Source organism: Nicotiana tabacum, chromosome 8 (assembly GCF_000715075.1).
Source record: "Nicotiana tabacum cultivar K326 chromosome 8, ASM71507v2, whole genome shotgun sequence".
Classification (NCBI taxonomy): domain Eukaryota; kingdom Viridiplantae; phylum Streptophyta; class Magnoliopsida; order Solanales; family Solanaceae; genus Nicotiana; species Nicotiana tabacum.
In genome coordinates this window covers 57,499,752-57,571,840 of record NC_134087.1, presented here as the reverse complement: position 1 = coordinate 57,571,840, position 72,089 = coordinate 57,499,752, and the positions used below count along the sequence as shown (strand labels likewise).

At 38.4% G+C, this 72,089-nt stretch overlaps 1 pseudogene; it reads right to left on the bottom strand.

Moving 5' to 3' along the window:
* Window positions 1–15,186: 15,186 nt before the first annotated feature.
* Window positions 15,187–67,534, bottom strand: LOC142163110 (terpene synthase 9-like; annotated as a pseudogene).
* Between the last annotated feature and the right edge of the window lie 4,555 nt (window positions 67,535–72,089).

Genomic DNA, 72,089 nt, shown 5'->3' with positions numbered 1-72,089 from the left:
GTATTTTAATCATATAATATCCGTATCATAAGTCTTGAAGTCAAACGAGTTATGAAACAAAAGTCGACAAAAGTTGTCGCAACTTAGGTTCATAATTTTACTTAAACATTAGGTCAAATGTTTCTAATATTTTCTCCTAATTTACAAGGAATTACGGGGTGATATACCAACCAAATTAAAGATAAATGAGTTTAGCTTCTAACGCATTAAACCGTTCATCGATACGATCTCGGAGTAGAGAGATATTCGCATTTTCGCGAGACTGCGCCAAGCACCTCTCTATGGGGCCCACTAAGGCGGTTTAAGATATTTGGACCTATATAGGATGCCTCCAACCTGTTTTAAGTCATTTCTTCTCACTATTTTCAGACCTTATAACCCTAGGAACATCCTCTCAAGGTTCTCTCAAGATTCAAGACCCAAAAAAAGGGCAAACAACACAAATCAATTGTCAGGAATTCCGTGGCGCTAGTAAGTCTCTTGTTCTTCTTGTTGTTGCTCATTTTTGTGTCATTCCAGATCATGTGGGATGTTTTTCTTAAAGGATTTATGTTCTGTAAATACTCCCTCATGTTCTTAATATCAATCCTAGGTGATTTCAAGCCTTCTAAAGTAATTCTAGTGCCGAAAAATACTAATTGATCGCTAGTTTCGCTTTTTTGTTGTTGTGGCAACATTGGAGGGATATTTCATGGAAATATAAGGTCAAATTGGAGTTGTTATTTCTGTATAAAGGTAATGAACCTCTTACTCTATATGTATTTAAGATTATCCAAGTTGCGGCTAAGCCATTGAAGCTAGAACTTGTGAAATATATATCGAAAGGCTTGGTAGTAATGTTATTATTTTGTGGACTATTTTGCGTTGTTGTTGGGCTGCGTATTTTACTACTATTTTATGGAGTTCTGGAGGAGGAAGGGTGTGGAGAAACACCATATATATGTAGGGTTGTGGGATGATAGTTATTCGTAACATTTCTGGGTCGTTTGACACGACTACGGTGGTCGCCGTATGTATGGAGTGATTAGGCTGTGCGTGGACTATTTTGGGAGGATCAATATGTTTATTATTGATGTTGCTTGGGCTGTTTTGTGATTGTTTTGAATGTTTTGAAGTCATATATATAGGGGAGGTGTTGTCTGTTTCACTCCGAAAGGTTTAGAATGTGATTCCATGAGTCGAGCATGCATTATATATATATATCTATTTTACTCTACCGAGCCACGCTATAGTTGGCCAGGTACGGCACCTATTGTGCAACCACTGATCAGTTGGGTTTTACCGAGCTCCAAGTGGCCGGGTACAATTCTACCGAGCCTTATGATGGCCGAGTACGTTTTTACCGAGCCTATTATGGCTGGGTACGATATGATGATGATGATGCCCACAGAGGCAAATGTTTTAAAGGTTTATGTATTTATACATATGTATCATGCATTTCATGTCAGTAGCCCTCAGAGGTACTAAGATGTTACAGGTTGTATATTCTCTATCCTTGCTTACATTACTGATCGTATTTATGGTTCCCTGCCTTACATACTCAGTACTTTATTCGTACTGACGTCCTTTTATTTGTGGACACTGCATGTCGTGCTGCAGGTCCTGATAGACAGGCAGGTGCAGCTCCCCCACCACAGTAGGCTGTCCAGTTCAACGGTGATTGGTGAGATCCCTTCTCCGGACTTGCCTTGGTCTTGGTATGTATTTTTGTTATAGACATTATGGGTATGTCGGGGCCCTGTTCCGGCTATGTTGCAGCACTTATGTTTATTTAGAGGCTCATAGACAAGTGTCGACTCATATATAGTTTGGTATGCCTTGTCGGCTGGTTTTTGTTATATAGTCTTTCATGGTAGTGTGGTAGCTCATACCTTATATGTAGTTTCTTGATTGTCTGGTCATCCCCTGCTATGTATGTTCATGCCGTCATATTTTATTGTTGGTTGTCCATGATCCAGGTCTTCCATTTATATTGCTCTTGTCATCCCTAAAAGATAATAATGAAGGTTAGATAAAATGTATGTTGGTGCTCGACAAGTATGGTCGGGTGCTAGTCATGGCCCTCCAGTTTGGGTCATGACAAACTTGGTATTAGAGGAAGTTTGTCCTAGGGGTTGTCTATGAGCCGTGTCTAGTAGAGTCTTGATTATGGATGTGTAGCGCGCCACATTTATAATCAGGAGGCTACATGACATCTAGGGTTGTTACCTTCTTCCTGAATCTAGATCGTGCGTATAGTTGAGTCGTAAGTGTTCGTCTCTAATATTCACCTTGTTTTTTTTCAGTGATGCCTTCGACTCGGAAGCAAACGATTAGTAGACGGCTTGATACAACAGCGGAAGAGGGTACCAGTCAGGTGCCCCAAGCCAGAGCAGGACAAAGTGAGGCTCAGAGTGAGATGCCCTCTCATACCTCATCTACTCCATCTCCTCCAGAGGATATTAGAAGGCACCCAGCGCCTCCAGTTCCTCCGTCTGGCACTACAGACCAGGATATGCGGAGTACTTTGCAGTTGTTTACTAGCTTGGTAGCTGCTCAGGCTCAGAGGCAGAATACAGGTGCTGCTAATAAACCAGTTAGTACAAGAGTTCGTGATTTTATTAATTTAGACCCTCCAGTGTTTACTGGATCAGACCCCAAGGAGGACCCACACACTTTTATTGACCAGGTTCATCGTACACTGCGGGTTATGCATGTTAGTGATATAGAGGCAGTAGAGTTGGCTTCTTATTGGCTACGGGATTTAGCGGTTCTCTGGTATGATAGTTGGGAGAGATCCAGGGGTCCGAACGCTCCTCCAACTGTGTGGAAGGAATTTTCTGAGGCCTTTCTTCGTCACTACTTGCCAGTTGAGATACGACGAGCTAGAGCTGATAAGTTCTTGAACCTTAGACAAGGTAATATGAGTGTGCGAGAGTATAGTATGCAGTTTGATTCTTTGGCAAGGTATGCTCTCCATATGGTGGCCGAGATGAGTGATAGGGTGAATATGTTCGTGAATGGGTTGGGACCACATCTGATAAATGAGTGTACGACAGCCTCCTTGGTGGAGGGCATGGATATTTACCGTATTCAAGCTTATGCCCAGACCCTAGAGGATAGTAAGCGCCAGCCGAGGGCAGTTAGGGAGCAGGATAGGGGCCAGCATAAGAGGGCGAGATTTGCAGGGTATTCTGATGACTTCAGAGGCAGCGTCAGGCCACAGTTTTCGAGGAGTTCGGCGTCACCTGTAGCTAGTGCTCCTCCATAGTTTCAGAGGCCTCGATATGATCGATCCTATTCTGGTCCAGGTCAGAGTTCGCGGGCATCTGGCTCGCAACATCATAGGGATACTAGTCAGATGAGACGCCCAACACCATATTGTGATCAGTGCGGCAAGGCCCACTTTGGACTGTGCCGTTGAGGTTCTAATGCGTGCTATTCATGCGGATAGCCTGGCCATATGATATGGGATTGTTCTAACAGAGGAGGTGATGGTATGGCTCAACCGACTGGATCTGTGTCTGGTTCTTCCTCATCAGTTCGACCTCCAGCACGGGGTTTTCAGCAGTCGACAGGTCGTGGTAGGGGTAGATGTGCAGTTCCGAGTTCGAGTGGTGCTCAAAATAGAACCTATGCTCTAGTAGGTCGATAGGATCTCGAGTCGTCTCTAGATGTTGTTACAAGTATTATATCTGTGTTTTCTTATGATGTATATGCGCTAATTGATCCGGGATCTACATTATCATATGTTACACCCTTTATGGCTAATAAGTTTGGCATTGAACCTGAATTGATAAGTAAACCCCTTGCGGTATCTACTCTGATAAGAGATTCTGTGATTGCTAGAAGGGTATATAGAGGTTGCACTGTGATGATTTTTAGTCGTCAAACCTTGGCAAATTTATTTGAATTAGAAATGGTTGATTTTGATGTGATAATGGGAATGGACTGGTTGGCCTCATGCTATGCAAATGTTGACTGTCGTACGAAGATGGTTAGGTTCCAATTTCCGGGTGAACCCGTCATTGAATGGAAAGGGAACATTGATACACCAAAAGGTAGGTTTATTTCCTATCTTAAGGAAAGGAAAATGATCTCAAAAGGTTACATTTATCATCTCGTTCACGTTAGGGATGCGGAGGCGAAGTCGCCTACTCTACAATCAATCCCCATGGTCAACAAATTTCCAGATGTTTTCCCAGATGAACTCCCAAGGGTTCCTCTTGAAAGGGAGATTGAGTTTAGCATTGATGTGTTTCCTGACACTCAACCGATCTCTATCCCTCCATACAGAATGGCCCCGGCAGAGTTGCGAGAGTTGAAGGTGCAGTTGAAGGACTTGCTGGATAAGGGATTTATTAGGCCTAGCACTTCACCTTGGGGTGCGCCAGTCCTATTCGTGCGGAAGAAAAATGGGTCGTTACGGATGTGTATCGACTATCGACAGTTGAATAAGTCTACTATAAAGAACAAGTATCCACTTCCAAGAATTGATGACCTGTTTGACCAACTCCAGGGTGCCAAGTATTTCTCCAAGATTGATTTACGTTCAGGGTATCATCAGGTGAGGGTTAAGGAGAAGGATATTCCAAAGACGGCCTTCCGGACAAGATATGGGCACTTTGAGTTCTTGGTGATGTTGTTCGGGCTAACAAATGCCCCAACAGCTTTTATGGATCTCATGAATACTATATTCAGGCCCTATCTTGATGTGTTCATGATTGTATTCATTGATGACATTCTAGTGTATTCTCGTTCGGAGGCGGAACATGCGGGCCACTTGCGGATAGTATTACAGACGCTTCAGGATCGTAAGTTATATGCTAAGCTCTCCAAATGTGAATTCTGGCTGAACTCAGTAGCATTCCTTAGCCATGTGATATCTGATGAGGGTATTAGTGTCGACACTCAGAAGATCGATGCAGTAAAGAATTGGCCGAGACCTACAACACCATCAGAAGTCCGCAGCTTCCTAGGGCTAGCAGGATATTATAGGCATTTTGTAGAAGGGTTTTCCTCTATATCATCACCATTGACTAAGTTAACATAGAAAGCTACCAAATTCAAGTGGTCTGACACTTGTGAATGTAGTTTTCAGGAGCTGAAAAATCGATTGACATCCGCACCAGTGCTCACTCTCCCCGAAGGAATAGAAGGTTATGTGGTATACTGTGATGCCTCAGGTATAGGTTTGGGGTGCGTATTGATGCAGCGTGGGAAGGTGATTGCTTATGCATCAAGACAATTGAAGAAGCATGAAAAGAATTATCCAACCCATGATTTGGAATTGGCTGCAGTAATATATGCTTTGAAGATATGGCGGCACTACTTGTACGGCGTCCACGTTGACATCTACACAGATCACAAGAGTTTACAATACATCTTCAAGCAGAAAGAGTTGAATTTGAGGCAGCGTAGGTGGCTTGAATTACTGAAAGACGACGACGTCGAGATATTGTATCATCCCGGTAAAGCCAATATTGTGGTAGATGCTCTCAGCCTAAATCAATGGGAAGCTTAGTACATATTGAGGCAGGTAGATGGGGGTTGACTAAAGAGCTTCATCAGCTAGCCAATATGAGAATCAGATTGTTAGACTCTGATGACGGAGGTGTTACTGTACAGAATACATCAGAATCATCTTTGGTAGCCGAGGTAAAAGCACGGCAATATGAAGATCCTATCTTAGTACAATTAAGAGAAAGCATTCAACAGTGTAAAAGTACAGTTTTTGAGATCGGAAAAGATGGGGCACTGAGATACCAGAGCCGATTGTGTGTGCCTAATATGGCAGGGTTGCGAGAGAAGATTATGAATGAGATTCATCAATCCCGATATTCCATCCATCCCGGCTCGACAAAGATGTATCATGATGTCAAGGAGCAGTATTGGTGGGATAATATGAAGAAGTCTATTGCAGAATTTGTAGCCCAGTGTCCCAATTGTTAACAAGTAAAGATAGAACATCAGAAACACGGTAGATTGCTTCAGAATATAGAGATTTCGACCTGGAAGTGGGAGGTGATTAATATGGACTTCATTATTGGATTACCTCACTATTATCTTAAGTTTGACTCCATCTGGGTGATAATTGATCGACTTACAAAATGTGCCCATTTTCTGCCAGTGAAGACAACTTACACGGCTGAAGATTATGCGAAGTTGTATATCAAGGAGATTGTTAGGCTTCATGGTGTGCCCGTATCTATTATATCAGACCGATGAGCTCAATTTACGGCTAACTTTTGGAGGTCTTTCCAGAAGGGTTTAGGCACACAAGTAAATCTCAGCACTGCATTTCATCTGCAGACTGACGGACAGGCTGAACGTACCATTCAGACACTGGAAGATATGCTACGAGCATGTGTTCTAGATTTTAAGGGGAATTGGGATGACCATCTTCCACTCATAGAATTCGCCTACAATAATAGCTACCATTCTAGTATTAAAATGGCCCCATACGAGGCACTATACGGGAGAAGATGTAGATCACCAGTTGGATGGTTCGAAGTCGGTGAAACAAAATTATATGGGCCAGATTTGATTCACCAAGCTATTGAGAAGGTTAAAGTGATACAGGAGCAATTGAGGACGGCACAAAGCAGGCAAAAATCTTATTCTGATGTCTGACGTCGTGATCTGGAGTTTGAGGTTGGTGATTGGGTTTCCCTGAGGATCTCACCAATGAAGGGTATTATGCGTTTTGGGAAGAAAGGTAAGCTGAGTCCAAGGTATATCGGGCCATATAAAATTCTTCGACAAATTGGACAGGTTGCTTATGAGTTAGAATTGCCATCCAAATTGGAATTTGTCCACCCGGTATTCCATGTATCTATGTTGAGGAAATGTATTGGATACCCTTCTCGAGTCGTCCCTATCAAAGATGTACAAGTTACAGAGGACCTATCATATGAAGAAGTGCCAGTGGCGATATTAGATCGACAAGTCCGCAAGCTGAGAACAAAAGATGTAGCTTCAGCCAAAGTATTGTGGAGGAACAAAAATATGGAAGAAATGACATGGGAAGCAGAAGAGGAGATGAAGTCTAAATACCCTTACCTATTCCAGAATGAAGATAACAAGGATGCTGGTGGAAGACAGGATACATTGGAAGGTGAAACGGCTCTATGAGGTAAGCAATAATTTGAGAATACTCGTCCTTAATACAAAATGGTGATATGTAGATAATGTAAATATGTATAATGCTTTGTGTAGCCTTGTGAAGCCATATGTTGGGCTTAATTGCTTGCAAGTTTTGCTAGTGACCATTTTATAGGGGAAAATTGATCTGAAATTTCCATTGGAATCCACGATGATTTAAACTCCCCATGAACCCTTACATTCGAGGACGAATGTTCCTAGGGGGGGAGGGTGTTACAACCCATATCTACATGTGTTAGTTCATGCCATATATTAGTTAACATAAATCCAAGAAGGAATTATCTTTGAGATGATAACAAGTCAATCCTATTGGTCTTAAATAATACAAGAGTGTATAAGGGTGATTAACAAGTATTAGAAGTTAAATGAATCAAGGATGTTGTAACTCGTATTTTCAGGTAAATCTAGCGGTGCTTAATACACTTAACAGGTCATGTATTAAGGTATTTTAGTCATATAATATCCGTATATAAGTCTTGAAGTCAAACGAGTTATGAAACAAAAGTCGACAAAAGTTGTCGCAACTTAGGTTCATAATTTTACTTAAACATTAGGTCAAATGTTTCTAATCTTTTCTCCTAATTTACAAGGAATTACGGGGTTATATACCAACAAAATTAAATATCTATGAGTCTAGTTTCCAACGCATTAAACCATTCATCGATACAATCTCGGAGTATAGAGATATTCGCATTTTCGAGAGACTGCGCCAAACACCTCTCTATGGGACCCACTAAGGCGGTTTAAGATATTTGGACCTATATAGGATTCCTCCAACCCATTTTAAGTCATTTCGTCTCACTATTTTCAGACCATAGAACCCTAGGAACATCCTATCAAGGTTCTCTCAAGATTCAAGACCCAAAAAAAGGGCAAACAACACAAATCAAGTGTCGGGAATTCTGTGGCGCTAGTAAGTCTCTTGTTTTTCTTGTTGTTGCTCATTTTTGTGTCGTTCCAGCTCGTGTGGGAGGTTGTTTTAAAGGGTTTATATTCAGTAATACTCCCTCATGTTCTTAATATCAATCCTAGGTGATTTTAAGCCTTCTAAAGTGATTCTAGTGCCGAACAACACTAATTGATTGCTAGTTTCGGTTTTTTGTTGTTGTGGCAGCATTGGAGGGATATTTCATGGAAATTTAAGGTCAAATTGGAGTTGTTCTTTCTGTATAAAGGTAAGGAACCTCTTACTCTATATGTATTTAAGATTATCCAAGTTGCGGCTAAACCATTGAAGCTAGAACTTGTGAAATATATATCGAAAGGCTTGGTAGTAATGTTATTGTTTTGTGGACTGTTTTGCGTTGCTGTTGGGCTGCGTATTTTACTACTATTTGTGGATTTTTGGAGGAGTAATGGTGTGTAGAAACACCATATATATGTAGGGTTGTGGGATGATAGTTATTCGTAACATTTTCGGGTCGTTTGACACGACTACGGTGGTCGTCGTATGTATGGAGTGATTAGGTTGTGCGTGGACTATTTTGGGAGGCTCAATATGTTTATTATTGATGTTGTTTGGGCTGTTTGGTGATTTTTTTGAATGGTGTGAAGTTATATATATAGGGGAGGTGCTGTCCGTTTCATCGTAAAATAGGTTGTGGCCGATACATAATAGTTATGATGCTTAAATTATAACGATAGTATCGTTTCTCTTATTGTAGACTAAGGAGCTTTGAAAATTGCATAGCTTGAGATTGGGGAAGTATATACAAGGTATGTGAGGATATCCCTTTCCTTCTTTTGCACGACTCTGATTGTACATAATGTAATGAACGAGCTTCCAAAGATACTCTACTCTTAGAAGCTAGCAGTACTTACATTGTTTTCCTCTTATGGAACGATTGATGTTAATGTTGCTTCTCTTATTCTTATGTTATCAATGTTGTTGGTACTTCCTGATTCTTATAAGGTTCATAGTGAAGAGTTAGTCCTAATAACGTGTACAGAGGATACCGACCTTACGTCACTCCGAAAGGTTTAGAATGTGATTCCATGAGTCGAGCATGCATTATATATATATATCTATTTTACTCTACCGAGCCACGCTATAGTTGGCCAGGTACGGCACCTATTGTGCAACCACTGATCAGTTGGGTTTTACCGAGCTCCAAGTGGCCGGGTACAATTCTACCGAGCCTTATGATGGCCGAGTACGTTTTTACCGAGCCTATTATGGCTGGGTACGATATGATGATGATGATGCCCACAGAGGCAAATGTTTTAAAGGTTTATGTATTTATACATATGTATCATGCATTTCATGTCAGTAGCCCTCAGAGGTACTAAGATGTTACAGGTTGTATATTCTCTATCCTTGCTTACATTACTGATCGTATTTATGGTTCCCTGCCTTACATACTCAGTACTTTATTCGTACTGACGTCCTTTTATTTGTGGACGCTGCATGTCGTGCTGCAGGTCCTGATAGACAGGCAGGTGCAGCTCCCCCACCACAGTAGGCTGTCCAGTTCAGCGGTGATTGGCGAGATCCCTTCTCCGGACTTGCCTTGGTCTTGGTATGCATTTTTGTTATAGACATTATGGGTATGTCGGGGCCTTGTTCCGGCTATGTTGCAGCACTTATGTTCATTTAGAGGCTCATAGACAAGTGTCGAGTCATGTATAGTTTGGTATGCCTTGTTGGCTGGTTTTGTTATATAGTCATTCATGGTAGCGTGGTAGCTCATACCTTATATGTAGTTTCTTGATTGTCTGGTCATCCCCTGCTATGTATGTTCATGCCGTCATATTTTATTTCTGGTTGTCCATGATCCAGGTCTACCATTTATATTGATCTCGTCAGCCCTAAAAGATAATAATGAAGGTTAGATGAAATGTATGTTGGTGCTCGGCAAGTATGGTCGGGTGCTAGTCAAGGCCCTCCAGTTTGGGTCGTGACAAAAAGTATACCTGTAATAACTTCTGCAGATTCTTCTGCACTCTGGCGATCAACTGTAGCAACCAAACGGGGTTGTCCCCCTCCCTGAGTAACTCGGTCTGCACCTTACCTGCTCCATGCCCGGTCTTATTATGAGAATTACGAGCCTGGGGGGTGCAACTGCAGTAGCTGAGGAACTAGAAAGACGAGTTGATCCACCACTGAAATTAGGTCGCAACTTTGGGCAGTTGGCCTTTATATGACCAATGTCTCCACAATGGTAGCAACCATGAAACCCGAGCTTGCACTGACCTGAATGTTGCCGCTTACATGTTCCACAAAGACTTTGCTGGTGTGAGTGTTGCTTAGCATGACTCTGGCTATGTGAGGATTGTGTCCTAAAATTCTAATTCTGGCGAGACTAATTTCCATAACTCTGAGTACGTCTGAAGGAAGTCCCACCACCTGACTGATGACTGGACTGAGCTGGTGCTAATGACTCCTTATTAGAGGAATCCCTTCCACCTCCGCTGGATGTACCATTAAACTTGCCCGTTGTCCGGGCTTTTTTGTTATGCTCTTTTTCTTCTCTCCTTAGTTGTCTGTCTTTCTCTATGTGCTTGGCAAATCCCACAACAGAGGAGAAGGCTTCCATCCCTACTGCTACAGCTGATGTCGTATCCTTAATGTGGTAAGCTAAACCTCTAACAAACCTGTGAATCTTTGCTTTTTTAGTCTTCACCATGCGAGGAGCATGCTTACCTAACCTTATGAATTCCATGTAGTACTCTTGCACACTTTTATTCCCTTGCTTGAGTTGTTCGAACTCTGTAGCCTTAGCTTCCCTATCCTCCTCTGGGATAAAGCTAGCCATGAAGGCCTCATCAAATTCTTCCCAAGTAGGCGGACGATCATCTTCATCTCTTTCCTTTTCCCACATCTCAAACCAAGCGTCGACCACATCTCTAAGCTGGTAAGCAGCTAGCTCCACAGCTTCATCATCAAATGCTTTCATCACTCGGAGGACTTTCTTGACACCCTCCAGCCACAACATCGGATCTTCATCAACTATAGAACCATAGAATACTGGAGGACGCAACTTTAAAAATTCATTCACTCTTGAGGACTCAGAATTGCTCTGTCTATTTGATTGAGGTGGAATCTCATCTCTTCTCTCATTCTGGTTGGCCATAAAGGCTTTAAACATCTCCATAGCACTGTTGACAGCATTAAACATCTGACCTACCTCGGGAGATTTAGTTGCCTAAGCTAGGGCTGCTGTTGGGGGCGGTACTGGATCATCATGCTCCACCCCTTCTTCTCGTTCAACCCGGGGTATTTGGACTCCCTTTGTGGATTTTCCCCTCCTTTTCTAGGTTGAAGCCTTCTTAGTTCTACTTTGAGCCACAATAGTAGCAATAGTTTCTAGAGCAGCATCCTGAGTGTCGGTGTCAGAGTTGCGAGTACGAGCCATTTCTGTGAGTTTTGGAGAAACGAATAAATTAGATAACTCCTTAGAGGTAGACTCTACTGCACGATCTAAAGTATGAAAAAATGACTTTTCCTAAATGCTTGTAGCCTCTTGTTTATTATAAGTATGGTGCGCTTCATACACATAAATAAGACTCTACTAACACGGCTTCATAGACCCCTAGGACCCCATAAACCTGGCTCTGATATCAAGTTTGTCACGACCCATTTTATGAACAAGCCGGGACCGACACTCGATCACTAAACATGACCGAGCGGACCATCTCTGCTTATCAAATCTATTATAACCTTAAACTTTATATGCCACAAGGCACTACTGTAACCAAACACTTTTAAATAATTTAAATATCTAAAATAAGCCAACTTCAAAACTTTATTCGTAGTAACCAATAAAATGCTGCAAAGTTATTATAAAAAATATCTGAATCTTAACCCAACGACTATGTCTACGAAGCCTCTACTGATAAACTGATGCACTTCTCAGGACATGAGATTTCCTATCCAGTTCTTTAAGTAACAAAGAAATAACTAAATAAAGATGACTTTAAGGAATACTCCACGAACAAAAGCGGAGCTCACCAATAGCACTGGAAGAGAAGGAAGTCCTAACTCGTAGCCTGCTCGCCTGCAAATCCGGTTCCTACGTTGTACCACAGACTAACGTAGGTTTCCAAAAGAGAACGCCAGTGCCATCCATTGTACTTAATGAGTCTCAACAATAGAGGCGAATCTTTAATAACATATACATATGAACAAATATTCTAAATGCATGTAAAACATAAAGCTTATAAGAATAATTCTAAAATAATTGCATAATAACAGTTCATGAATATTCTAAAAGAAACTCTTTTCTTTTTCTTACTTATAAAAAAATACTTCACTTTATACTTTGGGAGTTCCAACTATCCTGACTTAATTCTGTCTCAGTCACCGTGTGATCGGAACAAGTTTGATCCCAACCTGATCGAATAGGCCCAATCCACAAGGTGTCACTCGCTTCATAGTTCTTAGCGCTCATGTCTCATACCTTAGCATGGATAAGTAAATTCTCAACAACGAGACCCTCAGCTCGTGTGCTCCCTACTTTTCCACAAGTAGTTTCAGGAAGTCAACGCCTTAATCAGGACCCTAGGCCTGGACGATGACCCCTTCTCAGAATAAAGGATACTCCCCAAAAATATTTTGTTTCTAAAACTTCTTCTTGTGACTTTTCAAGTCTAAATCTTTTATACATACTCATACTGGTATCCTTAAATGTAAAGCATGACATAAGAATGAAATAAACATTCAAAAAGTATTTATAAAGGTTCTTGGTCCTTCATGAATTTTCAACATGAAAATGGCAGATAAGAATAACATGAAAATCTAAAATATATGCGCATATATCCAAATAATCATCTAAACTTTAGCTAGAAAATAATTCTAAGCTAATAGGTACTTACTACTCCCATTAAGTATAAACTCTTTTATGCAATTCATCAAACACTTTGTGTGCGTGCTTTTGTGAGTTAAACCACTTTAGTAAAGGGTTATATCAACTCACCTCAAAACTTCTCAAGCCAATACATAGGCCTCAGTCCAATTGACACCAGTTAAACAATCGATTCTACAATAACCAGTGCATTTTAATCAATTTTAAATTTTCACACCTAAACATGAAATTTATTGTTGTTATAGAGGAAGAAGGGAATTAACTATCCAATTCATACATACTACTACTTTAGGGTAATTGACAATAGGAAATTTTATATACCTGAGTTCAAGAATTAATTGTTTATAAAGAACCCTAAAATTTTCTTTTCGCTCCTGCTGCCTTGTGCTTGCTGCGTAAACAGAATAGCTCTTTGTTTCTTGTATAAGGGCAAAGCAATGTGCTTCTTATTAGTTTACCTAGCCCTTTATGGGCTAAGGCACGTGAGTCTTATTTTTGTTTTGTTTTCCATTTTTTTTTTTTGGTTTTGACTTAACTAGTATTAACTTATACATACTTTTAATAATTAATAACATTAAAATTGTTAATATTTCCCTAATTGTACATCCAATTATTTATAAATAGAGGAGTAACTCAAATTTAATCACAAGGGTTTTATTCCGTAATAGAAGTAGAATTAAAGATTATAAATAAATAATTAATTAAATTTTATATTTAGCGTGTCTTGAAACTTTTATATATTTGAGGAGTGTTACAGGTGGAGATTTTGGGGAAATTGGTGATGGATTAGGATTGAGGGGAAGATGGGGAGTGTGTGGTGTAATTTTGGGGTAGTTTGGAGTGGCACCGCCGCCGTGAGCGATTTCCGGCGGTGGGCGGCTAGGGCTTCTGTGAGTTGAGAGAGACAAAAAATGAGAGAATCTTAGGAGGTTAGGGGGCTAGTTAGTACAGTTAAAAGGGGGGAGTGGGTTAGTTCTCAGCCATTAGATCATAATTGATCAATGACTGGGATAATTTAGCGAAGAAACGGGGTCGTGTGGCTCAAGGGGTGGGGCTGGACCGATCTGGGGTTTGGGCTGGGGTGGATTAAGGTGTTTTGGTCCATTGAGCCTTTTGGCCCAGTTATAAATAAGACCACCATTTCTTTAATACTTTTCTTAGTTTTTTTTTCTTTTTTAATTAAATTTTTTTTAATCAAATTAATTAAGCACCTAAATTAATTCCTAAATCAAATCTAACATGGAATTAAACCTAATTACCGATTTTTATCATTTGAACAATTGATTGATTCAAAACTAATGAAAGAAAATTACTAATTTAAAGTTAAAAGCTAAAAAATGTGAAATGACATTATTTTTTGTGATTTTGGTTTAATAATATAATTAACTCATGTAATTAAATTCTAAATGCAAATAAACCTAAAATATTATGCAACGAATATTTTAGATATGTTTTTGGTATTTTCTTATAATTTAAAAGCATTAAACATGCAACTAAATGCAAACAACAATTAGCAAGAAATTTCTAAAATTCAATAAAAAAAATAAAATAATTAGAAAAACTTATTTTTGTTAATTTTGTAGGAATATTTTTGGACGGACAAAAATCATGTGCTCACAATTCTCAATCTACATTTTTTAATTTTTTTTTATGGTAAGACCTTTTTGCTAATTTTGGTTGACCATTTTATTTTGGATTAATTTCATTACGAGTTGTATGAATTTAATAAATTAAAATATTTACAAGGCATAACCGGTTTCAAATTAGGAAAGTAAAGATGTCTTAAATTCTTTTTATAATAATTATTGATAAATCTAATATTTACGACAATTTAAGGCATTTTAATAAATTTTATAGTTATTTTACAATATGATACAATCAAATCAAGCAATAAAAATATTATTAAACTACTATAAACAATACAATTTATTAAATCGTATAGTCACAAAATAATACGATATATAATGAAATGATCGGTAACAGCCATCGATCCAAACAAGCTGGAAATGAGACAAAATAGGATTTAAATACACCTTAACTTTTGTATTTCACTGAAAGAAATATGAGAGAAGAAAGACAAACCATATCATCAGTTAAAGGCAACAACCTGCTCTCACACATTCCGAAGAGGAATTAACAGTTGATATATTATCGCAAAAATTAGGACTTCAATTTATTATATATTGCCTTTTTTTGTTCCAAATACTTGACTAAAGGTGCAATATTTGCATCATAATCCTCATATTTTGACAGATTCAAACAGTAAAAAGGGAATCATATCTTTAAGTTTGCCTTTGGAGTTTGTGTATCGATCCATCATCCATCTTCCTCTCTATGAAAAGTGTCCATTACACGTGCTAAATTTTATACTTGTTCGAGGATAAATATTGGTAATTCAGTAGGGCGTTATAATGCCCCATATAACGCCCTATATATATTTTTCTTTCCATGCATTCACGATTTCCTTTTGAAACTTAACGAAGGCCTCTTGCTTTGAAGCTCCATACTCTTTCATGTAGCATTCTACCATTGAAGCTATATGTCCTCTTTTTTGTTCTTCCTACATTTTTTTTAATTTATACCCTCAAAGCTTGAGGTGTTAATTCCATTACCCAAAAAATGGATGAGCCAAAAGGCCGTCATCTTTAGACTGAGGCACAAACCACCTACAGTTATACAACCATATTAATGTACAAATTAACTTACAAAAAACTTGGCCTTGCCATATCTAATCCTAATACTAGGTATTTGATAACTGTCAAGATGGTAGTAACCAAATGTCATCCTAGGCATTAGTCTCCAGACATAAAACAATTGTGATTCCACCTGATTCGTTGCATTCTTTGCCAATGAATCTGCTACAAAATTAGCTTCCCTTAGAATATGTGTTACATTGGTGTTCACTTGGGCAAAAATCTGCAATATATCATCTATACTGCTTTTAGCTTCACGTTTGTAGTGACTCTTTTCTTCAACATTTCAGCTACAACCATTGAGTTCAGTGACTCTTTTCTTCAACATTTCAGCTACAACCATTGAGTTCAGCTCAAATATATATTCTGTTATGCCATTCGAAGCACACCGCTACATTCCATACTTGACTGCCAATGCCTCAGCTTGATTGCTACTTGTGCAGTGTATGGGAACAGAAAATACCATGATCATTCCTCACTATTCCTCCAATACTCGCTTTATCTCTTGCATAGCTCCCATTACTATTAATCTTCACCATGCTTGTTGGTGGCTTTATACATTTCACCACTTTTCATTTTTGCGCATGTTTTAAGTCTCTCAACAATATTACAGAGCTCATCCCAAGTATTTCCCAAAGAACAATTAGGAATAGCTAAGCCAACTGCCTGTTTAATGATCCACCATATTTGGTGTTCCATACCTCTGTGCCACATCTTCTTCTGAGTTCTGAGTACCATATTTACATGAACATCTTTGTTTCCATATTCCCCAACAAATTACAGTCGGAGTAATATGTAAAATCAATTTATGAATTGCATTTTTACACTTTATGTTCCACCAGCTTCTGAGCATGTCTTTGATAGGACCAATTCTATGAGTAATTCCCATAAAGCCACCAAAATACTTCCATAGGTGTACTGCTGTTTCACTTTCTACAAAGACATGATGCATTGTCTCTCTTTTTTATCATTGCAACAACACATACTCACATAATTTAAGTTAATCCCAAATCTGCCAATTGTGTCATCAAAAGGAAGCTTATTCTATAATAGTCTCTAGACTACAAAAGATATCTTGAATGGCAATTTACAATGCCACACCTTGCTCATGACTCTGTCTCTTTGCCGGTATTGCGATATTATATGATTTGCATATTTAGTAGAAAGCTACCCATCTATTTTTGGATTCCAAATTGCATATTGTTAAGTTACGTACCTTCTTGTATTTTGATGATCTAACAAACTTCATGATAAGGATAAGATTGGGAACCTATTACACATCCTCAAAGTGCTCAAGAACAACAAGTCTCAAGTCTGGCACAAGTTCCAACAACTTGAGCCAAAGAAACGGCAGAGGGAACAAATGGCTATCAGTTCCTCCGGTGACAGTATAGGTCAACTTTCTACATCTGTAAAGTCGCTGCACCTATTTCTCTGCACATGCAACAGTGCAAACAGTGCAGCAGTCACTTTATAGAGCATGTCTTGTACCGAATAACTACATACATAATCTTGATGATCTCACTTGTATGTTACCAACATGAGGCAAAGGAAAAACACACACTTGCATAACCCTAAATCATCAAGTTTCTCTCTCAAGTGTGCTACCAAACTTGAGAGACTCCAAGGCTTCAAGAACTAAGCAACAACAGAACGAAGGACTTGATCCCAGCACTATGTTATCATACGTCCTTAGTATTGTTGTATCTTTGTTAGAGTGAGTTGCTTGTAATTCCTACTCAACTTAGTTAGAAGTATTCTATAGGAAATCATTTGTAAAACCATAAACCTTGTGTTTGAGTTTTAGATAGAGTTAGTCAAAGTGTGAGCTTTGTAATAGATTTATTACATGTAGGTGAGGAATTAAGAGGTTAATTCCTAGACTGCAAGAGTTTGTAATCTAAAGTTTGCTCAGTTAGTGAAGTTGAAATCCTACGAGTGTAGGTCGTGGTTTTTAATCCCGAGAGCTGGAAGTTTTTCATGTAACTCTGCAATGTCATTTAGTTATCGCTCTGTGTGTGCGTTCTGTGGGAACTGACAGAGAACCAGGTTCTCTATACAGTTTAGTGGATCCTTAGTTTCTATAAATTGGTATCAGAGCACGTTCTTTTTATAAGGCTAACACCTAGAAAGGATCCACATGGCTGCTCCACCAAACTTTAAAGAAGGTCAATCTACCTACAGACCACCAAGATTCAATAGACAATACTACAGATGGTGGAAGACAAGGATGCATGATTTTATCATGGCTGAAGATTCAGAGCTCTGAGATGTCATCTGCGATGGACCCTTCATCCCCATAAAGACCATTAGCGAGCTAGAAGTGATAGTTCCAAAGAGAAGGAAGGAGTACAACGATACTGGCTGCAAAGTTATAGAGAAGAACTTCTGAGTTAAAAAGATCCTCGTCTGTGGTATTGGACCAGACGAGTATAACAGAATTTCTGCCTGTCAATCTGCCAAGGAAATAAGGAAGGCTCTCTAAACAACATATGAAAGAACAACTCAAGTCAAGTAGTAAATGATCGACACACTCACTACTGAGTATGAACTCTTCAGGATGAAGGATGGTGAGCCCATTCAGTATATGCACACTCGATTCACCTCCATCATCAATGAGCTTCACTCTCTAGGAGAGATCATTCCAAGGAACAAATTTGTCAGGAAAATACTTAGTATATTACCTGGTTCCTAGAAAAGCGAAGTCAATGCCATCACAGAGGCAAAGGATCTGCAAAAGTTGACCATTGATGAACTCATCGAAAATCTGAAGACTTGTGAAATGAAGAATAAGAAGGACCATGAAAGAAGAGAAACTAAAAAAGAGAAGAACCTGGTCCTCAAGATCAACAACAATGACTCAAGTGGTGAGGATACTGACATGCTTATCTGACAAAAAGATTTCAGAAAATAGTTTGCAGAAATGGATGCATTCCAAAAAGGGGTAGCTCCAGCAAACCAAAAGGCTATTACTTGTGTCATAAATGTGGGAAGCCAGGACATTTCATCAAAGACTGTTCTCTGCACAAGCAAGACCAGTACAAGCACAACACATACAAAATAGCCAAGAGGAACCCGATTTCTGACAGGAGATTCAAGAGAAAATATGTTGTTGACAATGTTGTGAAACAAAATCTTGCTGCATGGAGAGATTCCTCCAGTGAATCTAGGGAAGATGATGAACAAGGTGACACCATCATTTGGGAACGACTTGTTTCCTTTTGGGAATTGGGTATTTGAAGAGTTTTCACCTAACGGATTAAAGTGTGTTAGGGAACCTAGAGCAATTAACTCATGTAACCAGTTTGCATTACCATAGATTAGGGTAAGGGCTTAAAATAACCTTGAGGGAAAAGTGTTAGGCACCCCTCGCGGTCCACAATGGTGGGTCCCGGTCGAACTTAGTTATGTGAATTAGTCATATAAAAAGTAAGCAATCTCAGCACATATTTGCAAATAAAGGTAGTTTACACAGTCTAAACACATATACAATCAAGAAAGATTAGATGGTCTAAGCATATGTAAATTAAGGAGGTTTGAACAGTCCAAGTATACATACATAAACCAAGGAAGTTTAGGCAGTCTAAGCACACATATGTGAAAAGGAAGTCCTAAGTTGATTAGCCTATAGGATCAATCTGTGCAATGCCCGGTAATCCTCCTCAACTAGAGGGGCTACACGTGACATTAGCGCGCAGGTCATCATATCCTTTTACTACCCATTACCCTCCCCTTAGTTGTTATATAAGCGATTTTCATTAACGAACTCTAAGCGTGCTTTACCCGTCCCTTCCTTGTGGTCCCGGAGGCATTTAGGACCTCTATACTTAGGAAGTTCTAGACACTCCTAAGGTATTTAAAAGGTAAAATCTAAGCGACAATAATGAATACGTAGGAATGTCAAAGAGGGAAGCAATTAGGGGCTCATGTTTGCCTCCACACATCAACAGATACATAGCACGTCTCAAACAACTGATTTTAAAGAAATTCAGAAAGCCTTAGAACATGATATATAGATCAACATCACAGATACAGAATATGCAGCAATGCTTAAAGCGAAGTGGCAGAACCTTTAGTCAGCTTGCCTATTGGTTTTATAGCCTGATAAACCTGGACAATTTCATACATAAACAAAACCTGATTTCACATTTATTTAATTGCATAAGGCTTGCCTAGGTGTGGGTCTGTATGCAGTCATAATTTGGGAATTAATTAAACAACTTGAAGTTATTTAGTCCTACAGGCATGCAGATCTAAGTGATTAATATTACAAAAACTGATTTTAGGCAGGTTTACACTAGGACATAATATCTATGTGTTGGACTGTTTTAAACCATTCTATAGACGGCAATTTATTCAAAACGATGCAGACATGGTTTAGAGCTAATGCAAACAAAGTCCTAAATCAGTATTTCTAATGCACATAGAGATGATCATTTTTTATTAAGTAGTTTAATGACATGATTTCCAGGTGATAATAACTTATGCAGAGTCAGAGAAAGAAGTGATAAACTTATAACATATTTCTAATATGCAAAAATATAAATATGAGTGTCCTAAGGCAGGTTTTCTAATGCAAATATAGACTTATGTCATTTTTTGATGCAAGTAACATAGCATATGGACCTAAAACATGATTTCTATCATGACATAAACTCGAAGCAGTATTGCTGTTACAAATATACATAGACTAAGAGCATGATTTTTACTATGCATCAACCTAAAGCATGGTATCTACCCAGTTTACCACAGACATCATAATGTATGTATTCAAAGATCTCATAACCAATAATGTATGTCTTGGTGTGTCAGAGTTCCCTAAGGACCTCAAGGATCGCGGTCAGTGCTCACACCAAGACCTTTCATAGAATAGAGATTGGTTATGTGCAGAGTGGAAGGGCGAGCCCTGGTATGCCAGAGTTCAGAGAGATGTCAAGGATCCCTAAGCAGTACACATACCAGAGGGGCAAAACTTAATAATCTAGGAGTAGGGTGAGAGTGCTTGACATAGTGTTAAAAGTCTTAATGAAACAATTTAGAAGTGAAAGGATTCAGAAATAGTTTTCTTAAAGATACTGGGAGTGACCAGTTTTTGAGAAAATACTAGGAGTAAGTAATAGTTTTGAAATAATTTTGAGGAAAGCAGACTCAACAAACAACCCAATTGATAATAGAGTACCCAGATTCACTCAACAAGTAGACTTACAAACAGTGGTGAAGGGGATTGTGAACATTTAGGGTTGAAATCACATAAACAGGGAAACATTTGATACAACAAATGTACAGAACAACTAGGATTTCTACTGAACAAGTTGGTCATGGTAACAGACAATTGAGACATAGAGGAAGAATGTAGCAAAATCATGTTGAAGACAAAGATGTGTTGAACAACATTGGACACAATCAGGACCAATTGGATGCACTAGAAAACTAAATAACTAACATAGTCATACTAATTAAAGAGAAGGGGTAAGGGAACTAAGTAAACATGCTAGGCAGGTATCAAATAACTAAGTGAAGTCAGACATGCTGATTACACATATGACATAATTTAGACATGCTTAATCACAGAAAACAGAGAAACAAGTTGAGTAACTAATACAGGAATAAACATAGATGTATAAACATGGAACATATAAGGTTGAGTTTCAAAATTTAACTAGAGATATGCCAGTTAAAGAGGAGAATGCAGAACGTAAAAAAAGCAGGGCAGTTCTACTATCTAGCCTTGGCTTTCAGCCGGCTAGACCGGCAGTCAGCACAAGTAGCAAAGAAAGAAGATAGAGCTTGAATATATGTGTGTGTATTCTGAATAGTGTTCGTGTTTTGAAGGAGCAGAATGAGAGTGTATATATAGCACTTTAAGGAGTGAAGCGAATAAGGTAAAAGAATCATAGTTCAATCAATTAGGAGCAATTAATCAGTCACATAATCAATTCCCCTAGAGGAGCCCGGAATAGACCCCTTAATTGGAGGGCAATTAATTAATGGTCACAACAGGGGATCCAATTGAGGTAATGACCCAAACACATTCCATGTTAGGAGTCAGTAGAAACCCCAAAGCCATACTGATAACCAATTAAGGAAAGTATTATCAATTAAGGTCACAAATAAAGAAACACATAAAAATTCAGCACACACTGATTTTAACAGGACATTTAATAAGTATCAATAAAATCTTCAAAGTATAGGAAATAGTTATTCAGATTAAATAGAAATAAATTAAGTAAAACCTCGCAGAAATACCAGATTTAATAAGAAAAGCTGGTTCGAATCATCAATAGAGATCAATTAGCGCAAAATCCCAAAGAATACTGGATTTAACAGGGAAAACAGTTGAATCCCTAAATAGAATCAATGAGTGCAACTGATTCACAAAAATTAACATAATAGAAGAAATTAATGTAGCCATTAGAAACATCTAGGGTTCGATCATACATACAGAGATTAACAAAATACGTAAAGAGATGAATAGATTAAAACAGTGAAAGTAGAAAAAAATCTCTTGAAGAGAAGTCTGGGAAGAACTTTAATTTGAAAACACTTAAGGTTGATTGACAGTATAGAAGTCAAAGAACCCTCAAAGAAGACAACCATGGAAACTTGAAAGAACTTTAATCATACAGAGATTCAAACAACAGAAATTAGAGAAATCAAAAACATAAAGTAGCGTAGTGCTAAAATCGGGTAGTAGTAGAGAAGTAAAAGAACCTTAAAGAACAGGCATGAGAATTTGAAAATACATAAGATACATAGAGGTTCGACCGACAAACAACAAGAAAACCAAACCCTAATATAACAAAGTGCTCAAAAATCGATTAATTAGTAAAGAAATAAGGGAACCTTAAGGGAAAAAATAATGAGGAACTCAAAATCGCTCCAGATCTACAAGGATCTGGACAGATTCAAGTCTAAACATTAGGTTTTTGAAGAAAAGAGAAAGGGTAAACAGAATCTGGTCTTTGAATAAGAGATTTGAACCGTAAAACATCGATAGAAAGCACTCACAGACCATAGACATACTCTTGGAGAGTTTTGAACAAGATCTAGACTAGATCTCTTCGAGGTCCTTCCACAAAATCACAAAATCGAGCAACCAGGGGAAGTAGGAAACAAGTAAAAGTCTCAAACAACCATGGGAATCCATTGATCAAGTGAGGATCGGAGGGATTAAGGCTAGTTTTCGGTGGCAACGGCTAAGGTTAGGTTTAGGTCTCAAATAGATCGGAGAATAGAGGATTCGAGAGCGGCTGTATGGAAAAAATGAATTAGGTTAGGGGATTCGTTTGGTTAAAAATGGTAAGAACAAATAAGGGTCATTGATCTCTAGATTAAGAGGGGCCTGAGTCGGGAAGGGTTTAATTGGGGTTGGGTTTGATTGGTTTGGGACTGGTTTAATAGGCTAAGTCCGAAACAATAAAGGAATAAAAAGGCTATTTGTCATAGACCCATTTAATTGAATAAAAATTATTTTATATAATAATTAACAATGAGAAAAAATAATTTTCATGCATAGAAGTGCTTTAAAATAAATATTCAATATTTTAAAAATATAATGGACTAATTCCTGGTAAAATAATATAGTGGTGTATGCATGAGATATAATTGCAAAATTATTACAATTGTAACCAAAAGGTGTAAATCTGGACATTTGTGAAATAATTTGAACTTAATATGGCTATAAATAGCAAAATTAAATCAATGAAATGTTATAGAGTCATTTCTGATGAAATTTTGTAATTATTTGTATAAATAAAATACTAAAATAAATTAATTTTAAAATAAAGAAATTTTGGAAAAATATCAATTGATGCTAATGCATAGTTTTGAAGGTATATATGTACCTTAAAAATATTATAGGGAAATATTGGGTATCAACAACTGTATTTGGCTCTACCTTTGCCCTGATGGCAAAATCTGATGATGATGAAGATGATGATGACGGTGAAGTAAATTTTCTGGGCTTTCAAAGAAATTTAAAGCCTTACTCTCAAAGGAAGCTTATATCCTTGGCAAATGTTCTAATAGATGCATATCATAATCTCATCAATGATAAAAATGTATTAACTGTAGAACTATGAGAGGTAGAACATGAGAGAGATGATCTGGTAGTTGTAGTGGTCGATTTAAAAGAAACCATTGAGTATTTAAAGAAAGAAAAAGGATGCTCTAACTGAGAAAATTAAAAACGTAGAGCATGAGAGAGATGATTTGTTGGTAATAGTTGTGGATCTAAAAGAAATAATTGAGGAATTAAAAAGGAAAAATAGTTCTAGGAACACCCAAAAGGGAAAGGAAGTTGCAAGCGAGGCACACCTTAAGCTTGGAAATGTGCTCAAAATGGTGAAATCTAGACTGTGTGCTGAACTTGAAAGAAATAGACAACTTCAGGAAGATCCAGGAAGAGTTAAAAATGACCCTAAAAAATCTCTCAAGTGGACCTGGTCCTCTGATGCAATCATTGCCATGTATAATACTAATAAGGGGAATATGCAGGGAATAGGGTTCCAAAAGGAAATGAATCCCTACAATCCACATAGAAAGTATGTTACTGTCCCTGATAACTGGCTTTGCACTCACTGTGGTAACACTGGGTACTTTAAAGGAGCCTGTAAAGCTAGATTTCAGTCCCAACAGAAAAACACAATTGTTGTTAAAAAAAGAAACTATTGCTCAAGAACCTGGCCCCTCCAATAAAAAACGTTTGATGCATACTTGGACAAGAAGAAGTTTAATTTACCCTTTTCCTCACTACAAGGGACCCAAACTTGTTTGGGTTCCTAAGTCTAATCCTTAATTTCCTTGTGCAGGGAGTGAAAGAAAGTAGCCAAAGATGGTATATGAATAGTGGCTTCTCTAAGCATATGAATGGAAGCACCAATGGTTTTCTCTCACTCAAAGCCTTACAAAGAGGGAGTGTATTCTTTTGGAAATGGTAAAACGGGATACATTTTGGGAGTAGGAAGAGTTGGGAAGACACTCACCCATTCAATTGAGAATGTGTACTATGTGAATGGCTTGAAATATAGCCAACTAAGTGTCTCTCCAATTTGCGACAAAGTAAACAAAGTGGAATTCTTGTCAAAGACTTGCACTGTCACCAATCTTGTAATTGTTGATGTGGTTCTGATGGCAAAAAGATTCAAAAATATCTATATTGCTAATTTGGAATCTTTGAACAATAAGGATCTTACATGTTTGAGTGTTGTTGATGATGATGCTGAGCTGTGGCATAGAAGATTGGGACCTGCAAGCATTTTGTTGATGAACAAGTTGGTCAAAAGGATTTGGTTCTTGGGCTGCCTAAGTCAAGGTTCAAGGATTACAAGATATGTGATGCATGTGTAAGAGGAAAGCAAGTCAGTTCCTACTTCAAGCCCAAAAAGGAAGTAATCACCTCAAAGCCACTTGATCTCCTCCATATGGATCTGTTTGGGCCTATGATGGTGCCAAGTAGAGGAGGAGAGAAGTAAATTTTTGTCATAGTTGATGACTACTCCAAATTCACATGGACTTTGTTCCTCAGAACCAGAGATGAATTTTTTCAAGTTTTTGCTACCTTTGTGAAGCATATTCAAGTGAAGATGAGTCATAATGTTGTGAGTATATGATCTTATCACGACATAGAGTTTCATAATGCAAAATTCGACAAATGCTGTGCTGAAAATGGTATAAGTCAAAAATTTCCAGCTCCTAGAACACCCCAACAAAATGGTGTTGTAGAGAGGAAAAATAGAACTCTTGAAGACATCGCAAGGACTATGCTGATTGACATTGGTGTTGCAAAATTCTTTTGGCAAGAGGCAGTCAACAGTGCTTGCTATTTGGTAAACAGATACATGATCAGGTAACTCTTAAATAAAAGCCCGTATGAATTACTGAACGGGAGGAAAACCAAGCTAACTCACCTGAGAACGTTTGGCTGCAAATCTTTCATTCTCAATAATGGTAAGGAAGTGTTGGAAAAATTTGATTCCAAGAGTGATGAATGAATTTTTCTGGGATATTCCTCACAAAGCAAAACATACAAGGTCTTCAACAAAAGGACTCAATGTGTTAAAGAAAGCATACATGTGATCTTTGATGAATCACACCCCTTTTGTAGGAAAGATTCACATGATAAAATTGATCAAGATGGAGTGCAGTCAAAGGTTCCTGGAGAAGTTGTTGATATGGCATATGGAAATGCTGACTTGATGAGTCAAGTCAAGGAATCCAACAAAGAAGATGCAGCAGAATCTCTAACTGATACAGAAGAACTTGGTTCTTCCATCACAACAACTAAAGCAAAAAATAGAGTTGCTGATGCCATGCAAGGAACTCCTGATGCTGAGCAGAGAAGTGGCACTCACCCCTCCATTGATGCTAACAATGGATCCCATTCAGCGGAAGCTGGGTCTTTCTCACAGTCAAATTCAAGTGTCTAACTGGAAGCACAAAAGTTCATATCCTCTCCAAAATGTGATCATTTCTCTTGATTCAGGGATTCAAACCAGATCAAATACAAGAAGCTCACTTGCCTTCTCAGTTTTCCTTTCTCAAATTGAGCCCAAAAATATCATAGCAGCATTGAAAGATGCTAATTTGGATTACTTCTATGCAAGATGAACTCTATCAATTTGAGAGGAACAATGTATGACACATGGTTCCTCGACCCTCAAATAGAACTGTTATAGGAACCAGATGGGTGTTCAGAAATAAGCTTGATGAGTTTGGAAATGTAATAAGGAACAAGGTCAGGTTAGTAGTTCAAGGTCATAACCAAGAAGAAGGTATTGATTATGATGATACTTTTGCCCAGTAGCTCGAATAGAAGCCATTAAAATTCTCATTGCCTTTGCATCTCATATGGAATTCAAATTGTTCCAAATGGATGTCAAGAGTGCATTTCTAAATGGGTATTTACGGGAAGAAGTCTTTGTAAAACAACCACCTGGTTTTTAGCGTCATGAGCATCTTGAATATGTATTCAAACTTGACAAGGCACTATATGGGTTGAAACAGGCCCCTCGTGCATGGTATGAAAGGCTGTCCATGTTCCTTCTAGAAAATGGCTTTACAAGAGGAAATAATGTTAACACTCTATTTTTAATGAAACAAGGGAGGAACCTGCTCATTGTGAAAGTTTATGTTGACGACATCATCTTTGGTGCAACAAATAATTCCTTGTACGAGAAGTTTGACAATCTTATGGGAAGCGAGTCTGAAATGAGCATGATGAGGGAACTGAATTTTTTCCTAGGTTTACAAGTTAAGCAAACCTCTAAGAAAATGATGATAAGTCAACAGAAGTACATTAAAGAGCTTGTGAAGAGATTTGAATTGGAAAGTTTAAAAACCATTGATACTCCTATTGCCACTGCCACTCATCTGGACATGGATGAACTTGGTTCTCATGTGAACAAAATCATGTATAGATGTATCATTGGTTCACTCTTGTATCTCACAACCAACAGACCTAATATTGAATTTAGTCAGGGATTATGTTCTAGATTCCAATCAAGTCCAAAAGAATCTCATCTGAAAACTACAAAGAGGATTCTAAGGTATCTCAATGGAACACAGGACCGGGTTCTCTACTATCCTTCGGGAGACAATTTTGATTTAATTGGGTTTGCTGATACTGATTATGATGGTTTTTCGGTGGATAGAAAGAGCACATCTGGCATGTCACATTTTTTGAGGTTATGTTTGATTTCATGGGATACAAAGAAACAAAACTCTGTGGCTCTTTCAACTGCAAAAGCTGAATATATGGCAACTGCCTCTTGTTGTACTCAACTGTTGTGGATCAAGCAACAACTGGAGGATTTTGGTGTATTTTTTGATTGTGTACCATTACTGTGTCATAACACTAGTGCTCCCAATAGGGTAAAGAACTTGGTTTAGAATAATAGAATAAAGCACATTGATGTGCGGAATCATTTTCTCAAAGATAATGTTAAAAACGATCTCATCTGCATAAAGTTCTGCAAAAAGAGGACCAAGTAGCAGATATCTTCACCAAAGCACTGAGTAGAGAGAACTTTGAAATGAATCGACTGACATTGGCGTTGATAAAATCAAACTGAGCACTAGATCCCTCAATGATTGGCTATGAAAGAATGAACAAGTAAATATGCTAAAAAGAATTTTCTGGCAATTTCTATCTCATCTCTATACCGGTACAGGTAAACACACATGGAAACTACAAAGCAAACAAGCAGCTAATAACGTTGCATCTTGGTAAAAGGATGAGTCTCACATTTACAAAACTAAGTCAGGGAACCTGGTTCCCTTGAATCAGGTTAGTAGTTTCTTTTTTTACTCTCAAACATATTTTAAACGGCTGTAAAAGTGCCATGTCATTTAATGTTTCCAACTCTCTCCCATCACTTTAAAACTCAAACATCACACCCGTTACAAATCGACCCGTCTACCCAGTAAGTTACAATCATTTGTAATCGGTCGCTCAGCTCTCTAAATAACCCTAAAAGACGTCTCTTTCCCAACTATACACATCAAAGCCACAAATTTTCCTTTCACTCTAAAAAACAAACCCTCTCTTTCTCGTGTCTCTACTTCCAATATCTACCATGTCTCAAAATTAGAGATTTCAAACATTTCCAATGCCATCCCTACTGTGTCTTCGTCTCATGAAGCACTGGAGCATGAGTTTGAGTCCAAATCATTAACCAGTCAAAACCCCATGCTAGACCAACAATCAACTATTATTTCTTCTCCAACCCCGTCAAATTCTGGTTCTCACTGCAGTCATAAGACTCAAACCCCCAAAAGAATTGTTGTTGTAATATCTCCCTACCTTGCTGGGAAAAATGGCAGATGACAAAATAGTAGATGAAAAAGAGAACTGAGAGGTCTCTAGTCATCAGGTTGGGGAAACCTCTGAAGCCTAACAAGATGTTGTTGGCCGTGTTAAAGTATTAGAAGTGCCCTCTCTATGTTTTGATATGAGTATTTCCACTCCGAGGTAATGTTCCTCCTGCATCGTCTGATTCTATTTTGGGTGTAAATGAGAGAGAAACTATATAGAATATGCTACTAAAGGAGGGTTGGTTGAAGTGTATGACTGTGGTGATGTGACCACTGGGTCTTAGGGGGAAGGTGAGGGACATAGAGTCAAAGGTGGGCATAGATTTGAAGGAGAGGAACTGGTGCCTTTTGAAACTTGGCACCAGCCCGTACTACTAGGGAAACAATAGAGGGACCTGATCCCTCTCCCCTGCACGAGCACTCTGGTCCTACTTGGGATGAAATCCCATGCTCCTTAAAAGAGCCCCAGATCAGTACTGATCCCGCTCATTCTCTTCACTTTAATGCAATGCCATTAGACTTTATTATTCCTGGTATGAGACCCCTGTCTAAAGAGGAAAATAAAAATATTGAGGAAGACTATGATAATGTTACTGTGGCAAGCTCCATTACTGCTAGAAGTGGTAGGACAGTTCCCAAAGAGTCCATTTTTAAAAGACTCACTACCAGGCTGCAAAAGAAAGAAGCTTTTGAGCTTGTTCTGAAGAAAAACAAAGATGAAAAGAAAAGAAGAAGGTTGGTGAAAGGGGGAAAGCTAGTGAATGAGGAGGATGTATCTCCAACAAATGTTTTCCATGTTGATGATGAAGGGGTGAACGAGGAACCTGCTTCCCTAATTCGTAAATCCTTTAAGAAACCTGTGATTCCCAAGTCCAGGAGAGGTTCATCTGTGAAAGTTGTAGAGGTTGATGAAGTGAAGCGTGTTGAGGGAGAGAAGTCTGGTGAGAAATCTAGTGAGAAGTCTGAAAACAAGGAGAAAATTGTGAAGAAGTATGTGAAGAGGAAGGCTAGTGACAAAGAGGAACCTGGTTCCTCCAAGAAGGCCAAAGTGACTGTGTCAAAGGTTGAAAGCAGAGAAAATCTTAGAAGCAGAGGGTGTTATGGGGAAGAATATTTGATGTTGACATTCTCGAATGTTAGGGATGAGACATCTGCTGGACATTAGCGAATTTCAGAAGTGGACTCATTTCTTTGCCAATCAGAGTCCCAAGGTTTATGAAGAGGAGGTTCGTAGCTTCTGTGCAGATATGTTTACAGTGGAAGACGATAGCATTTGCTTGGAGGTCAATGTAGTAGCTTTTATGATGGACGAGACTGTTTTAGGGACTATTTTGGGAGTGCCTACTGAACGACTCTCATTTGTTGAAGGGACCTGTTCCCATAACTTTAGAAGAGTCATTCTGAAGGATCAAGTTATGCAGTAGGGCGAACGAGTGCACAAAAATGCCCTCCTTCTAGGGTATCAACTTATGTTTGAAATAGTGAATAAAGTCTTTCAATTTCATTATGTGAGGCACTCAGTTACTTCAAAACAGACATGTTCCTCATAGAAGATGTGGATGCATACGCTCCATCAATTTACTTGGTATTATGATTGAACACATGAAGAAGGTGAAAGACTTCAAGGATGGAAATCATGGTTTGCCTTACGGGTTCCTGGTCACTAATGTGTTTGAATTCTTCAAAGTCCATTTGGGAAGAGCATCAGTGGGAAATCGCATGTAAAATTTCTCAAAGATAACCTTGGATGAATGTGAGTGTATTGACAAGAAAGGGGGTATTGGCAGCAATTCCATTATTTCTTTTGATTGATGCTCAGAATGCTGCAAATAAGGAAATAAGGAGGCTGAAGGCCAGGAATGCCATTCTTGAAGGGCAGCTTAGTCAGGCCAAGGAGGAACCTAGTTCTAGCATTGCACAAGGCACAGAGGTTGCTCGTATGACCATTAAAAATACAGACCTAAGGAAACAGGTCGAGGACCTGAAAGAGCGGCTGATCAACGAGCAATTGTCTGCAAATGCTCGAACGTATATTCTTCTCAGAACACTTGCCTCTTCATCCTTTCCTCCCCCTTCTAGTGCCCCTTAAACAGTTCCTTTCCTAGTGTCCAGTTTGACTGACCTGCACTAAATTTTTGTTGTTCCTATGGCTGGTACTTTAAGTTGCTTGTATGTGGATGCTTTTATAACAATGGTTCTACTACCTCTAATTTCCTCTCTTTTAAATTAATGAGCATCTCATCTTTTTCTATGCATGTTATAATCTTGCGCTATGTTTTTAGCTATTTTGTGTGCACACATGTGGCATGAGTTAACTTTGCTAGACTTCTTTTTGCATTTACTTGTGTAAAATCTTTTTATGATGCCAAAAGGGGGAAGAAAATTGAGAAGGAAAACATGTTCTCAGGTTATAAAGTCCTTTTGTTGCAAAATTTGTTTAGAGATCTGGTTCTCAGGGGGAACTTAAATTATAAATTTGTCATCATCAAAAAGGGAGAAATTGTTAAGTTACGTGTCTTCTTGTATTTTGATGATCTAACAAACTTCATGATAAAAACCAGATTAGGAACCTGTTACACATCCTCAAAGTGCTCAAGAACAAGAAGTGTCAAGTCTGGCCCAAGTTACAGCAACTTGAGTCAAAGAAATGGCAAAGAGAATAGATGACTATCAGTTCCTCCGGTGACAATACAGGTCAATTCTCTGTAGCTGTAAAGTCACTACACTATTTCTATGCACACACAACAGTGCAAACAGTGCATTAGTTACTTTATGGAGCATGTCTTGTACCGGATAATTGCATACATGATCAAGTTTCTCTCTCAAGTGTGTTGTCGTACTTGAGAAAACCTTAAAAACTTATTTCGAGCAGGGTCCTCTGCTGGCATATTCATTCTTTTTATTTATTATATTATGTATGGCGTTTCCAAGTTGATGTTTTTTTTAGCACGCGTGCCTCCGTCCCAAAAAAAGATGTATATTCCGGACATTTTGTCGTGGGTGCTACTAGAAAAAATTGTTATCCGACCGATGGATTCCCCGGTTTTTGGATTTTCATTTCTTTATGTAAAAAAGAGTTGGATCAAAGGCCTCGTCTCTGTACCCTTCCGTAGAGGAGGGGCCTTCAAGCGTACAAAGTGTTAAGAAAGATTGGATGTTGCTTAGTCGCTGCTCACGCATGGAGCTCGCCGCTGAAGCGTTAAATGTGCTTCTATTTAGCAAATAGAGTGTGACTGAGATAAAACAGAATCAAAAGGAGATCTGGCCCGCAACGAAACTAAAATTAAATTAGTTGGAGACAGATTCAGTGGGGCACCCCCCTTATAGCAGGTATGCAACCAACCCTTCTTCTGAAGACTATCTATAAGTAGTATTCAAAAGAAGAAATTGAGGTTTGATACCATTTGTGTTCAAAATATGATACCTCCTAGGTCATTTCTTTTCTCCCCTTCTGCTGTTATAGCTTTAACTTCTTTCTAATAGCTGCTTTCTTGGCTTCAAAGCCTTACCATCCCTTCGCCGCCTCCACAGAAAGATTGGTCACTTTCTTTTTTTTGGATTAGTCTCTTCACTCAAATTCTCTCTAAAACGGTACAACAGACGGCGCAGCGCTGCCTACGCGCTAATTAGCTTCCGATGTATTCTCTGGCATTGATTTGATTAAAGGAAAGGTAAAGCCTTCACTTCAAGCTTTGAAGCTAAGTTCGCTATTCGGTCAATGATAGGCTTTAGGCCTTACCTTACTCTTTAGGGGTTTACTCTTCTACTTAAGTTCCTAGCTAGGCTGTAGGTGAGGGATTAATAGGCTAATTCCTAGATTGAAAGAGTTTGTAATCTAAAGTTTGCTCAGTTAGTGAAGTTGAAATCCTGCGAGTGTAGGTCGTGGTTTTTAATCCCGTGAGTTGGGAGTTTTCCACGTAAAACTCTACTGTGTCATTTACATATCACTATGTGTGTGTGTTCTGTAGGAACTATATAGAGAATCAGATTCTCTATCAGTTTGGTGGACCCTTAATTTCTATCCATAGTCCTCCTGACTATCATTTCCAAAGGAATATTCTCAATTTGCTGCTTTGTGGAAGGAGGCATAATCTTTGACAACATTTCTAAGTTCCATTTTTTCTCATGAATGACTTCTTCCACAAGTATCTTATCTGCTCTTGACTATGAAGGTATTAGTTGTGATAGTGCTCATCTCTCTATCTAGTTGTCCCACCATAAATTACTACCACTCCTTTATATTTTCCATATGATATTCTTTTCTGCCTTTTTCTTTGATTTGCATCATTGCCCCATGCATGCAATTGTTTTTCCTATTTAGCTTTGGCTACTGGATGTTTCCTGGAATAGTATTTTGCCCTTAGAAAGTTGGAACGCAAGGATTATTTTGTCCTAAAATTCCACCATATCTCTTGTATGCAAATGATTCACTAATGTCTTCCCATCTTCTAACTCCAATTCCTCCTTCTTCCTTATAGCAGCATAGATTAGCCCAGGAACTCTAATGGTACTTGTTTTTTCAGTAACCCTTCCCCAAAAGAAGTTAGCCATGTGCTTCTCAATCAATTTGAAAGTTCCCTTGGGAGAATGCATTGCAGCAAGGGTATATGTAGGGATAGCCTGTAGTACATGCTTAATTAGAGTAACTTTTCCTCCATAAGAGAGAAATTTACCCTACCATTCATTAATTCTCATAGTGATTTTATCAGATTCTTCCTTCCCACATATAAAGGGCATCCCAGATATGTAAAAGGAAATTGCTTGTGCTTGAAGCATGTTCTATAAGTTATTCTATTGATTCTTGATATTGAGGTTTTTGGTGAAGTGCAAAAAAAACTTTTGTCCATATTAACCTTTTGCCGAGGCTTCTCTCTTATGACCTCAATTGCTTCATGGCCAGCTCTAATGACTTTATTTTACCCCCACAAAAGATTACAATATCATCCGCATATGCAAGATGATTCACCTTAGCTCCCTGTTGTTCATAGATAAACGCACAAAAGTTGGGATGTCGTAAAGTCTATTCAACAATCTAGACATCACCTCTGCCCCTAAGACAAACAGAGATGGTGACAAAGGGTCACCTTATTTTAGCCCTTGAGAAGATGTAAAGAATCCATTTCTTGTGCCATTAACGATTACTGAGTACCACATATCTTAGATAAGTCTTCCTATAGTCTCCAGCGACCATACAGAAAAACCAAACTTCCTCATCACTGCCGACAAGAAACTCCATGAGAGCCTATAGTATGTTCGTCCTACATGAAAAGAGACTTCAATATCTTAAGTATTATTATACATTCTAAATTTTTTTTAATCAAATTTAAGCTTCATAGCTTGCTTTTAAGCCAATCTGAAGCAAATCATACATACAATATATGTATTCGATGAAAAAAAATATAAAAATACATATACATTTTGTTCCATCTGTATATATATATATGCAAAATAAATTTGACGCAAATCCAAACTATTCTATTTTTTTTTGTTCTTCATGCTACTAGGACCATTTCCTCTCTTTCTCTTTTATTATTGTCATTATGATAGTCGGAGAAGTCGCAACAGTAGTAGTAATAGTAGTAATAGTTGGTTATTTATTTATCTAATTATTGTCTTATGTTTTCTCCATGATATGTACACGATTCTACTTCTTTATTCGGAGTATCATTATCTTAATTTCAATGGAGGGAAAGGAAACATTAAGTCACATAATTAGACACACAAAGTAAGAGGTATTCTATGCAAATCATGAGTTATATAATCTTTTCTTTTTTAGTACAGTTTTTTAACAAGTCAAGTCATGATTAGTAAAACTGTGATGACCCGATGGGTCGTCTAGAGTTTTACAACCTAATTCTGTGTTTTGAAGCCTCAAATATTTCCTTCTAGCATTTTTGGATATGCATGTGCAGTTCGAGTATTTTTCCGGAAAGCTTTTATGTTAAAAACTGATAAAAATAAGAATTTTTCATTTAAATTTATTTGAGTTGAATGCAGTCAACGTTTTGAGCAAAACGGATCCGAATATGTGTTTTGACGGTTCTGGTGGGTCAGTTTCGTAATTTTGGACATAGGCGGATGCTCGGAATCGAACTCGGAGGTCCCTAGCTCGAGTTATTAATTTTTTGTCGAAAATTGAATCTTGAAAGTTTAATGATTCTTAAGAATTGATTGATGTTTAGTTTTGTCTATACTGGGTCGGTATTTTGGTTTGGAGTCCGGTACAGGTCCATTACTATATTTATGACTTGTCTGTAAAATTTGGTGAGAACCAGAGTTGGTTTGACGTGATTCGGACGTCCGGTTGTTAAAATAGAAGTTCATGAGTTTTTTTTTTGAAAATTTCATTTGATTTGGTGTCCAATTCATAGTTCTAAGTGTTATTTTGACGATTTGATCACGCGGGCAAGTTCGTATGATATTTTTGGACTTGTATGTATGTTTGGTTTGGAGACCCGAGGGCTCGGGTGAGTTTCGGATAGGCTACGAAGTGTTTTTGATTTTAATGAACTGCTGGTGCATTAGGTTTGCAGACATAGCAATTATGAGGCCTGGCTCACAAATGCAAGCCTCGCATTTGGGAAGAAAACATTGCAGTTGCAAGCAGTGGGTTGGGGGTGGACTTTCGCAATTGCGAGATTTGGGGTCGCATTTGCGATCCCCTTAGTTTCGCGAGCCTCGCATTTGCGAAGAAAACATTGCGATTGTGAGCAGTGGGCTGGGGCTGGACTTTCGCAATTGCGAGATTTGGGGTCGCATTTTCGATCCCCTCAGGTTTGCATTTGCGAACATTTTGTTCGCATTTGCGTAGGCAGCAGGAATGGTCACACTTCACATTTGCGGGTTTGGAATTGCGAACCCCAGGTCGCAATTGCGATACCTGCCCTTGATCAAAATCTGTAATTGACAGGATTTTTGTTCATTCTTCTAATTTTCAAAACTAGAAAACCCTAGAGGCGATTTTTCACTCTACTTCCCCAATCCAATGATAAGTGATTCTAATCTATTTTCTTTTAATCTTTCATTACATTTCATAAGGTTTCAACCTAAATCTAGTGTTTTCATGGTAGAAATTGGGGGTTTGGGTAGAATAAGGGATTTTTGTAAAATTGGGATTTAGACCTCAAATTGAGGTCGGATTTCAAAACAAATCACATAATCGGACTCGGGATGAATGGGTTATCGGGTTTTGGCTTGAATTTCGGGTTTGGACCAAGTGAGCTCGGGAGTTGACTTTTTCAATAATGACCTAAATTAAATCTTTTGCAATCGTGGGTAATTCCTAAGGCTTATTTTGAATTGTTTGGTTGGTAATTTGCTTGATATTGTTGGTTTAGAGGCTTGTTTGAAAGGCAAGGCCGTAGTTGAGCTTTGAGTGGTCTTTGGAGCAAGGTAAGTGTTGAGTCTAACCTTGACTTGAGGGAGTTAGGAACCCTCGGACTATGTGCTATGTGAATTTCATGTGAGGCCGTATACGCGAGGTGACGAGTGCTTACAAGCTGCCAAATTTCTCGTTTTCCCTGATTTTCCATTATTTTTTAATTATCTCATTCCCTGTCTTAAATTTTATATTCCCTAAATGTTTCCATGCTTGTTTGCTACCTGTTAATCAATGTCCTCTCCTGTTAATGATCTTAGATCTTTTCATAGTTTCATGATTCCCTGCTATTTGCTTAAATTGACTTACTTGAACCTCTTAATTGTCAATTATTGAACTGGTCTCCCTATGTACTATTACTTATGTAGATTTCTATGTTGTACAAGGTTTCCTTTTTGGTTCAGTTTGGTACTTATTGATCGTAAAGGTTTTCATGGTTTGAATTGTTAATTTAATTGTGCACATTGAGTATTTGGTACTAATATGGTGTGATCGGGTTGCACGCCGCAACAGGTGAAATAAGGGTGGATTGATATGGTAAAATAAGGGTAAATTTGTACTGTACGGTGGGATCGGGTTGCACGTTGCAACAGGTGAAATAAGGGTGGATTGTTATGGTAAAATAATGGTGATTATGATACTGATATTGATATATACTGATATTGATAGTGAATTATTTACTGTTGTTAATGTTGTTATAGTGAAATAAGGGAGGATTTTGTGTTGTACGGTAGGATTGTGTTGCGCCCCGCAAAAACCTATGTGTTTTTATTCCTTGAGTTGTGTTTGTTTTCGGTATTTTCATTTAGAACTCTAAGGATTGGTAATTCTGAATGAAACAAGCTTATTTTTTGAGGCTATAACTATTATTCTCAGTTGACTATCTTATTTCATTCTGTATTTTCATTTATGTCTTTATTATACACTGCGTACATATTGTAGAGCAAGAGACCTGCTTTAGCCTCGTCACTACTTTGTCCAGTTAAGGCTCGACACTTACAGAGTACGTGAGATCGGTTGTACTTGTACTGCACTCTGCACTTCTTGTGCAGATTTTGGAGTCGGTCCCAATGATGGTTATTAGTGAGCTCGTGTTGGACAGCTTGCGGAGATTTGAGGTACAGATGGTCATCGCCCACAGCTCCTGGAGTCCCCTTCACTTTTTATTTAGTTGTGTACCTTCTTTTCAGACAACTTTATGTTATTTCATACCCTTATATGTACTATTCTAGTAGCTCGTGCACTTGTGACACCGGGTCCATAGATTGTAACAAATGTTTGGCTGTTTTAGCTTCCACATATTACTTTGGATTTCTGCAATTATTTCAATTCTTCTCTTTATTTAATTTACACTATTAAAAATGGATAAACTGTTCTAATATTGGTTTCCCTAAAAAGTGAAATGTTAGGTGCCTTCACGGTCCCGAAAGTAAAAATTTTGGGTTGTGACAAAAACTCATCAAAATCGGATTTTAATGAAGTAGTTATCGGACAATACCTTCCAATGGAACAAAATACGAATCCTATAAGAAGTTTCTCCATGTATAACAAAATGCTGAGTGCAATTTAATTTGTAATGTATTTAGAAGGTTAATTTTATTATGTTGTGCTAACAACAACAACAACATATCCAGTATAATCCCACATAATGGGATCTGGGGAGGGTAGTGTGTACGCAGACCTTATCCCTACCTTGTGGAGATAGAGAGGTTATTTTGAATAGACCCTCGACTCAAAAAAGTATAAGCACCAGATTAATAAGAGGAAAAACAGGAAAGAACACCACTGATAAGTTATGTAAAAGTAGCATGAATAACAAGAAGGTAATGAGATGATAGAAATGCAAGAAATGACAAATAGTCATAGAAACCTACTAAAAATAGCGAGAGTACGTACTAATACTACAGAAATGAACAATATAGCATACCTAACCTACTAACCTAATTATCGACCTCCACACCTTCCTCTATCAATGGTGATGTCCTCAGTCAGCTCTAGCTGCATACGCCATGTCACCTCTCCCCAATTCTTCTTCGGCCTAACTCTCCTTCTCCTTAGGCCCTCCAATGATAACCCCTCACACCTCCTTACCAGGGCGATTGTACTTCTCCTTTTCACATGTCCAAACCACCTAAGTCTCGCTTCCCCTATCTTGTCCTCAATAGGTGCCATACCCACCTTGTCCCGAATAGTTTCATTCCTAATCCCATCTAACCCGGTGTACCCACACATCCATCTCAACATTCTCATCTCTGCTACCTTCATCTTCTGGACATGGGAGCTATTGGCCGCATAACAGGCAGTCCCATACAATATAGTCGGTCTAACCGCCGCGCTATAAAACATACCTTTAAATTTTGGTGGCACCTTCTTGTCAGACAAAACACCGAAAGCAAGTCTCCATTTCATCCATCTCGCTCCATACAATGTATGACATCTCCATCAACCTCACCATTTCTTTGTATAATAGAACCAAGATATTTAAAACTTCCTCTTATGGGGATGACTTGCGAATACAGCCTCACCTCCCTTTCCACTCCCAGAGTGACACCACTAAACTCCAAGTATTTTGTCTTGGTCCTGCTCTACTTGAAACCTTTAGACTCCAGGGTCTGCCTCGACACCTCTAACCTCGCATTAACACCATCCCGTGTCTCGTCAAGTAACATAATATCATCTGCAAATAACATAGACCACTGTACCTCCCCTTAGGTGTGGCGCGTCAGTACGTCTATCTCCAGGGAAAACAAAAAAGGTCTGAGTGCCGACCCCTAGTGCAACCCCATCATGACAGGATAATGGTCTGAGTCCCCTCCCACAGTCCTCACCCAGATCTTTCTTCCATCATAGATGTCCTTAATCGCCCTAATATAGGCCACATGTACACCTCAATCCTCAAACTATCTCCACAAAACCTCCCTCGTGACTTGATCGTAAGACTTTTCTAAGTCGATGAACACCATATGCAAGTCCCTCTTCCTTTTCCAATACTATTCCATCAATCTACTAACAAGGTGAAGGGTTTCTGTATGCATAAACCCAAATTGATTCTCAAATATAGACACGCTCCTCCTCACCTTTAGCTCCACTACCCTCTCCAAAACATTCATAGTATGACTAAACAACTTGAACCCCGATAGTTGTTACAATTTTTTATATCACCCTTGTACAAAGGAACCATCGTGCTCCACCTCCATTTTTTGGCTATCTTTTTTGTCCTAAAAATGACATTAAATAACCTAGTGAGCCACTCCAAGCCCGCCCTGCCCACACTCTTCTAAAACTCCATTGGGATTTCATCTGGCCTGGTCTCTTTGCTCTGCTCATCTTACACATATCCCCCACGACCTCCTCAACTCTAATCCGCCTACAATATCCAAAGTCACGACAACTCTTGGAGAATTCCAAATCACCTAATACAATGTTTCAGTCGCCCTCCTCATTCAAGAGACTATGGAAGTAAATTTGCCATCTCCGACGAATATGCGCCTCATACAATGAAACTTTACCATCTTCGTCCTTGACACATTTCAATTGGTCCAAGTCACGGGACCTTCTTTCCTTCACCTTGGATAGCGTAAACAACCTTCTATCCATGCCTCTACCCCTATCTTCTTCATATAAACGACCAAATGATGTATTCTTAACCGCCGTAACTACTAACTTCGCCTCTTTCTTAGTCAACTTGTGCCGTTACCCTTTAAAATTGAAATTGAGACGCAATATTTCTTTGGGCGGGGGGGGGGGGGGGGGGGGGAGGGGCGAGAAGTTAAGTATTATTGTTGTACTTACTTCATGTCTAATAATATCGTCCATTGCTCTAGTAAACATTAAGGAGGCTCGAACTATCAAAGGTTCATTTATCATCCATTCAAAAGTCTCTCTGGATATAAGCTCCTCCATACCGACCAAGTTGTTGTTAACATATAGCCACAACATACAAGTGTATTCTTCATGTGCTCCTCGTATTTTGGAATATGGTCAGCAACCAACCGTAGGGCTTCTTTAAAATAGGCTCTAACCAAGTTCTTCATCTAAAAGAGAATTAGAAGTAATTTAAACTAGATAATATGTAGCAGTATTAGTAGTTTTTTTTTCAGGGAATGAGAGTGTTTCTTGGAGAGGGGAATGGGAAATAGGTGAAAGGATTACAAGGTGGGAAATGTCGAATCCGTTTCAGGCAGGCAGCCAACCAACTGGACTATTAATTTTCTCAAGTTACCTAACTGTGGGTAAGCTAAGCAATAATATATTAGAATAATTGACCCAAATAGCCACCCATACAATCACTTAAATTAAAATTAGCCGGTGGAGATATAATATATATGCATAATTTGTGTATTATATATGTATAATTGTATATAATCTATGTATATGGCTAGAAAAAATAAACAATAAATATATCCGACTTTTTGTGTAAAGGTCCCTATATTACCTCATATTTTGTGTAAGGATCCCATAATATTACCTCATATTTTGCATAGCATACACGGTCCGATTTACATTCTTTGGTCAGCATTTCTTCCATTTCATTGTAACGTTTAGAAGGGCTAGATAAGCAGATCTCAGATATGACGGTACTAAATCTATCACACTAATTAGGATTTATGTCAAACATCACAAACTAATTTTTACGCCTTGTACATAGCATTTTACAATAACAACAGGGAGGCATGCTTTTTATCTTTATTAGTGAGGGATTAATTGTAAAAAGATTTACTTGTAAATTTTATGTTTTACCTCTGGATCTCATCAATGAAAGGCACAAGTTCGTCAAAGGTTCCATAAGCATCATACGTATAATCAATGATGAAGGACATTCTGATTACTTTTCTTATCATTCTTCTCGCACGAGACCACTCAGGGAATTGGTTACTTGGTTATTTGGGTTCCCGTCCAATGGGAAGCATCTTATACATGGAACTCACTGTACTACAGGAAGGACTAAGATTTGCCCTCCAATATAAATACACTCCGCTTGAAATTAATGTCACTTCTCCTCAATAATTACCACTACTCATCTTTAATCAATGAATGCAGGTACCTACTACATCAACTGGGTAGCCCTCGTGTGACACATGTCTACAGGGAGCAGAATCAAGTGGCAGATTTATTAGCCAAATACGGAACAACTACCCCATGCAACATCCATGTACCACTCTTTTGGAACCACCACTTTTTACTAGGGCTCAATACATGGAAGATCAATGTGGCACACTCTACACACGTCCCAAAACCGATCCTAAGCTTTTGGGACATACTTCTTTTTGTTTACACATGTTGCCACAAACTATGCCTCTAGATAGCATGGATAACCAACGATGTTTTTGTATTGATGTACCTCAGAATGCTCCTTGTACTACTACTTAATTTATAAATGTATTCGTTTTTTGACCAAAACAAATGCTCAAAATGCACTGCTAATATCTAAAAGTAACACTCAACTAATCCGTCTCTTGCATATGGATATTTGTTTGCAAAATGTAAATCTTTCAACCACCTACATATTTCACAAGAGCAACGGCTTGTTGCATTTTCATTTCCATGTTATTAACTGTCACGACCCTAATTCCCACCGTAGGATGTCGTGATTGAACCTTAGTTTTTAAGACTAGGTAAGGTTAACACATGCTGATAAATAATGGAATTTAACTAACTTATCTGCAATACATTAAATAATATCTAAAACAAAGTAGCTGAATTGACATCAGTTACATAACACCAAAACTGGTAGTACAAGTCATAAGTCTTTCTAAGAGTAATTATATATCATGAATACATCACTAATCCGGAATAATAGGAAACAAATGGAAATAAAATACCACAGAAGGTGACTTCGAGACCTGCAAACGTTGAGCAGATATACCTTGAAGTTTCTAGTCGCGCAGACATCAGTCTCAAAACCAGCTCGATCAGAAGTATCTGGATCGACACAAAAAATATGCAGAAGCATAGCATGAGTACATCATAGCGGTACCCAGTAGATATCAAGCCTAACCTCGGTAGAGTAGCAACGAGGCCAGGTCAAGACACTTACCAGACATGTAAACTTGTGCAGGATATAACATAAAGCTAACAAAGGAAAGAACATCAATGTAAGGACAATAGCAGAAGGATCATAAATCACAATCAACAGTGAAATAATGGGAGCACGAATGGCAATGAGAAATGACCAAGTAATTAAGCAACGACATAGTCGGGGTACAGATGAAATATGAATGAATTCAAGTAAGGGAAACCAATGACAACTCACTCAATCAAATTATTCCTAATGCACGAATTACAACAAAAATTACCCGAGGTTCCACTCCTCGTAATCTCAAATCTTAAGTCACAACTTCCAAACCTCATGCATATGACACCTTGTACCCACATTTTTCCAAATCACTTTCGTACGACAAAATTCACCTGCTACAATATACATAATATCCATGTTAAATGCTAATAAAAATGTTCAAGGGATCTATTTATATACAATAAAGCATAATAAAAGTTCTGAATAAAGTAGGAAATCAATGAGAAAGCGATTTTTTATTTAGCAACCAAATACAGTGAAATAAGGTACAATTTATACAAGACATGGTTTCAAATGAGTTTAGTTTAGGAGTCATTTAGGTAAAGAAGATATCATTTAAAATAAAACAACGCATCGGATAAGTCACCTAATTAAATCTATAATTTATTAAAATAAAACCTAATAACAATTTTTAGGTAAAGTAAAAACGTCAGATAGGATAAGTAGTTTAATTCGAGAAATAAGCTAAGGTAAAATCTGACAGCTATTAAGAATAGTAAAGTATCAAATGAAACGATGAGTTTTAACTTAAGAGTCACATAAGGAAAGCATGCTCCAAATTCTTTCATTTAAAATCGTTTAGCTACCGACAACTCAACAGGGCATGAGATAGTAACTCCGTGTAGTAAATTCATCTTGAAAATCAATTCACCAAGTAACCACGGGAGCACAGATTAATACATTGAAGTCATACAACGATTCAAGTAGGATGCATGACTAACAAGAAACACAACTACAACAACAAGTACAATACACCCAATCCATCGCGGTGCGCAACTCTATCCCACCTTACACACACAATCCTCCCTTATTTCACCATATCAATATCAAGAATCACATATAAAATTCCCTTGCAGCGCGAAACCCGATCCCACCATATTATAATTTACCAATATCATACTCCTCCCTTATTCCACCATAAATATCACATATATAATCCTTTGCGGAGTGCAACCCGATCCCACCATATCATTATCAAATCCTCCCTTATTCCACCATATCACAACTGTTGCAGCGTGCAACCCGATCCACAAAAAATTAAAATCAACAACAACAATCCAATAACTAAATTTACAAGAATTTCTACAATGAAAGGGTATGAGTACATGGAAATAAAGGAACCACGTAATAATCAAGGAATGCAACAAGTATTACAAATGCTACAATACAAGTGAAGCACGTGACAACTAAGGTTTGCAAGTATAACAATTAAGGCAAGTAGCAGATAAGCACGGAGTCATTGAAGGGACACAACAATTAAGATATTACAAGACAATAAGGAAGACAACAACTTCAACTAAATCATATAAGAGCAAAACAACAAGTAGGAGGAAGAACAAGTGCTAATAACGCCAAGTTGAGCATGTAAGAGTATATTAATGATGAAAGATATCACATGTTATGACAATTCAATTAGAGACATGGAAAGTGTCTAGATACTCGAAACCGGGAAAATACCACATATAAGCCGTGTACCCACTCGTCACTTCACGTACAGGGCTTTCTCATAAAATGAATAGCACAATTAACCCAAAGACTAAGGGGTAGTTTCCCTCACACAAAGTTAGGCAAGATACTTACCTCAGTTTGGTAAAATCAATTCTCAAATTAATTTTTCCTTCAAAATTCGCCTCTTCTCAGCTCAATCTAGCAAAAGATGACTTAAATACATCAAATAATACAAGAGAAAACAATTTCAATTAACAAAGCTATGATCTTTATATAATTTCCAAAAAGTCCATAAAAGTCAATCTGGGCCCGCCCGGTCAAAACCTGGGTCTAAGGGTAGGTCTTGACTACCCATAGCCCCACGATTCCATTTATGTGTTTTGTTTCTAAATCACAGTCCAATTCGACTCTCAAATCCCAAATTTTTATTTTTCAAAACTTTGACAACATTTCCAAATTTTTGCTTAGATTCTCATGAATTTGATGTTAAATCTAACACATAATCATGAAATATAGTTGGAAATCGATTAGAATCACTTACCCAATAGTTTGGTACGAAATCTATCAACAAAATTGCCTCCCACCGAGTCTAAGAATCAAAATATGATAAAATGAAGCTAGGTCTTGGAATACTCAGCTATAATAAAGCTATAGATATCGCATTTGCGACATGGGGTTCACAATTGCGAACCCTCGCAAAAACGAATAATCCTTTGCAAATGGAAGCTTGAACAGTTCTAATGCCTTTGCAAATGCGACAAAAATGTTGCAAATGCGGACACTGATCTTTCGCAAAAGCGACCAATTGGTCGCAATAGCGACCCTACCCCTGCCTAGGCCTTCATCCCAAATGTGATACAGAGTTCGCAAATGCAAACTCTGCATGCTTCGCAAAAGCGATCATTTCTTCGCAAATGTGAGTCCCTTCCCCAGCAGCCCAGATTTGCAAAAAGAGAGGACTACCTCACAAATGCAGTAGTCGCATTTGCGACAAAAACATCGCAAGTGCGATGAAACTAGCACCAGCACTCTAAATATCTGCAAAACTAATCCGAAACTCACCCGAGCCCCCGAGGCTCCAAAACAAACACCCACATAAGTCTAAAACTATAACATGAACTCACTCGCTCGATCAAAAAACCAAAACAACCTTTAGAATCACGAATTGGACGCCAAAATGCATGAAAATCATAATGAACTTCAAGAACTTCTAGAATTGCAACCACACGTCCGAACCACATCAAATCAACTCCAAATGATACCAACTTTCGCAGGCAAGTTACAAATGACAAAACGGACCTAATTCAAGTCCCAAAACAAAAATCTGAATCCAATATCCTTAACGTCAAACCATGGTCAAACATAGAAAATTCCAAACCTTTAAATTTCCAACTTCCGCCAAATAGTGCTGAAACCTTCTATAAACATCAAAATGCAAATCCAAAAATATGCCTGAGTACAAAATCACCATCTGAAACTATCAAAAACATCAAAACTCCAATCCAAGGTCAATTAATCAAAGTTAAACCTTGGTCAATTCTTTCAACTTCGAGCTTTTCAAATGAGAGTCGCCCCTTAAAATCATTACCGAATCACTCAAAAACCATAGCCCATGATGCACACATGTCATAATATACTATGTGAAGTTACTCATGACCTCAAACTGCCAAACTGGACGCAGTTGCTCAAAATGACCTAAATTGAATCTTTTGCAATTTTGGGTAATTCCTAAGGCTTATTTTGAATTGTTTGGTTGGTAATTTGTTTGATATTGTTTGTTAAGAGGCTTGTTTGAAAGGCAAAGCTGTAGTTGAGCTTTGAGTGGTCTTTGGAGCGAGGTAAGTGTTGAGTCTAACCTTGGCTTATGGGAATTAAGAACCTGTACTATGTGAATTTCATGTGAACGGCATATATGAGAGGTGGCAAGTTCTTATACGCCGCCGAATTTCTCATTTTCCCTGATTTTTTGTTGTTCTTTAATTATATGCTTCCCCGTCTTAAATTTTATATTCCTTAAATTCTTCCATTCTTATTTGCTACCTGTTAATCAACGTCCTCTCTTGTAAATGGTGTTAGATTGTTTCATAGTTTCATGATTCCCTACTATTTGCTTAAATTGACATACTTGAACCTCATAATTGTCAATTATTGGACTGGTCTCCCTGTGTACTATTACTTATATAGATTCCTATATTGTACAAGGTTTCCTTTTTGGTTCAATTTGGTACTTATTGATCGTAAAGGTTTTCGTGGTTTGAATTGTTAATTTTACTGTGCACATTAAGTATTTGGTACTAATATGGTGGGATCGGGTTGCACGCCGCAACAGGTGGAATAAGGGTGGATTGATATGGTAAAATAAGGGTGAATTATGATACTGACGCTGATATATGGTGGGTTCGGGTTGCGCGTATATATATATATATATATATATATATATATATATATATATATATATATATATATATATATATATATATAGAGAGAGAGAGAGAGAGAGAGAGAGAGAGAGAGAGAGAGAGAGAGAGAGAGAGAGCTTTGATTCATGCACCTACTATGGTAACAACTGGCGTTTTCATGATAGCCATATGCACTCCCCGGCTCAAGGGGACCAGAAAACGCCTTTCGTTTTCCACCCTTCGTCGGCCCTTTCCGCCTTCCTTAGCAAGTCCTCGAGCTGGAGTAAGAACTCCAATAGGGTTTCAAAAATCTACCATAACATAAGGAGAGGAGGTAACCCTCTTAATGAAGATCGATCTGGCAGAGGAGAAGGAACTCTAATGATTGGTAATTCTTAACAAAACTGGCTTATTTCTTGAGGCTGTAACTATTATTCTCAGTTGACTGTCTTATTTTGTTCCGTATTTCAATTTCTGCCTTAATTATACACTGCGTATAGGTTGTAGTGCAAGTGACCTTCCTTAGCCTCGTCATTCATTCCTCGAGGTTAGGCTCGGCACTTACAGTGTACATGGGGTCGGTTGTACTTATACTACACTCTGCACGTCTTGCGAAGATTTTGGAGTCGGTCCTAGTGGTGGTTATTAGTGAGCTCAGATTGGACAGCTTGCAGAGACTTGAGGTAGAGCTGCTCAGCGCCTGTTGCTCCTAGAGTCCCCTTTCACTTTTTATTTAATTGTGTACCTTCTTTTCAGACATCTTTATGTTATTTCAGACCCTTGTATGTACTATTCTAGTGGCACGTGCACTTGTGACACCGGGTCCAGAGATTGTATCAAAAATTTGGCTGTTTTAGCTTCCACATTTTACTTTGGATTTCTGCAATTATTTCAGTTCTTCTCTTATTTAATTTACACTATTAAAAATGGATAAGCTGTTCTAACATTAGCTTCCCTAACAAGTGAAATGTTAGGCACCATCACGATTCCGATGATAAAAATTCCAGGTCGTGACAAAAACTCATCAAAATCGGCTTTTAATGAAGTAGTTATCTGACAATACCTTCCAATGGAATAAAATACTAATCCTATAAGAAGTTTCTCTATGGATAACAAAATGCCGAGCGCAATTTAATTTGTAATGTATTTAGAAGGTCAATTTTGATTATGTTGTGCTAACAACAACAACAACAACAACATATCCAGTATAATCCCATATAATGGGGTCTGGGGAAGGTAGTGTGTACGCTGACCTTATCCCTATCTTGTGGAGATAGAGAGGATGTTTCCAATAGAACCTCGGCTGAAGAAAGCATAAGCACCATATTAATGAAAAGAAAAATAGGAAGGAACAATACTGATAAGCTATGTAAAAGCAGCATAAATAATAACAAGATAGTGAGATGAAATAAATGCAAGATACGACAAGTAGTCATAGAAACCTACTAACAACAGAAAGTGAGAGTATGTATTAATACTACAGGCATGAACAATCTAGCCTACCTAACCTACTACCCTAGTCCTCGACCTCCACACCTTACTATATCAAGGGTCATGTACTCGGTCAGCTCTAGCTGCATACACTATATCTTTGTTAAGCCCTGTAGTATTACGTCAATGTTATGCCCCGCAGTATTATATTACGTCGATGTTACGCTCCGCATTATTAAATTACGATGATGTTGCACATTGTAGTATTGTACGTTGAATTTGTTGTAAGGGAATTGACATCAGTCCAAGGAAAGGATTATTTGGAGATAATAAGGATTATGCTATTTTAAATAAATGATAAGTAAATTCGTGAAGGTGAGAAGGAAAGAAAGTCAAAGAAAATGAATTTTCGTCCAAGTTTGGCATATTGGGATAAAATACGGGCCGAACGTTAGTACCCGATATTTATGGAATAGTACCATACAAGGTACCATATGACCATGATAGAATGATGTATAAAGTGTATTAAGAATAAGTAGAATTTTAAGTAATTTGAGATAATTCTTAATTATGTGGGTAATTGGTTAATTATTGGTTAGTAGGAGAATAATAAATTATTAATTAATTAAAAATTGGATAAATTTGAGGAACATTACCTTTAACGTGGCAGCAAGCCAATTTCTAACCAAATGACTCTTAGTCATTTTTGCTAGGTGGCAAGGAATGTGATTAATTAGAAAACACATCATCCCTAATATTTTGAAGACTTGTAAAAGTTATGTGTTAAGTACCAAAGACACTTCATTTTCATATTTTGAATACCAAGACACTACCACCAGGCATTATCAATTCCTTCAAGTCTTCAACCAAACTTCTTGCAACTAAACAATTCCAACGAGAATTGTTAGAACCGTAGCAACGTAAAATTTTGTGGTCCTAAAGGGGTACGGTGCAAACTTTTCCAAAAATATTATACGGATTTTTCCCTACTCAAGGTATGTTAAGGCTAAGCCCTTCCTTCATTTTTGCATGATCTCGTAATTACACGAGTTTGATAATGAGGAATAAAGAAAAATTCATATCCTGGAATTTATGTATATTTTGTAAGTTACAATATTCTCCTTATCAGGACTTCATATTCAACTGAGTATTTCCTTCTTCCAGTCAAGAGGGCAGAAAGTCTTTATATACAATATTACAATATTTTCATTACCATTGAGCTATAATGGGCAGACCCTTATTTGGCAACCTCCGATCAGATGGTAAGTTATATACCAAGCCTACTGTGGCCGAGCGCCTATGAGCGGGCCCAGTTGGTCGAGATACAGAGCCTAGTATGATTGAGCTATATATATATACACACACACACACACACACACACACACCAAGCCTTATAGGGTCAGACATCTAGTTTACTTACTATATTGAGAGAGTTGAGTCAGCATCAATAGGTAAGCATATCTTCAGATTATCTTTGGCTTCCAGTTACTTTCAGTTATTGTATTATCAGTTCAGTTTCAGCTTTTAGTATATTGTCTTACATACTCAGTACATTATTTTGTACTAACGTCTCTTTTCTAGGGGAGCTGCATTTCAGGTATGTAGGTTCAGACAGCTAAACGGGTAGAGATCCTCATTAAGTGTTGCCCGAGTTAAGCTTGATCGATAAGCTCCATGCCTTTAGGAGTTGTCGGGTCTAGAGCTTTATGTATATCTTGTGTATATATGTATATATGTTATGAGTAAGCCGAGGAGCTATTCCGATCACAGTATACCCATCAGTAGAAGCTTGTAGACATATCCTTCAGTTAGTGGAGTATGTTGGGCTTTCAGGCCTTGTATATATATTTGGTTGGTTTGACAACTGTAATGATTATGATGGCCTTGTCGGCCCAATTTTATATCGATACCTAGTCAACATTCGCAGTTGTCTTGCAATGTGTCCCATGTCCAAAGTGTGATATCATATGTTTAGAGTTCCTTAGTTGCAAGTTGGTACGCAAGGATAGTTGAGGCACTGGGTGCCGGTCTCGCCCCCAGATTCGGGGCGTGGCAAAAGTGTTATCAGAGCAGTTCTGTACTAGGGAATCTACAAGACGTATCTAGTAGAGTCTTGTTTATGGGTGTGTCATGCACCACACTTGTAAGCATAAGGCTACAGGGCATTTAGGACTATCACTCTTTCTTCTTAATCTAGATCGTGTGGTAGAGCTCAGTTGTAAGAACACAATTTCCTAAACTAGACCTTATTTATAATACGACGATGCCTACATTTAGAAAGATGGTTCATAATTTATTGAATGAGGTTGTGAAAGAGTTGAGTCAAAAGAACTCGGTGAGCTTCTGGAAAAGGAGTCATAAGGCAAGAATATCTATCCACCTTTATGGTGAAAGACAATGAGAGATTCAGAAGATAAATACAAGTTTCAATAAGTAAAGGAAGCAAGGTGAAAGAGGGTACGAGGTACCCAGCTAATGAAGATTATCCTTATTTACCATTCAAGAAAAGAGATATAAGTATTTTGAGTCACCTTTAATAGTAACAGAGGTATGTACAATTGACACCAATCTAAGTTATGCCTTATGGGAGCTAACAAATATGGTTTAAAAGAAGGACATAATATCACAATCCAGCTAGGGTTAGAGTGACCAAAATTGGTGGATGAATTATTTGCGTTAGTTGACATTGACGAGGGATATTGCAAATGTGGTAATAGATCTCCTTGTGAGACACCCAGATGGTGCACTCTAAAATAGTACAGCTAGCTATGAGTACTACAAAGATAGGCACTGGAAGCCTTGAAGGGATAAATATTACCTTAGTGTGGCTCCCGTCCCTATTAGAGGGAGAATGTTAGGCAGCCCGAAGAGCCAGTAGATGGGGCAAGGGGAGGTAAAAGCGAAAGAATGTCTTGTTAAAGTTTCAGAATAAAGTGATAGATAGAAATATTAGCAGGGAAGTACGAAGAGGGATAATGAAGCATTATGAGTGAGATGTGATACATGGATGGCAACGGTAGAGTGTTACAGAATCTATAGTCAAATTAAGAAAGAGATGAGAGGTGATGGGCCTTAAGACAACAAAAGAGTAACATCCTCATTTCGAGAAATAAGTTCGCGACTCTAACAAGATTAACAGAAGGAAAAATTAGACCCCAGAATAATAGAAATCAGTATGGACTGGTGAACAAGATAAACTAAACATGAATTAGGAACTGAGTGCTTTGATAATAGTCAGCATCATGAGAATCTCAGATTGCGTTCCGGTAGTAATAGAATGGACAACAGAAGAAGATCCATAATGAATTCAGAGAATGGTCATTTAGGAAGACGCTTCCTCAAAGCAAGTAATGTGAGCAAAGTTAAGCTTAAGGGACTATATGTGCTAGTTACACTAAGGGTCACTATCACGAGTGAGGAATTTTGTTATCCTTGGATTATCACAAGGCGAGTAAGGGTCATTAATGATGTGAAAGGAAGCCAAAGATGAAAAGGAAAATCATCTATAGGCAGGTCGTCGTAGATCCATGTCTTAGTACTCCTCTAGGGGGAGGGGAATATGGAATGGTGTGGTATTAGGCCAGAATTAAGTGGATCTAATAACTATGGAACGATAAAGGAAGAATGCAATAAAAATGAAAAAGGGATGAGATTGCACTTATTAAAATGTTACAGATGTGCGATGACTCTAGAACATTATGTAAGCACGACGTCAAGAAAAAGAAGGGTTTCTGCCCGGGATGTTATTGATAGATAAGGAGCCAGTACGTGAGGTAAGTTAAGACAAAGGATATAACTCAAGAAAGATTACGCGGAATATGGATATGAGAATGGGCCAACGAGTAGTTAGTAGTTGATCCAGGAAGATCCTAGTCATGACTAGACAAGAGGTTACCGACAAATCAACAGATCATGTAAGATAAATGTAGTAAACCCCAACATAGAGAATTCAGCCTCGCAGTAATGTCATTATAATACTTGAGATATATTCAAATAGGAGTCGGGGTAGTTAATGGTACCGTATGCATGTTACGGGGATAAAAGAAAGTGTCATTGGGAAGGCAGTCAAAATATCAGTTCAGAAGAAAACCTACAAGCACAAGGGCACGGAGGTAACCACCTATGAATGATTATACGCAAGAAAGGACATCAAAAGGTCTGTAATAAGCTCACAACTTTACAAGAGCCAAGGGTTCTCCCTAAGTACTACAACGAATGACTAGCTGAGAAAATAAGGAAGAAGGCTGCAACCTAAGCACAATAACCTAAAGAGGAAATGGTCGTGTAATAACAATCTCACAACAACATTATAAGCACACCAAAGGAAAGTGACACCTACAGTGGCTAATGAACGGGAAGTAAAATTAAATGTAATATTTGATATCATATGAGTTGCACGAAAACTCTGGCATGTGTGGGCACTAAGACAAGCTAAGTATGGACGCAAAAAGAGGGCAGAAAGACCAGGAAAAGTAATAACTTACATTGAAAGAAAGCTAAGATGCAATGAAAGAAATTATTTGATCAATGATCCAGAATTGGTTACGTTATGAACGCACTTAAGGGTTTGGAGTTTTATACAAGTAGCATATATGGCCGTAGAAGATTCTGGTATATGTTAAAAGGAAAATTTGAGTTCAGGTCATAAACAAAGGATTAAATTGTTAAAGGATTGTATCATGCATATGCCTCAACGCCCATGAAAGGCTAAAACAAAATAACTAATACCATGAACCCCAGATCGGGAGATAATTTAAGCCGACATAAAAGCCGATTAGAAGAAGGAGGAAATTAAAAAGTTACATCGACGAAGTAAATCACCAATCCGATTATTGGACCCAGAAGTTATAGGAATCATGATTGAGAACATATCAGAATCACTCTTAATATTAGAGGTGTAAGAGAGATAGCACAACAACCATATTCTATAACGGCTCTATGATAAAGTCAGTTAGAAGAAGTACCATCCTCATAAGAAGTCACTATGAAGCTCCCACCGAATTGTGTTTGACCTAGAGGTGCAAGTATTATAATAGAGCTTCAAATGGTGGATGTGATTTGTACATATATGAGAGGGAGGTTATGAAAGAGAGATAGTAGAATATGAGGTGATATTCTAAAATAAGTAAGGTAAAGTAAATAACATACGAAATACTCAAGTATAGAAGGATGAGAGTGGTCCATACTTTAGGCAAAAGATTAGAAGGGCTAGGATACAGTATCTAAGAATGATAGCAGCATTGTCAGTGGCATACCTTCCAGCCTATGGTTTCTAAGTATCGAAATGTCTAATTAGAGAGTAAAAGAAGAGTTAGAGACAATGTGATGTCTCGCTTGATGTTCCATAAAAGCATAAGGGAATCGATCGCAAGATAAAGTATGATAGAACGACAAGGTTTTAAAAATACAAGAGTAGGGATAAGAAGAAGGCAAGTGAGAAGGTGATGAAAAGGGATAAGTCCCCGGGATCAAGCCCGTGAAAACAAAGGAGTTGATGGTTCCTCTATGTTATAGAAAGCTTAATATAGCCTGAATGAACGCAAAGGAGTCTAAGACTAGTAGCATTTAGAAGATATGGAATCTGCCCTAGAAGCAGAATGCGTCTACGAAATAAATGATTTCTGTACTTTTTTTTTGGAAAGGTACTGCAATTGCTGTAGTATTGCACTGTGTTTTACGTGTTTTCTTACTACTCAACTTTTATTTACCTTTATTACTTAATGAGTTGAAGCACTCACATAACTCCCTACACCTTGTATGCAGATTCAGGTATTTTTGAACCCGGTAGTGGGTGTTGATTGCTCATAGGCAGAGTCATCGGAGTTTAGCAAGGTAGTTGTCCGACGTTTGCAGCAAAGCTTTTCTCCCTCTTGTTTTCATTAGACTGTATTTAGTACATTTTTTGACTTTTCGTTGTATTTAGACCTTAGTAGATGCTCGTCACTTGTGACACCCCGATGTCGAGCTTGTATCTTATTTCCGCACTGTTCATGTAGACTTACATTATGAGACAATTGTTTAATTAAAGGCTTAAAAATGATTCTTATTGATTAATGGTTAATCTGGGTGTTGTGTCGGCTGGTCTTGTCTTCACGAGAGGCACCGTCACGACTGGGTATGAGTTTAGGGTCGTAACAAAAAAAATGTATAAAGGGGCAGGGGATAGTTTTAGAAAAAGTAGTTTGATTTTATTTGGGGCAAATAGGTTCAAAAGACTGAAATAGAACATAAACCTCATTTAGCAGATTGGTTCAGGCATAGATACCAGTAATTAAATAATCAAAACAAGAGCAGGGGCAGTTGAATTATAGATAGAACTGCCTACACATATTTGCAATACCCAAACTGAATCAAACAAAGTCTCACATTATTGAAGGTTTCTTAGCTTACTAATTATCAGTAGGTGGGACCATATAGACATGTATTAAATAGAAACATGCTGAAGTTTGAAATAACTATCCAACAAACACATAGCACATCATGGGCCACACATGCTAAGGTAAATTAACCACACAAGTACATAGAACAGAGTAGGTTAACAGGAATTAAGGCATACTAGTTAGAAAGAAAGAAAGGAGGAAACATATGGCAAACAGAATCATATCGAGGTTTGAAGTAAACTAATCATATAATCACATGTAATAGAATAAGATAACAAGAACTAAAGCATAATAGTTGAGAAAGAGATGGTTAGGAATTGTGTAGCAAACAGAAGCATGTTGAGGTCTGTGATAAAACTAACTACATAAGCATATAGAGTAGAACAAGATAATAAGAATTAAGGCATACCAATTAGGGAGAAAGTAAACAGAAATGTGAAGGCAATTGGAATCCAAGAGTTTAGCCTTGGCTTTCAGCCGGCTAGACAATGCACCAAATCAGAGTGATAGAAAGAACTCAAGTTGTGTGAGTGTGTAAGTGTAGGTTTGTAGGTGTGAGCTTGTGTTTCTCAACATGTGTTTGAAAATCAGAATAATGAAGGGTTTTATAGAATATAGTAGAGTAAAACCAAATAAGGTAGGAGAATCAATGGTACACAATATAAGGCAAAGAAATCAATTAATCAATCAATTAGGGTTAAACACAAATCACTTAATAGGACAGAATTACGGAATTATTACTTAGACTAAGGAGAATCTTATACGAAATCCATTAGCGGACAACATTGAGGTTTAATAAGGTAAGTAATAAGTCCAGAAATCACTTAAAGGTTGATCATTGCTGATATCAAATTTTTTCCTCATATATTTTAAAATGCATACATACTTTCAAAATAGTGCATGAGCATCAACCAATATTTTTCAATTAATTTCTGTATTTTTTAAAAGGATTTTAATTAATTTGTTCTAGCATTTTATTATCCAAATAATTACTAATTGCATCACAAATAGTTTTATGATAATTTTATTGCTTAATTTTATAATTGCAATGACTTTGCAATAATAGCCCATGTGTACATAATTACCTTATTTCATATGAAAATGATCATTTATATTTTTATAATACTAAGTAATTATTTTAAATCATTTTTATGCACACAGGATATTTTTATCATTTATAAGTTATTTTATAAAATCGTATTATTAAGTTAATTGGGTATTTAAATAATAGCCCCTTTTTCTTAATCAATTTTGGACTTTAGCCTACCCAGCCGAATTTAAACCTAGCACAGTCTACCCTAGCCTAATTAAATGTCACCCATGACCCAATCTCTATGTAACTAGCCCCAACCCGGAATCAATCCCAGCTGTTGATCTCAAGACCCTAACACCCAAAACCCTACACACTTCTCCAATTATGCCACCTCTGAATCTTCTCATCCTTTCTTCTCTCTCAGACGCTCTCAAACCCTAGAGTGTTGTCACTCAAAATTCCTCCCAAATCACTCTGATTCCCAATCGGATATGGAATCATTTGGTGATTTACCGCCTTATCCGACCTCCTACCTCTACTGGTTGTTCGATTTTCATTTTACTTGATGGGATCTCAAGGGATTCGAACAAGATTTAGTTCAAATCTCTCATATTTTCGATTAATCCGACTATATTCAACCCTATGTCTATGAGTACTATCACTTTCATGTTTACATGAGTTTAAATCTCTAGTTCAAACAAGATTTTCCACCTCTGTTCATTTTTAATATAAACTTAGTTATTTCTTGTTGAATTCGTTAGATCTGAAGGGTTTTGAGTTTGTTTGGTATTTTATGTTTAAGATTTTTCTATTTTTACTAATATTGTCAACCGATTTCATTTTTTCCTAAAAGCTAGGGTTTCGATTTTTCTAAGAAATTTCTGTAAAATGCTTTAAACGTTTAGACATTTTTCAACTCTGGTTTTCTTCTTGGCTTTTTTCGACTGGTTTTACTGGAGTTTCATCTCTGTGGCTTTACACCTTAGGGTTTTAAATTATCTGACTGTTGGTTATAATGTTTTGTCCGCTTACCTTGCTCTGTCAATTAACGTATTAATTGATTACCTGCCTAATTAGGATTTGAAATTGTGCTTCCCTTTAAAACTGATATTTCCTTATAGGATTTTTACCCGTTCTTTCCTTATGTGTGATTAATAATTGGTACTGCCTCCCTTAATTCCTCTACTAGTCTGATTTCTGTATTTTGATTGATCTCTGGACTTACTACTTACCTTATTTAAACCTCATTCTTGCCTACTGATTTACTCCGTGTGAGATTCTCCTTAATTTAAGGGATACTTACTTAATTCTGCTTATTAATTGATTCATGTTAGCCCTAGTTGACTGATTAACTGATCTCTTTGTGTTATTTGTGTGCAATTGATTTCCTACCTTATTTGGTTGCTCTATTGTATGCTATAAAAGCCTTTCATTATTCTGACACACGAACAATCAAAAAGATACAAAACACACACAAACTCTTATTCACACACACACTTTCCATTGTAATTCTTTCTGTTACTTGTGTTTGCTGCACTGTCTAGTCGGCTGAAAGCCAAGGCTAGGCTATTGGATTCAACTTGCCTTCACTTTCTTGTTTGCTATCTCCTAACTGGTATGCCCTTATTTCTGTTTCCATAATATCTCATATGTGCTATGTGTCTCAGTATACTTCTGCTTTGATACTTGCCTCTTAGCCATCTATTTCTCAACTACTATGCTTCAGTTCCTATTCTATATGACTTATATGATTAGATCACCCTTAACTTCAACCTATGCATGTTTATTATATGCTTCTTGCTTATTTTAACTAGTATGCTTTAGTCTTGTCCCATGTGACTGTGTGGTTAACATGCTTCTGTTCTGCCCTATGTTTCTCTTAACCAGTATGACTTATGTCCTGTCTTGTTCTATATGATAACATGCTCCCGTTTGACCCATGACACTTATTTACCTATTTCCCGACTAGCATGCCCCAGCTCCTGTCCTGTTTTACGTGATGTTAGTCTGCCTTAGCAACTCATGGTTCCTACATGCTTCTTTCAAGAATAATATGTTTTGGATTATCACTATTTTTTTTGTATGGCTGTCTGATTAGCCATTTGACTTAGCATGTTTCTATCTGTTAAATACATGTTTATATGATTCCATTTAGTAATGGTTAATAGACCAAATCAGCTCCAGCAATGTGAAACCTTGTTTGTGACTCTGTTCTGTCTATGATTCCAGTATTCATGTTTAACTACTGGTATCTAAGTCTAATAAATCTGTTGAAACATGGTCCTATTCTGTTTGTTCACTTCTGAAAATAAATAGTGTTCAAAAAACTATCCCCCACCCTTGTGTACTATTTTCCAACTCTTACCATTAGTTGTCTAAGGTTCTGCCACTCCAATGTGAGCACTGCGTAGTGTCCATGAGACTCCTCTGAACTCTGACACATTGGGGCTGGTTCTCCAATTCTTTGTGAATTTTGTTGAACATCTGATCTTGGTGTGAGCATTGCCCAGGGTACTTGAGGCCCTTGGGAACTTTGACACACCAGGAACCAGCCTTATGTGTTATGGATGGGCTACCACTATGCTCAGAGGTGCTATATTTGAAGACTTGGTTCCAGGCTGATGTTGGGCCTATGAAGGCTCCCTATAGTATAGCGATTTTCATTATGTAATTCATTTATATTAGTTTGTAATAATAATCCTTGTAAAAACAGATATTGGGGCTATTAGTAAAGCTGGGAGGGATTATCATATATCTTTGTTGGGATCGGGTAGCAATCATGCCTATAGGGTTGTTGTGATTATATATATGTAGTAGAAATCATGCCTTTAGATTGCTGTGATGATTGTTTACTCATATGCATTAGAAACCATGCCTAAAAGACTTAATATCATTCTTTCAAATCCTAAATTTTCATACTTTGCATCACTAGAAATCCTGCTTCTAAGGCGTTTCCTAATTCTGTATCAAAATTCACGTTCATGCATATCCTCAAGTCTCAATGTGCATTAGAAACCATACCTATAGGATTTTTTGTTAGTTATCAACTAAATATGACATTCTGCTCACTTAGATATCATGTCCATAGGAAATCATGTTTAAAATCAGTTTTGACGATTTAGATATCAGGCTAGTGATATAATCAAGGCCCAGAAATCAGGCCAGTGATATAATTAAGGAAAGCAGTACCAATTACGAGTCACATATAAGGAAAGAATAGATAAAAATCTCATAGAGATACCAATTTTATAAGAAAATATAATTTCAAATCCTAATTAGCCAAATAAATCAATTAATCAGTTTATTTGACGGAGGCGAAGTGAACGGGCAAACATTATAGCAAGCAGTAGAATAATTAGGATCCCTAGAGCATAAAGACATATGGATAAAAATCAGTCGAAAAGTAAAGGAAGAAAACCAGAGTTAAACACTTAAAATTTTTTGCAGAAACTTCTTTAGAAAATTTGAAAACCCTACTTTTTAGGGAAAAAATAAAAATCAGTTACCAATAATAGGGAAAACAACATAATCATAAAGGAAAAAACACAAACAAACTCAAACCTCTTCAGATCTAAAGAGATCTGAACGGATTTAGCAAGAAATGGTTAGGATATATTAAAAACTAAACATATGTGAGAAAAATCTGGTTTGAACCACAGATTTGAAGCCATAAACACGAAGATATTAGTACTCACAGATATAGGAATGAACATAGACGAATTGTTACACCCCATGTTTTCGTAAGTTAATGTTTCATCGTAAGTTAATCGATGTAAGTTTGGTAATTAGATTATTTTAGGATTATAGGTATTATGCTATTTCAAACAAGTGATGAGTAAATTCGTAAAGGTGAGAGGGTAAGTAAATCATAAAAATAAATTTCGTCAAAGTTTGTCATGTTGGGATAAAATACGGCCCGAGCTAATATACCCTGTATTTATAGACTAGTGCCATACAAGGTACCACATGACCATGATAGTAAGATGTATAAGATGTGCTAACAATGAGTTGTTTTTTAAGTAATTTGAGATAATCCTTAATTATGTGAATTATTGGATAATGGGGGAATAAACTAGTTAATTAATAATTAGTGGTTGACTAATTAAAATCTTTGGATCAGATTAATGAGCAAAACGTGGCAGCCACATGGAGACACATTAAGTGCCTCTTGAATTAGCTTGCAAGGTGGAAACAATTCAAAGATGAGCACCTTATCTCTTTGGATTAAAGTATGGCATCAAAACACTTCTTTAATTCACAAAAATGAAGACCTTTGACATCTTCAAAGTGGTGGATAGATTCTGCAAGAAAAGATATTTAATATTGTGATAAAATTCATTCAAGGAGATGGATTAAACATTCAGCAAAGTAATGATCTTAAGCAGAAAAATTCATACGAAATTATACTACGTAACAGTAACGGGATTTTGCAATTTTAAGGAGTACGTTGTAATCTTTCTCAAGAATCTCATATGTATCTTTCCCTACTCCGATCTTGCCATTTGGTGTTGTCATAATTGAGGTGTGTTAAATGGATTGTCAAACGAATCGACCCAGGTATGTTAAAGCTATCCCTTCTTTCTTTTGGCATGATCCATATGATACAAATGAAACGAGCAAAATATGCAACTTTCATAAATGACTCTATTTATAGAAATACTAGGGGTGTCTATATTATTGATTCCCCATGTGAATTATTATTATATCTTTTGTTCATAGGTCTCGAAAAAATACGTATTTGATAAAGTTTATCCAAAAGGCATATTGATTTTTATGGTATTCCGAGAAAATCTTATTAATGTATTTCTTATGCATTTCATGCATTTATACATGTACATTGACCCATGACCAGATGGCGTTATATACACATATATATGTATATTATATTTATATGGGATATGGAAAAAAGTTACGGCGTTATATACGCACCACCACCTGATCAACTGGTATACGTTGACGATTTTACCTACAGTGGCCGAAATTTTATGATGGGATGCCCTCAGAGGCTTGATGATTTTATGAACACATGTACCCATGCACGACATGACATTCATACGCATATGCATGACACTATAAGTATTTCATGAATTACAGAGTTATCCAGACTTACAGGTTGAGTCATTTACTCTATATTTCTTCCATGTCTTTTATGTACTTATTTATGCGGCTTACATACTCGGTACATTATTCGTACTGACATCCCTTTTGCTTGGGGACACTGCATTTCATGCCCATATGTCCCGATTGACAGGTCGAGAGTCCTCCAAGTAGGCTATCAGCTCACCGGAAGATGTTGGTGCGCTCCATTTGCTCCGGAGTTGCTTATTTGGTCAGTATGATTTAGATGCGTATTGTTTGGTATGGCGGGGCCCTGTCCCAACCTTCATGTTAAGTGCGTACTCTTAGAGGCTTGTAGACAAATGTCATGTATACGAATGCTTGTATGGCCTTGTCGGCCTATGTTTTGAGTTTACAAATGATCATGTTGGCCTTATAGGCCCGTATATCACATGTATAAGTTTTTATACCAGGTTGGGTCATCCTACATTGAGTACTTCCCTATTTTTATTCTAGTTAGCCCATGACAGCCTGTTTGGCCCATTTGCCAATGAAAGTACAAAAAGAAAGATATGTTATGTTGGTACTCGGTTAAGTAAGTTACCGGGTGCTCGTTGCGGCCCATAGGTTTGGATCGTGACAAAAGTGGTATCAGAGCTATTCTATACTAGGGAGTCTACAGGCCGTGTCTAGTAGAGTCTTATTTATGGGTGTGTTGTGCACCAGACTTATAAGCAGGATGCTATATGGCATTTAGGACTATCGCTCTTTCTTCTTACTCTAGATCGTGTGGTAGAGCTCAGTTGTAAGAACTCAATTTCCTAAACTCTATCTTATTCGTAATACAACGATGCCTACATTCAAAAAGACGGTCGGTAAGAGATATAGCTATGGAAGTGTTGAGTCAGAAGAACTCGATTTTGCGTCATGCTTACGATGAGTAAATGTGAGGTCTTCAGCAGACCATGCGTGTACTAGAAGGTGCAAGGTTATTAATAAGGAGTTTTAAGGCAAGAATACTTATCCACTCTTACGGTAAAAAGGAATAACAGAATTGGAAGGTAGACACAAGTTTCAGCAAGTAAAAGAAGCAAGGTGAAAAAAAGCTCGAGGTACCCAGTTAATAAAGATTATCATTATTTACCAGTCAAGAAGGGAGATATAAGCACTTTGAGTTACCTTCAATAGTGACAGATGTATTGACAATCGGTGCACACTAATCTCAGTTATGCCCTATGGGGGCCAATAAGTGTAGTTTAAGAGAAGGACAGGTTATCAAGATCTGAGTGGGATTAGAGTAACCCAAAATAGTGGATGGCTTGGTAGAGATAGTTGACATTTCCGAAGGATAGTGCAAATGTGGTAATGGATCTCCTTATGAGCCACCTAGATGGTGCACTCTAAAATAGTACAACTAGATATGAGTGCTACAAAGATAGGCACTGAAAGCCTAGAAAGGATAAATATTATCTTAGTATGGCTTCCGTCCCTAGTAGAAAGATAATGCTAGGTAACCCGAAGAGCCAGTGGATGGAGCAAACAGGAGCTAAAACCAAAAGAATATCTTGTTGAAATTTTTAGAATAAAGTGATAGACCAAAATGTTAGCATGAAATAAGAAGAAAGCTAATGAAGCATTAAGAGTAAGGTGTTATACATGGATGACAACGGTAGATTAAAAAGATGACAATATTACATAGTCTATAGTCAAGTGAAGGAAAAGATGAGAGGTGACAGGCCTTGAGACAACAAAGGAGTATAGTCCATAAAGCCGTATCCTCACTTCGAGAAATACGTTCGTGACTCCAACGCAACTACCGAAAAGAAAAGTTAGACCCCAGAATAATAGAAATCAGTAGGGGCTGGTGAACAAGATAAACTAAACGTGAATTAGGGACTGAGTGGTTGGATAATAGTCGGCCTCATGAAAGTTTCAAATTTATTTTGGCGATAATAAAATGGACAATAGAAGAAGATTCATGAGAAATTTAGAGAATGGTCATTCAAGAAGATGCTTCCCTAAAGCAAGCAATGTGAGAAAAGTTAAGCTTAAGGGACTATGGGTGTTAGTTACACTAAGTGCCACCCTCGCAAGTAAGGAATTTCGTTATCCTTGGTATACAAGGATCACCACAAGGCGAGTAAGGGTCATCGATAATGTGAGAAGACGCCAACGATCAGGAGATAAAACATCTATAGGTAGATCATTGTAGCGCTAAATATTAGCACTTCCCTAAAGGGGGGAATATAGAGTGATGTGGCATTAAGTCAGAATTAAGTGGTTCTAGTAATTATAGAATGGTAAAGGAAGAATTCGATAAAATAAAAAAGGGATGAGATTGCACTTATTCAAACCCTACACATATAATACGATACTAGAGCATTATGCAAACACGACATCAAGGAGATGAAGTAAGGGTTCCTTCCCGAGATGTTATTGATTAATAAGGAGCCAGTGCGAGAGGTAAATTAAGACAAAGGATATAACCCAAGAAAGATTACAAGAAATATTGATACGGGAATGGGCCAACAAGTTGTTAATAGTTGATTCAGGAAGAGCCTAGCTATGGCTAGACACGAGGATATAGATAAATCAACAGGTCGTGCAAGACAAACATAGTAAACCCAAATATAGTGAATTCAGCCTCGCAATAATGTCATTGTAATACTTGAGAAATATTCAGATAGGAATTAGGGTAGTTAAAGGTACCATATGAGTGCCATTAGGAAGTCAGTCAAAATATCAAGTTCAGAAGCAACCCTACAAGCACAAGGGGGTGGATGTAACTACGGATAATTATAGTCAAGAAAGGACATCAAAAGGTCTGTCGAGTATATAATGTAATAAGCTCACAAATTTACAAGAGTCAGCGATCCTTAATAAATATTAAAATGAAAGACTAGTTGAGGAAGTAAGGAAGAAGACTTCAACCTAAGCTCAGTGACCTAATGAGGAAATGGTCTTATAACAATAGTCTCACAACAACATTGTATGCACTCAAATAGAAAATGGCACCTACCGTGGCTAATGAACAGAAAGTAAAAATCAGAAGTGATATTCAAGATCATATGATTTGTATAGAATTCCAATGTTTGTGGACACTAAGGTAAGCTAAGTATGCAGGCAACAAGGGGGAAAAAAGACCAGGAAAAGTAATTGATGACATTAAAAGAAGAGCTGAGAAGGAACTCGATTAATGACCCAGAGTACGTTATGAACGCACTTAAGAGTTCGAAATTTTATACATGCAGCATATATGTTGACAATTATACAACCATGGAAGACTTCGGTATAAGTTAAAAGGAAAGAGTTGAGTCCAAGTCATAAACCAAAAATTGAATTGTTAGATGATGGTATCATGGATATTCCATAGCGTCCATCAAAGACTAAAGTAATAACTAATACCATGAGCCACAGATCGAAAGATAGCTTAAGCCTACATAAAGAATGATCAGAGGGAAGAGTAAACTAAAGAGTTACGTCAACCAAGTAAATTAGTAGTCTGATTATTGGACCCCAGAAAATTATAGACATCATGATTGAGAACATTTCAGAATCACAATTAATATTAGAGGTACAAGAGAGATAGTATAGTAGCCATATTTTATAATGGCTCTACGATAAAGCATGTTGGAAGAGTACCAGCCTCATAAGAAGTCAATATGAAGCTTCCACCAGATTGTGTATGCACTAGAGTTGCAAGTATTATAATAGAGCTTCAAGTTGTAGATGTGAATTATACCTATGTGGAAGGGAGGTTATGAATAAAATAAAAGATGTGATGCGAGATTTTTAAGGCAAGTAAGGTAAAGGTGAACAACGTAAGAGATACTCAAGTGCAGAAGGTAGCGAGTGGTCCATACATCAGATAGAAGGCAAGAAGAGCCAGGATTCAGTATCTAGGAATGATAGCGGCATCGTCAATTGCATATCTTCCAACCTATGGTTTCTAAGTATCGAGAGGTCTAGCTAAGAAAGTAAAAAAGAGTTAGAGATGATGTGATGACTCGCTTGATGTTCCAGAATGACATAAGGAAATCTATGATGATATGAAGTGGCTGATGTAGTTGAGACGTCCCGGAAGCTCATCACGTCTTTTTTTCTCTTCGGTGGTGGTGACTGTTGGATAGCGTTCACTTTGGAAAGGTCCAACTCGGTTCCTCGGCGGCTGACAATGAATCGCATTAATTTTCCTGCAGGAACCCCGAAGGCACATTTTGCGAGTTTAACTTTAAATTGTAAATTCTTAGCCTATCAAAGAACTTCCTTAAGTATGCTATGTGATCTACACCCTCTTGGATTTGATGATGACGTCGTCAACATACACCTCTATTTCCTTGTGTATCATATCATGGAAGATGGTCGTCATGGCTCTCATGTAGGTAGCCCCAGCATTCTTTAGACCGAATGGCATCATTTTGTAGCAGTACACTCCCCATGGTATATTGAAGGTTGTTTTCTCTGCGTCTTCTTCGTCCATCCAGATCTGATGATAACCCGCTAAGCAATCTACAAAGAATTAGAGTTCATGCTTGGCGTAATTGTCGATCAGGATGTGTATATTTGACAGTGGGAAATCATCCTTGGGACTTGCTCTTTTTAAATCCCGATAGTCGATGCATACCCTGACTTTCCCATCTTTCTTCGGAACCGGAACGATGTTGGCTAACCATGTTGGGTAGTCAACTACCCTGAGGACTTTGTCTATGAACTTCTTAGTGACTTCTTCCTTGATTTTAGGCTCATGTCTGGTTTGAACTTTCTGAGTTTCTGCTTCACCGGCGGATACATTGGATTGGTAGGTAACTTGTGAGCCACTATGGATGTGCTCAAGCCAGTCATGTTATCGTACGACCATGCACAAATATCTTCATATTCTTTCAAGACACGAGTATATTCTTCCTTTTCTGACGATGATAGGTTAATGCTTATGCGAGTCTCTTAGACAGTATGGGAATGTCCCAAATTGATTGCCTCGGTTTCGTCCAGGTTGGACTTGGGTTTGTTCTTAAAATTCTCAACTTCTCTGACAACTTCCTTAGGTATTTCATCCTCTTCATGAAAAGTATTAATAATGTTGTAGAAGAAAATGTGAAAGATAACAATAAATACTAAATAACAATGCATTAATTAAATTTGAAAACATCAAAAATAGGTATGGCTCGATGACTTGAGAATTTTTTTTGAAAAAAATGAGTCTTTAAAACAAAATTACTGAAAATATTTTAAATGCCTTGCATGGCTATAAAATAAATCATGCTAACTGCCAAGCTACCCAGGAACTCGGTGGGCACGGGATGGTGTGACGGTCTAATTCTTGATAACAACTCCCTTCTCCATAGTTTGAATGGTGAGGCCTTCTTCCTCTTCCCCCTCCTCCTCAATTATCACATTGCAATCCATATTTTCATCTTCTAGGAACAAGTTTCTCAACCCAGCCAAAGCTTCTTCCTTTGCAGATCCCTATATTGTATCGGCCTGGTGAAAAGTCTGATTAGGTGTGGTACCGACTACTCGAGAGGGTAGTAATGACCACGCCATGGAGGCGACCAATCATCATACTTTTGCCAGGTGTATGGATATCCCATCCCGAAAGTTGTGTCGTGTCGTTTCAACTGTATCGGTTTGGTAATGCCTTGGAGCTCCTTCCCAAGCCCTTTGTCAGGTTCATACCTAGACCATGCCAGTATGCTTTCAGAGTGCTCAATGGACAAATGTTAACGCTTGAACGCCCATCTATTAAGACCTTGGCGATGAATTTCTCCTCAAACTGTATTGTTATATGTAATGCCCTGATGTGACTTAATCCTTCAGGTGTTAGTTCATCCTCGTGGAAGGTGATCTTGTGACTCTCCAGTACTTGCCCTACCATGTTGTTCATCTCCCCACTGGTGATGTTGTTGGGTATGTAAGCTTCATATAACACCTTCATCAGAGCACTCCTATGCGCCTCAAAATTTTGCAATAGCGACATGATGGATATCTAGAGAGGGAGTCTTGTTCAAATGATCGATGATAGAGTATTTTGTTCCTTGTACTTTCCTCCAAAGATCATCTGGACCAGTTTCAATGATGGGTTGTTTGGTAGCAGCTTCCATGCTTGTTCCTCCCAAATTTTCGGGTGTATAGATCGTTCCAGTTCTGGTCATCCCCTACGCGGCACCAGATTCTTCCATCTTTGCTTTTCCCTTTCTCCTAGCATCGGCAACGTAATCCCAAGGTATGGTATTGAACTTGAAAGGAGGTGTTGGTGTTACTATCACAGTGAAGGGTGTGGATACCTCTATTTCAAACGGAGTTGGTGCAGTTGTAGGTGCTGTCACTTCAATTTCGAACGGGACTGATGCAACTACTTCAACTTTGACTGGTGGCTATATTTGTACCATAATAGGAGTGAGTGTGACTGCTGGTTTAGGGTCATCACCTTCCCGAATAAGCATGATTGACCCCTCAGGATCCCATTCTTCATCAGTTTCTATCACATTTACCCCTTCACCCCTATGATCTGGGAGGGGATTGTTGCGGACATTTGGCACGGCTTCCTTTGCTTGTATGAATTTTGTATCGATCAGGGTTTGAATCTTATTTTTCAGTGTACGGCATTTATTGATAGTATGCCCTTTCATGCGAGAATGATATGCACAGGTTTTGTTTGGGTTGGCCTACTAGGAGGATATTTCCATTGCAACAACATGAATTGAGGTAACGTATCCGGCAGACTTCAATCTTTCATACAATTGGTCAATGGGTTCATCAATAGGGGTATATTGCCTGTGCGGCCTGCGATTAAAATTGGGTCTGGGTTTTTGATAGTTTTGACGGGTTGGAGGTGAACGATACTAGGCTGGCTGGGTGTTATAAGTGTGATAGGCGGTAGCGGGTTGAGAATATCTGGGAGGTGAGGGTTGGTATGTAGGTAGAGGTGTTTGGTATGTGAGCGGAGATTTTGGGCCTTGGGCCACCATTAGTACCCCTACTTCTTTCTTCTTTGATATACCCCCTGATTGCAATGCTTTGTTCGTGGCCTGCAATGCCTCGGAATTGGTCACCATCCCACCCTTGATCCCTTCCTCAATCCTTTCTTCGAGTTTGATGATATTGGAGAACTTGTGATTTTTAATGACCATTAACCTTTCATAGTATTGGGGATCCTGGGCCCTGATGAAGAATTTATTCATCTGCTCTTCCTCTAATGCCGGCCTAACTTTTGCAGCTTCTGACCTCCATCGACTAGCATACTCGCGGAAAATATCTGTTGGTTTTTTCTTTAGATTCTCTATGTAGAAGGCATCCAATGCATTCTCTGTGTTAAACCTGAATCAACCCATGAAGTTCGACGCCATGCTTACCTAATTAACCGACTTCTTAGGATTCTGACTGATATACCAAGATAGGGCATCTCCAGTAAGACTCCTCATGAAAAGCTTCATGCGAATCCTTTTATCTTTTCCAACACCCACGAGCTTATCATAGTATGTTATCATATGTACTTTCGGATCACCTGTTCCGTCAAACATTTTGAACTTAGGAGGTTTGTAACCCTCTGGTAGTTCCACGTCTGGCTGAATGCACAGATCCTCATAATTCAGAACTTCAATTCCTTTGCCTCCTTCGACACCCTGGACTCGGCTCATGAGCATGTTGAGCTCTACGTCCATGTTCATAATGAGCAGGTCCTTCTCGGCAAATTCTGAAGCGTATGATGCTGGTTGAGTATAGTGAGGTAAGGTTTCCACATATATGAGATTGTTTTGGTGGGTGCCAGGGGTTAGAGTGTAGTGGTGATCGTAGTGGAGTTTTGCGTATCAATGATAGGTTGCGGGATATTCTGGGGGGTATGGTAAGTGGTTTGCAGGTACTGAGTAGGAAGATGTTGGTTTTGAGGAGGAGTGGGTACTTATGGAGGGTTAGGATTTTGGGGAGGGGTTGCGTATTGACGGGGTGCGAGAGGATTTTGTTGACATTGGCTTGTGTGTGTTTTGAGGAGTTGTTGGGTTTTGAGAATTTTTTTTGGTTAACGTTTAGGACGTTTAGGGTGAGGGAAATGTTTGCCAAATTGTGGACCTACTCAAGTTCTCCTTATAACTCCAATATTTTTTGTACAAATCGTAGGACCAAATCATTCTGGGTCGAAGTACTATGACCGTCTAAAGTTTCGATATTCTCAGCATTTTCTTTTCAGATACCACTCAAATCATCCATCGTAGCCTTTTCTCTGCTTTTTGGATTACTCGGAGGAGGAGAAGGTGGAGGGCTTCTAGATCTAATGTGATATGCTGATGATTCTAGTGTGTGTGAACCAACCTTAGGGGATGGGAATAATAAAAATAAATAAAAATAAAAGGTAAACAAGCCAGCAAGGATTCTAAAAATCGTTTGCAGGATTTAAACATGTATTGCGGAAACGTAAATTTGCGTCCTAATTTGGGGAACCTCGTTGCGCCCGAGGTAGGCCTAGCGACAAATAAATTTGGAGAATTTTAGTGCCAATAACTGCCTCATTTTATTAATTTAAAAATAGATGAATCTACAATGACACTAGTTGGTATTGTGGAACCAAATGTTAAAGTAAGGCTTATTCTTGATATTTCTATCTCCCTGATGTTATTGTTCCGTGTTTTGGTAAGGGAGAGTGTTAATGCACGAAGGGTGATGACGCACCATGTTTTGTGAGTGTTAATGCAGGAAGGGTGATTTTGTGCCATATTGTGAGTGTTAATGCACGAAAGGTGATGTAGTGCCATGTTATGAGAGAGTTAATACACGAAGGGTGATGTCGTGCCGTTTCTATTTGGTTCATATGGTTAGGTTGAGAGTAAAAGCACGAAGGGTGATTTTGTGTACTTTCTTCTATCGTGGTTACTTGTCCTTATCTGATCTAATTATATTGGTTGATCAAAGTCCTTAATTCTGCCGTGATCCCTTATCTTGTGATCCCCTCAGCATGCCCCCTCCTAATATTACTTGTCTTGTTTCTTTTGTTGCTGTTATTGGTATATATATCGTTATACTCCACATGTTGGTTTTGTGGGTGTCTTGTCTTAGCCTCGTCACTCTTTCGCCGAGGTTAGGCTCGACACATACTAGTATATGGGGTTGGTTGTACTAATACTGCACTCTGTACTTTCTGTGCAGATTTTGGTACTGGACAAAGTTGATCCTGAGTTTAGCATCCGTTCTATACATTCTCTTTACTGTTTCATTTGTATCAAAAATAGTTGTATGTCCTTCAAACAATTACTTGTGGTTAAATCTTAAAATTTTGTGAATTGTGACTCAATATTCTGTGTAGTTGTGTATAAATATTTAGATTGTTATGGATTTCCGCACTCGTTTTAACTTTTTTTGGCTTAATTGTTTTCAATCACTAAAAGTTTTAAGATTTTCGCTTAATGATCTCTAATGTTGGCTTTCTTAGCAAGTGAAATGTTAGGCGCCATCACGGTTCCGACGGTGGGAATTCCGGGTCGTGACAAGTTTGTATTAGAGCACTAGGTTTCCCAGGTCTCACAATTCACGGGCAGGCTTAGTAGAGTCTTGGAGATCGGTATGGAGACGTCTGTGCTTATCTCTTAGAGGCTACAGAGTTAGGAACAATGTCACTTCTATTCTTCTTTGTGGTATTATTTTGTTCTCTCAGTGCTAATCAAACTCATTGACTCTTGTTCTTTTGTATATGGCGAGAACACGTACCACATCTTAAGTTAAGCAGCAGCCAGATCCCTCAGTGGCAGCTCCTACGAGGGGCAGAGGAAGAAGCCAAGGCCGTGCCATAGGCTGTGGCAGGGGCATGGATCAGCCCAGAGCTCGAGCAGCAACACCAGCGATGGAGCTTGAGGTAGAGTTTGATGAGGAGACTCCAGCCTAGACTGTTCCAGTAGGACCAGCTCAGGTCCCAGATGGGTTCATCGCCACCCCAGTGCTACAGGATGTTTTGGTTCGTTATGTGGGCCAGATGAAGAGTGTAGCCCAGACTGGCACTTTTCCTATGGCACCAATCGTCTATCAGGCTGGAGGAGGAACCTAGACTCCTTCCACTCACACCCCGAAGCAGGTGACTCACTAGTATCAGACTCCAGCAGCTCAGCCAATTGGAGTAGCTCAGCCAGCTGTTGTGGCACGGGCCGGTGATGGTATTGTTATGACTCCCAAAGGTTTGTTATGATTGGACAACTTCACCAAGCTCTTTCCAGCTCACACAGTGGTGCACCTTCTGAGGATCCCCAGGATTATCTTGACCGCTGCCATGAGGTGCTGCAGAACATGGGGATAGTGGAGACCAATGGGATCGACTTTGCTGTGTTTTACATGACTGCTTCCACTAAGAGATGGTGGAATGACTTTGGATGGACCAGTCCAGTTGGGCCGCCTGCTTTTACTTGGGACTAGTTCTCTCAGATATTTCTTGAGAAGTTCCTTCCTGTCACACCAAGAAAGGATTATCGCAAGCAGTTTCAGTGTCTCTAGCAGGACAGTATGACTGTCACTCAGTATGACACCTGTTTTGTGGATTTAGCCTATCATGCTATTCTTTTGCTTCCTACCGAGAGAGGGAGGGTGGGGAGGTTTTTTGAGGTACTAACCCAGCCTATCAGATAACAAATGGTAAAGGAGACTGGGAGTGTGATTTCTTTTAAGACGGCTGCCAATATTGCCAGGCAAGTCGAGATGGTGTTAGCTTAAGGGAGTGGTCAAGGGTCTGACAAGAGGTCACGTCACTTCGGTGGATTCAATGGGGCCTCATCTGGAGGCCGAGGTACTTTTGGCAAAGGCCATCCTCCCAGGCCATTTGCATTATTTCGACCAGCTAGCCTACAGTGCACCACCAGCTCCTATTAGTGCACCTCCGCTCCAGGGTTTTCAGGGTGGTTACTTGGGCCGATAGGGTCAGTTTTAGGTTAATTAGTCATAGCAATTGAGGACTTGTTATACTTGTGGCGATCTGAGGCACATTGCTAGATTTTTCCCTCGTGCATCTAGCAGTTCTTAGATTCAGGCTTCTCGTTCCATGGTTCCAGCACAAGGTGCTTCAGTGCCCGCTTAGCCAGCTAGAGGTAGGGGTCAGGAAGCTAGAGGTGGTGGTCAGGCTATTAGAGGTGGAGGTCAGGTTCCTAGAGGTGGAGGCTAGCCAGCTAGGGCCCGTCCTAGAGATGTAGTCTAGGGTGGTGGGGCACAGCCCCGATGTTATGTTTTTCTAGCCAGGCTGATGTTGAGTCTTCTAACGTTGTCATCATACGTATGGTTTCACTTTGCAGTAGAGATGCTTCAGTTGTATTTGATCTAGGTTCTACTTATTCGTACGTGTCCTCCTATTTTGCTTCATATTTGGTTGTGCCCCGTGATTCTTTGATTGCCCCCGTGTATGTGTCCACACCTGTGGGAGATGCTATTGTCGTAGACTACGTTTATCATTAGTGTGTGGTTACCATTGGGAGTCTTGAGACTAGTATGGACCTTTTGCTTCTTGATATAGTAGACTTTGATGTTATATTGGGCATGGATTGGTTGTCACCTTATCACGCTATACTAGATTGTCATGCCAAGATAGTGACCTTAGCCTTGTCCGGGTTGCCTAGATTAGAGTGGAGAGGGACTCCAAGTCATTCTACCTACAGGGTTATCACTTGTATGAAGGCTAGGCGTATAGTCGAGATGGGGTGTCTAGCTTATTTGACTTCTGTCCGCGATTCTAGTGCGGAGGTTACTTTCATGGATTCTGTACCAGTTATCCAAAAGTTTCCAGAGGTATTTCGCATAGACCTGTCGGGGATGCCACCCGACAGAGATATTTCGTCATACCGTATGGCCCCGATAGAGTTGAAAGAATAGTTGAAAGAATTGAAAGAACAGTTGCAAGATTTGTTTGATAAGGGCTTCATTAAACCTAGTGTCTCACCCTGGAGTGCGCCCGTGTTATTTGTGAAGAAGAGAGATGGGTCGATGAGGATGTATATAGACTATCGGCATTTGAACAAAGTAACGATTAAGAACAAGTATCCATTGCCGAGGATTGATGACTTATTCGATCAGCTTTAGGGTGGCAAGGTGTTTTTAAATATTGAATTGAGGTATAGCTACCATCAGTTGAGGATTATGGCATCCGATGTCCCTAAAAATCATTTCGGACTTGAAATGGGCATTACGAGTTTCTAGTGATGTCATTTGCGCTGACAAATGCCCAAGCAACATTTATGGATTTGATGAACCAGGTGT